Source organism: Ceratotherium simum, chromosome X, assembly GCF_057802395.1.
Source record: "Ceratotherium simum simum isolate JZ-2026a chromosome X, ASM5780239v1, whole genome shotgun sequence".
Lineage (NCBI taxonomy): Eukaryota > Metazoa > Chordata > Mammalia > Perissodactyla > Rhinocerotidae > Ceratotherium > Ceratotherium simum.
Window position 1 is genome coordinate 20,533,195 of NC_141940.1, and position 66,193 is coordinate 20,599,387.

Here is a 66,193-nt window from a genome sequence, read left to right on the forward strand (position 1 = left end):
GAGTATCAGAAATATACATTGCTCTCAGGGATCTCACAGTCTATTGGTGAGAGACAAGAAAGAATGAAATATACAATAAATATTAGGGTAAGGAATTACATATGCTATAAGATGGTGGTGTCTTGGACGAGGGTGTTGGCAGTGAAAATGAAAAAAAATGGACAGATACAGGATAATTTCAGAGGTAAGATCAATAGGATTTAATAATGGATTGGAGGATGTAGGGTGAAGGAGAAGGGAAAGTTAAAAAATGACGCTAAGGTGTTTGATTTTGCAACTACATGGATGGTGATGCCACTCAAGTGATAGAGAATGGGAAAAGGGAGAGGATTGTGGCAAGAAGATGAGTTTAACGTGTGGAATTTCTAAAGACAGTTATTCTCAGGATCACCCTCCATGGCTGTTATTACTCTCTCTGCTCTGCTACATGGTAAAATGAAGAACGAGTTCTCCTGAGAGATGTCACATTAAAGATTCTGTCTAAATCATTTATCTTCTCACTTATTCCTATGGCAGCTTAACTGATTAACTGCAAGACCAGACATAGCCTACAGCGGTTAGGACTTCACAGACAGAACGGAACTATTCACAGAATAATGTTGTTTCTGATCAAATACAGGAGATAACCAGATTAATAGTTTAAGATTGTTAAAATTTATAAGATTTTTTTTAACAATAAAGGAGTGAAAATACAATAAATTGTATGTAATTTTTAAAAAATTTCTATTTACTCAATCAACCAATATTTATTGTGTGTCCAGTAACTGCCAAGTTAAATCCTGAATTATACAAAGATTAACCAGTCAAATTTCTTTATATTGAATTGTTCAGAGTCCTGGGGTGGGTAGGTGTCACAGACATGTAAAATGAAGTGATATAAGGTTTTAGAGGTTTTGTGATAGAAGGTCATTTTGGACGGTGGAAGTATTCTAGCGGAGGGTGGACAAAGAACTTGACACTTTAACTCATTCTTGCAAAATGGAAAAGCTGTTTTCCAAGTGGACAAAAAGATGAGATGGAATACAAGAATGACGTTCCAAGAAAAAAAACATTATTTCAAAGACTTGGATGTTTGAAATATATCTTGTAGGTACTAAGAAGAAATTTAAGGATTTTAAGCAGAGAAGCAATGAGTCAAATTTATAATTTATAAGGATAACTCAGGCAATTACATAGAGGACAAATTAAAGAGAGCAGGACTCCTCCTGAGGGCAAGAAAGCCCATTAAAATCTTCTGAAAGAATTCAAACAGGAGATAATGGAGCAGTATTTCTGGGGATGGAGAGGAGATAGATCAGAGAGATGTCAAAAAGGTAGAATCTAGGGGGCCAGCCTGGTGGTGTAGCAGTTAAGTTTGTGCTCTCCACTTTGGCACCCCGGGGTTCGTGGGTTCGGATCCTGGGTGTGGACATACTTACCACACATCAAGCCATGCTGAGGCTGCATCCCACGTAGAAGAGCTACAGCTCTACAACTATAATACAAAACCATCTACTGGGGCTTTGGGGAGAAAAAAGAAAAAGAGGGAGATTGGCAACAGACATTAGCGCAGGGCCAATCTTCCTCAAAAAAAAAAGTAGAATCGAAAACTTCTTGACTTTTTCCATGTGCTATGGACATCAAGAACAGAGTCTAAAGATAATGCTCTTATTTTTTTCTTCAAGAACAACTTAATTGATGGCACCTCACCTCTTTCAGTAAGATAGGAAGCTTGAGGGGGGAAGTTTGAGGTGGAAGATGATTTTAGTTTTAACATGAATATGAAGTATCTGAGGGATGTAAAGATGCTCAGCAGACTTTTAGATATATGAGCCTGGATTCAGGTGAAAGGTTTAGGCTGGAAATATATTTGGGAGTTGACAATGTGTAGATGGTGTTTTATCACAGGGAATGAAGGGACTTCTGCTTCCTAGTGGGATGGACAAGCACTCCTGCCAAAAACACTGCAGAAAAAGAAAGATAAAACACTAACACACAGGGGCTGCCCAGTGGCGTAGTGGTTGAGTTTGTGGCTCATGGTTCATGGGTTCAGATCCTGGGTGCAGACCTATACACTGCTCATCAAGCCATGCTGAGGCAGCACCCCACATAGAAGAACTAGCAGGACCTACAAGTAGGATATACAACTATGTACTGGGGCTTTGGGGAGAAAAAAGAAAAAAAGAAACTAGAGGAAGATTGGCACAGATGTTAGCACAGAGACAATCTTCCTCACCAAAACAAAAACAACAAACAAACAAAAACACTAATACACGCACACAAATGAGTAAGGACGAAGAAAATATGATCAACATAATGAAACAACATGGTCTCATTGTCATGCATAAAACACTCCAGCCAAAAATGGCAAGATTCACTTTCTTTTAACATGTATCGGGAGCATTTAACAAAATTGATCACATGCTTGGCAACACAGAAAGCCTCAACACATTTATAAAGATTGAAATTATTCAGAGCATCTTCTTGACTTCAGTGGAAGTAACTTGGAAACCAACAACAAAACAAGAAGTAGACTATATTACACAATACACTGTTAAATAGTCAATGGATCAAAAATTAAATCACAAGTAAAAGTAGAAAATATTTCAAAATGAAATATAATAAATACAATGAATATATCAAAATTTGTGGCATGCAGCTTTAGCAGAGATTAGTGGGAGATATATATATGTTCTCATATTAAAATTGAGGAAACTGAAAATCAATTTTAAGCTTACATTTCTTTGAAAAATAATGGTAAAGTTTAACCTTAGAATATTATAAAGAAGGAAATAAAGAATAAGTTATAAATCAATTTAATAAAAAACAAACATAAAATAGAGACAAACAAAAGGGGCAGAAGTTTGTTGTTGGAAAAGCTGAGTAAAATTGATAAATGTCTAGTAAGATTGATCAAGAAAAAGAGAAAGAAGTTACTAATATCAGAAATAAAAAGGGACATCACAAGAGATCCTAAGTATATTTAAAAGTAATGAGGTTATTATGAACAAATTTATGCAATTCAATTTAAAATTTAGAGAAAAAAGGCAAATTGCTTGGAAAATATAATTTACCAAAACTAAAAGAATCTGAATCTTCTTTTTAAGAAGCCAGTATAACTTTGATTCCAAAATCTGACAAGGACATTGAAAGAAAGAAAAATTACAGACAAATCCCTCTCATGAAAATAGATGCAAAAAAATCCTTACTAAAAATTTAACCTTTCAAATCTAGCAATAAATAAAACAATAGAATATATCACAAACAGGTGATATTCATTCTGGGTATCCAAGAGTGGTTTATCATTCAAAAATCATTCAATGTAATTCATCGTATTACCAAAGTTAAAAAAAGAAAAATCAGGACCATATTAACAGAAGCAGAAATGGTATTTGACAAAATTGAAAACCAGTTCATGATAAACTCTTGTAGCAAAATAGGCATAAAAGGAAACTTGCTCATTCTAAGAAAATACATTCCCAACAAAACCTTTAGCAATCATCACATTCAACGGTTAAAATGAAATATTTACCATGACTAGTAAAAAAATCAAGGATGACTTCCATTATCTCTTTTAATCAAATTTGTACTACAGCTCCAAACCAGTGCAATAAAATAAGAAAAAGAAAAAGCATAAGGATTAGAAAGGTTGAAATAAAATTTTTGTTATGTGCACACACACAAGATTGGATACCTAATGATCCCAAGGAATTTATGTCCAAACTGTTAGAATTAAAAAGTGAATTTAGCGAATCAAGATACAAAAATCAGTTTTATTTATTTCATCAAGAAACATTTAAATTGAAAAATAAATTTAATGACATTGTGATACAGTTCTGTGTCCACTTAGCTAGGCTATAGTCCCTAATTATTCAAACACTAATCTAGATGTTGCTGTGAATATATTTTGTAGATGTGATTATCATCTATAGCCAGCTGACCTGAAGTAAGGGAGATTATCCTAAATATGGGTGGGCTTGTCTGAGTCCCCTGAAAGGCCGTGAGAGCAGAACTGAGGTTTCTCTGAAGAGGGTATTCTGCCTGTGGTCTGCAACTTTAGCTGTTGCTGAAGAGTTCCAGTCTGCCTGTCACCCTGCCCTGTAGATTTCGGACACACCTAGCCCCTAAATTCACATAAGCCACTCTCTCTCTCTCTCTCAGAGAGAGATATGTATATACTTGTACATATATATATATATATATGTATATGTACAAGTATATATCCCCCCCTCACTGGTTCCATTTTTCTGGCAGAATCCTGACTAATACAGACACTCTTTACAATTGCATAAGAAATCAAATGCCTAGAAATAGATCTGATGACAGATGTAAAAGACCTTTATACTGAAAATTAAAATTACATTTTGAGAAAAAAATTAAAGACACAAATAAATGGAGAGATAGACTATATTATGGATCAGAAGACTAAATATTGTTAGGATATAAAATCTCCCCTAATTAATATATAGATTCAACACAATTTCAATTAAAATTTCAGTTTGTTTTTGGAGAATTTACTAGGTGACCCTAAAATTCATAAAGAAATGCAAAGGGCCAAGAATAATGGGGATTTTGTAGAAGAGGAGGAAAGAGGAAGAACTCACTATCAGATAAGAATACCCATAATAAAGAGATAGTAATTAAGAAGGTGTAGTATTGGCAAAAAGATGGGCAAATTAATTAATGGAACAAAATCTAGAGTCCAGAATGAGACACACATATATAATGATCTGATTTATGACAAGAAGACATTGCAGTACTTTGAAGAAAGAATGGTCTGTTTAATAAATTGTTCTGGGTCAAGGGAATATCCATATGGAAAAAATAAACTTTGGATAGACTTCTAGAATGGTAGCTTGAGGAGCACAGTGGACCTTATCCTCAGCAAAACAACCATTTAACTACTGGAAATTATTTTAAAAAATATTTAAAGCCGAATGTCCTTAGGGTCTAAAGCAAATGGAGAAATAGCTAATCAAGAACATCATCTAAATCTCAGTAAGAACAATGAGAGTTTGTGGCATCTGAGCCTTGACATATTTATATCCCCACTACTACCTGCTCAGTGTGATGGAAACTCTACTCCAGACATCTGCAGTCAAGAAGATGGGCTTCCTCTCCACCTAGCTCCCAGTCTAGGGCCACAATTTTATCCTGGGAGAGGCTGACAACCAAAATCACTTATCACTCCAAGCTTCATATTGCAGAAATTCTATTCTGAGCAGTCACAGTGGACCAGTCCTCCTTCTCCCAACTAGTCCCTGTTCATAGGATAGAAGCTCTATTCCAAACATGGCAGGCAGAATATGTTCTACCCTGAACACACATGTCCTAATTCTCTAGAACAGCAGAGGTTACACAGTGACAGTGTCAAGCAGAGAAAATCAGGGCTCTCTCTGCTTCATGCCCAGAGCTCTGCTCCAGAGCTGGTGTATCACTCTAGGAGAAGCATGTTGTTGTCCCTACCCCTTGCTCCCTTGCATTGGCACGTAAGTTCTTCCCAGCGGAAAAGGCAGACATGAGAACAAAAAGCTCCACAGATCAGACTAAGGGGACTGACATTATTTTGAAAAGACTATGGGGAAGTTCATGCCCAAAGGCATTGTTGAAAACAATTCAAATTTTACTGGTGACCAATTAATAGAATACTGGTAGCTCCATGATACTTATAACAGCAAGCTAACGAGTAGACCAGTTTGAAGTTTATTAAAGAGAACCAGAGAAAGATACATGTAAGAAGAGTCCTTCTTACATCCTACAGCAAATGAGGTTGGCTGTGGGTTTTAATATATGCCCTTTATTAGATTGAGGATCTTTCCTTCTATTCATTGTTTGTTGAGTGTTTTTCTTATGAACAGGTGTTGGATTTTGTCAAATGCTTTTTCAGCAACTATTGACATGGTCTAGTGGTTTTATCTTTTATTCAATTAATATGCGGCAGTATTAAATTGATTAATTTTCATATGTTAAACAAATCTGGAATTCCTGAAATAAACCCCACTTGGTCATGATGTATAATCCTTTTTATATGTTACTGGATTCAGTTTGCTAGTATTTTGTTAAGGATTTTGCTCTATGTGCATAAAGAATACTGGTGTGTAGTTTTATTTTCTTACATTGTCTTTCTCTGGTTTTGGTATCAAGGTAATATTGGCTTCAAAGAATTAGTTGGGAGTGTCCTCTTCTATTTTTTGAAAGAGTTTATAAAGGATAACATTCAAAATGTCCAGGTTTCAACAAAAAATTACAAGGCATACAAAGAAACAAGAAATTATGGCCTATGCACAAGAGAAAAAAAGAAATTAAGAGAAGCTATCCTTGAGGAAGCACAGACATGGAACTTTCTAGATAAAAATTTTAAACCAAATATCTTGAATGTGCCACTTTCAACAATGGATAAAACATCTAGAAGAAGATTAATAAGGAAATAGAGGACTTGGACAAGATTATAAACCAACAAAACCTAACAGATACCTACAGAAAACCACACCCACCAAGAACACATGGAATATTTTCCAGGATAGGCTATATCTTAGGCCACAAAACCAGGCTCAATAAATTTTAAAAGTTTGAAATCTTACAAAGTATCTTCTCTGATAACAATAGAATGAAACTAGAAATCATAACAGCAGTAAAACTCACACATATGTGGAAATTAAATAACACACTCTTAACCAATGGGTCAAAGAAGAAAACAAAAGGGAAATTGGAAAATACTTTGAGATAAGTGAATATGAAAACACAACATAGCAAAACTTATGGTAAGCAGTGCTCAGAGGAAAATTTATAGCTGTAAATGCCTACATTATAAACAGGAGCTCAAACCAATAACTTGACTTTTCACTTTAAGGAAGTAGAAAAAGAAGTGCAAATTTTTAAAAAATTGGCAGAAGGAAGGAAATAATAAATGTTAAAGCATAGATAAATGAAATAGAGGATATAAAAAAACACTAGATAATCAACACAACCAACAGTTGGTTCTTTGAAAAGATCAACAAAATTGACAAAATTTCAGCTAGACTAAGAAAAAAGAAAGAAGACACAAATAACCATATTCAGAAATGGAAGAGAGACATTACTAACCATATTACAGAAATAAAAGATTATGAGAGAACATTATGAACCGTGAACTAACAAATTAGATAACCTAGATGAAATGGAAAATTTTCTACAAACACACAAACTATGAAAACTGATGCAAGAAGAAATAGAAAACCTAAGCAGTCCTGTGACAAGTAAAGATATTGAGTCAATAATCAAATCTTTCCCCCAAAAAAAGAAAACCAAGGATTAGATGGCTTCATTGATGAATTCTACCAAAGATTTAAAGAAGAATCAATGCCAATCCTTCTCAAACGTTTCCAAGAAATAGAAGAATAGGGCACGCTTCCTAACTTATTCTATAAGGCCAGCAGTAGCCTGATATCAAATCCAAAGGCATCACAAGAAAATAAAACTACACACCAATACCCCTGATGAATATAGATGCAAAAATCCTCAACAAAATACTGAATAAGAAACATATTAAACATATTAAAACATATTAAAAGTATTATAACAAAATACTGAATAAGAAACATATTAAAAGGATTATACACCATGACCAAGTAGAATTTATCTGTAATGCAAGGGTGGTTCAACCTAGGAAGAACAGTCAATGTAATAAACCACATTAATACAATGAGAGAAGAAAAGTATATCATCTCAACTGATGCAAAAAAGCATTTGACAAAACCCAACACTCTTTCATGATAAAACACTCAGCAAATCCTAGACTTTAAATTAGAATGTAGAAAATCACAGAAGACCATTGCTCCCACCCTAGGAATGAGAACAAGCTGGATAATATACAAAAGTATGGTATTTTACACTACAATCAGAGAGTTGGGACTGCAAAGTAACAAAAATGAATTATTTTCCAGAATATGACAAGCATTCCTAAGATATCCATGTCCATTTCATCCCTAGAAGAGTGTCACAGATGGCAGTAAAGAAGAAACCTTCCAAAATTCTTAAAGAATCATTAAATGTCCCATGTTCACTGGTGTGACTATTCAGATTCCCAAGGAGTATCTCTCATTCAATGAGTTAGTTTGTACCTCCCACCAACTACTTCCAAAACCTTCATTAAGTGCATGGGATAATACATTAAAATGTGGCGACAGAGTTAATGCTGACGGAGATATCCCACCCCAAGTTGTGTTGTGCAGGATAACTGAGAGAAATCATTAAGAATCACTGCAGGTCTTCTATGAGTACAAGTCAGAGGCTGACGAAGGCTAGCAGTGGGTCTGGATAGTTGAAAGACATCTGCCCACAACACTCCAAACCTTCAACAAGTAAAAGATAGCAGCTAAAGTAGTCTTCTGAAGACTAGGGGCAGGGCATCAGTGTAAAGTGATATCTCCTGAAGCACAGAAAACCAAAGGCAGGACTGGGGAGCTAAGAGAATTAATTAGAGAACCAAAAAGCTGACGTCCAAGCTCTGAAACAGAGAGAAATCTTCCATAGTTCTTGAAGTGGGCAGCAGGCTGGAGAGCACAAAGAAATCTTCACAGGCCCATCTGTGCTCAAATCTTAAGCTCTGATATAGGGAAAACCTGCACACAAATGTTTTTGGCAGCTTTGTTCATAGTTGCCAAAACTTGGAAGCAACGAAGATGCCCTTCAGTAGGCGAATGGGTAAAGAAACTGTGTTACATCCATACAATAGAAGGTTATACAGTGTTAAAAAGAAGCGAGCAAGAAGCCCAGAAATAAAACCACACATACACAGACAGCTAAGCTTCGACAAAGGAGCTAAGAACATACAATGGATAAAGGAAAATTTCTTCAATAAATGGTGCTGGGAAAACTGGACAGCCAAATGCAAAAGAATGAAAGTAGACCATCTGCTTTTGCCATTCACAAAAATTAACTCAAAATGGATCAAAGCCCTGAAGGTGAGACCTGAAACTATGAAACTCCTAGAAGAAAATATAGGCAATACACTATTTGACATTGGTCATAAAGTAATCTTTTCGGATGCCATGTCTACTCAGACAAGGGAAACTAAAGAAAAAATAAGCAAATGGGACTTTATCAGGTTAAAAAGCTTCTTCAAGGCAAATGAAACCAGGATCAAAATGAATAGACACCCCACCAGCTAGGAGAAAATATTTGCAAAACAAGGGGTTAATCTCCATAATATATAAAGAACTCACACAACTGAACAACAAAAATCAAACAACCTGATCAAAAAATGGGCAGAGGAAATGAACAGACACTTCTCCAAAGGAAATATACAGATGGCCAATAGGCATATGAAAAGATGTTCAACATCACTAATCTTCAGGGAAATGCAAATCAAAACTACACTAAGATATCACCTTACACCCGTTAGAATGGCTACAATCACCAAGACAAAAAACAACAAATGTTGGAGAGGATGTGGAGAAACGGGAACCTTCATTCACTGCTGGTGGGAATACAAACTGGTGCAGCCTCTATGGAAAACAGTATGGAGATTCCTCAGAAAACTAAAAATAGAAATACCCTACAATCCAGCTATCCCACTGCTGGGAATCTATCCAACAAACCTGAAATCAACAATCCAAAGAGGCTTATGCACCCCTATGTTCATTGCAGAATTATTCACTATAGCCAAGAAGTGGAAGCAACCTAAGAGTCCCTCGACTGATGATTAGATAAAGAATATGTGGTATATATGTACAATGGAATACTACTCAGCCATAAAAAGACAAAATTGTCCCATTTGCAACAACATGGATGGACCTGGAGGGTATTATGTTAAGTGTAATAAGCCAGAGAAAGAAAGATAAACACCATGTGACTTCACTCATATGTGGAATATAAACCAACACATGGACAGAGGGAACTGTATGGTGGTTACCAGGGGCAAGGGGGTTGTGGGGTGGGCACAAGGGGTGAAGAGAGGCATGTATATGGTGACTGACAAACAATAATGTACAGCCAGAATTTCACAATGTTATAAACTATTAAGACATCAATAAAAAAAAATGAGCAACAAGCCATGAAAAGACATGGAGGAACCTTAAATGTACATTGCTAAGTGAAAGAGGTCAATTAAAAAGGCTACATGCTGTATGATTCCAACTATATAATGTTCTGGAAGGCAGAACTATGGAAACAGTAAAAATATCAGTGGCTGATAGGAGTTCCAGGGGAGGGAGGAAGGGATGAATAAGTGGAGCATTATAACAGGGAATTTTAGAGCAATAAAACTATTTTTCTTTATGATACTATAATGATGGATACACGTCACTATACATGAGAAAGTGTCCACAATAGATAAATTTTAGAGACAGAACTTAGATTAGTGATTGCCTAGGGCTGGGGCCTAAGGAGGAATGGGGAGTAGACTGCTAACATGTGTGGCTTTTATTTTAGGAGGGAGGTAAATGTTCTTAATTTAGGTAGTGGTGATGTGCACAACTCTACTAAAATAGTAAAACATTGAGTAATAAACAACTTTAAATGGATACAATTTATGGTATGTGAAACACACCTCGATAAAGCCATTTTAAAAAATTAGAGAAAGGAAAGAAATCTGGAATATTAATATCAGACAGTGTAAACTTTAAAACAAGCAGTATTAACAGTGATAAAAAGGATCATTACATAATTATGAAGGGATCAGTTCACCAAGGAAACAACAATCATAAATGTGTGTGCACCTAACAACAGAACTGCAAAATAGATGAAGTAAATATAGAACTTCAAAAGAAATAAACAAATCCACATTTATAGTTGGAGATTCAACACTATTTCCACAGTAATTAATAGAACAAGTACAGAGAAATAAATATGTATATAAAAGACTTGAGTGAAACTATTAATCAACTTGTCTTAATCGATGTATAGAATATACACCACCAAACAACAGCAGAATAAACATGGTTTTCAAGTGCACATGCAACATTTGCCAAGATGTAACATATTTCTGGGTTGTAAAACAGACTTCAAAAAATTTAAGAGAGTTGAGTCAGATAAAGTATGTTTTGTGAACACACAGAATTAAATTAGAAATAAGTAAAAGAAAAATATTAGAAACTTCCTAAACAGTGTGAAATTAATACATACATATGATTTTCTTTTTGATCAAGAAAGAATAATAGAGACAAATTTACCATCCCACTTGAAACAACTTAAGAAACTGTCAAAATATACGATATAATGGTTCTCAAGACACTGGCTATCATGCAACAAAGGATAGTGATCCCTGAAAGACAGGAGACAAATGAGACGAACTTGACAAATGCTCCAACTTGATGCCTGGAAAAGGTACCAGGGTGAAGTGCAGGGAGGGGAAATCCAAGCATTATTAGAAGTCTCCATGTGTTGAAGTGACAGAGCTGGAAGTCTTAGGAGGTCAAGGTAGCTGAAGTTCACAGAGCAGAGTATCTCAGAGGAGAGAGCTGTACAAATAAAGAACTGTGGAAATCTGCAGAGGGTCCTAATCCATTATTTATCTCAGGGCTGATGTGTTTGGTAATGCAAAGAAATCATCCAAATCCAGGCAACAAATTACCTGAAGGGATTAGAGGGAATAGTACCTGGTATTCACACAGGGCTGAAAATGATGCTTGTACCTATCAGCTAGAGTTGAAAACCTCATAATTCATGGGTCATAGAGAGGAATACTCAAAAGGGTCTTGCTTCAGTGGTGGAAAAGTGAATCCTAGAAAAAATGTGTCTCTGGTCCACCTAACAAAGTATAAAAGCAAGTCCTATAAATATCAGCCTGTTTGGCAGTAATTTAACTGCACCCTAGAAAAAAGTTCTAGAATATTTATAGGAATACAACACATGCAGCACCCTACAAGTCAAAATTCACAAGGTCTGGCACCCAATCCAAAAATTACAAGGCAAATAACACAGCAGGAAAGTACTATCTATAATAAGGAGAAAAATCAGCCAATCAGAACAGATGTAAAACTGACACAGATGATAAAGCTAACAGTCAAGAACATCAGAACAGTTATTATGCCTGTATTACATTTGTTCAAGAAGATAGAGGAAAAACTGAACACATCAGCCAGAGAAATGGAAGATATAAAAAAGGCACAAATTATCTCTAGATATGTAAACTACAATGTATGTGGTGAAGAATTCAGTAGATGGGATTAATAACAGATTAGACATTTCAAAAGAAAAGATAAATGAACATAAAGACATACAAATCAAAACTCTCCAAAATGAAACGCAAAGAGAAAAAAGATGGAAATAAAATGAGGAGCATCATTGAGTTGTGGGATAATTTAAAATCCTAATATATGTGTAATTGGAGTCCCTGAAGAAAAGGAGAGAGAGTGTGAGACAGAGAAAAAATATTTGAAGAGGTAATGGTGAAAAACATTCCAGAATTGATGAAAACTACATACCCACAGATCCAAGAGGCTTAACACACCCCAAGTATAAGAAACATGTAAAAGACTGCACCAAAGCCCATGAAAAGAAAATCAATCAAAGCAAATGATAAAGAGAAACTTTTAAAATAAGCCATAGGAAAAAAGACACATTATGTACAGAGGAAGACAGATAAGAACAATAGAAAATTTCTCATCAGAAATCATGAAAGCTAGTACACAGTAAAGCAACATCTTTAAAGTACTGAAAGAAAAACACCAACAATCCAGAATTCTATTCTCAAATACATTTCAAAAAAGTAGGATAAATAATGACATTTTCACTCACAGAAAAGCTGAAAGAATTAATCACCATCTGACCTGCACTAGAAGAATTTTAAAGGAAGTCCTTCAGCTATAAATGTGTGGAGTGTGTGTGTGTGTGTAAATATGGATATGCATAAGAAAATGAAAAACACTGGAAATAGTAACTGCATGGGAAAATATATATGATTTATTTCTTATTAATTTACTATTTATAAAAGTTTACTCTTTAAGCAAAAATAATAACAATGTATCATGAGGTAAACTACGTGACATTTTCACAAAGGTCGGCAGAGAAGAAATGGCAGTATGCTATTTTAAGATTCTTATACTATGTGGTAGGCAAATTTTAATATGGTTCCCATGATCTTTACCCTCTGATTTTATGTCCTGTATAATCCCCTCACCCTGAGTATGGGTGGGACATGTGAGTTGTTTCTAGTCAATAGGATATAGCAAGGGTGATGGAATAACACTCCTTTGATTAGGTCATGTTATATGGCAAACAGGATGGAATACCTCTCCCATCATTATATTGTGTTATAAAAGACTCTGTCTTAGCAGACTGGTCTCCTATGAGCCTTGAAGAAGCAAAAAGACACGTTATGAACTGCCTCTGGAGATAACCACATGGTAAGGAACTGAAGGTGGCCTCTAGGATCTGAGGGCCACATTCAGCTGACAGTCAGTAAGAAACAAAAGCTTTTAGTCATACAGTTGCAAGGAAATGAATTCTGCCAATAAACTCAATGATTTTGAAAGTAGATTCTTCCCTAGTTGATCCTCTAGATGAGAATATAGTGCAACCAACACCTTGATTGCAGCTTTATGAGACCCAGTGCAGATGATCCAGCTAAGACATGCCCAGATTACTGACTCACAGAAATCATGAGATAATAAATGTGTGTTGTTTTAGGCTGCTGCACTGGAGGTTGTAGCCAGTACAGTAAGACAAGAAAGATAAGAGGCATCCAGACTTCAAAGGAATAAAGGAGACTTTATTCACAGATACCATAATCATCAGTGTAGAAAATCTAATGGGTGCTACAAAACAAAGCTACTATAACTAATAATATACAAGTCTAACTTACAAAAATTAATTTTATTTCTGTATATTAACGAATTAAATATTTTTAAATACCACTTACAATGGCATAAAAATTGTGAAATACAGATAAATCTGACAGAAGAACTGCAAGACTACTGAAAACTAAAAAATGTTGCTGATAGAAAATAAAGAAGATCTAAATAAACAGAGATTTACCTTCTTAGTGAGTCAAAAGATTCAAAATTGATCCATAGATTAAACGCAATCTCAATCAAAATACTATGAAGGTTTTTTGCATAAAGTCATAAACTAATTCAAAAACTCATATTGAAATCCGATGGACCTAGAATGTTCCAAAAAACTGAATAAGAAGAATAAATTTGGTAGCTCAACAAAATACTAGCAAACCAAACTCAACAGCACATTAAAGGGATCATAACTATGATCAAGTGGGATTTATCCCTGAGACGCAAGGATGATTTAACATCCACAAATTGATAAATGTGATACACCACATTAATAGAATGAAAGATAAAAATCATATGATCATCTCAATAGATGCAGAAAAAGCATTTGACAAAATTCAACATCACTTCATGATAAAAACCCTCAACAAATTGGGTATAGAAGGAACATACCTCAACATAATAAAGGCCATATATGACAAACCCACAGCTAACATTATACTCAATGGTGAAAGGTTGAATGCTTTTCGTCTAAGATCAGGAAGAAGACCAGGGTGCCCACTCTTACTACTCTTATTCAATATAGTACAGGAAGTCTTAGCTAGAGCAATCAGGCAAGATCAAGACTAAAAGGCATCCAAATTGGAAAAGAATAAGTAAAATTGTCTTTATTTACAGATGGCATTATCTTATACCTAAAAAACCCTAAAGACTCCACCAAAAAACTTGAATAATCAACGAATTCGGTAAAGTTACAGGATATAAAATCAACATACAGAAATCAGTTGTGTTTCTATATACTAAAGATGAAATAACTGCAAATGAAACTAAGAGAACAATCTCATTCACAATAGCATCAAAAACAATAAAATGTTTAGGAATAAATTTTTTTTTTTAAAGATTTTATTTATTTTATTTTTTGCCCCCAAAGCCCCAGTAGATAGTTGTATGTCACTGCTGCACACCCTTCTAGTTGCTGTATGTGGGACTCGGCCCCAGGATGGACAGAGAAGTGGTGCCTCGATGCACACCCGGGATCCGAACCCGGGCCGCCAGCATCACAGCGTGCGCACTTAACCACCAAGCCACAGGGCTGGCCCAAGTTTAGGAATAAATTTAACCAAGGAAGTAAAAGATCTGTGCACTGAAAACTACAAGACTTTGATGAAAGAAATTGAAGAAAACACAAACCAATGGAAAGATACCCTGTGTTCATGGGTTGGAAGAATTAATATTGTTAAAATGTCCATACTTCCCAAAGCCCTCTACAGATTCAGAGCAATCCTTACCAAAATTCTCATGGGATTTTTCACAGAATTAGAAAAAACAATCCTAAACTTTGTATGGAAACACAAAAGACCCCAAATAGCCAAAGCAATTCTGAGAAAGAAGAACAAGCTGAGTGCATCACACTTCCTGATTTCAAACTATATTACAAAGCTATAGTAATCAGAACAGTGTGGCAGTGGCATAAAAACAGGCACATAGACCAATGGAACAGAGTAGAGAGCCCAGAAATAAGTCCCCGCATATACGGTCAACTAATATTTGACAAGGGAGCCAAGAATACTCAATAGGGAAAGGATAGTCTCTTCAATAAATGGCATTGGGAAAACTGGATAAACACAGGCACAAGAATGAAATTGGACTCCTATCTTACACCACTCACAAAAATTTACTCAAAATGGATTAAAGACTTTAATGTAAGACCTAAAACTGAAACTACTGGAAGAAAACATAGGGGACAAGCTCCTCAACATTGGTCTTGGCAATGTCATTTTGGATATGACAGCAAAAGTAAACAAGTGGCATTATATCAAATTTAAAAACTTCTGCAAAGCAATAGAAACAATCAGCAAAATGAAAAGGCAATCCACCAAAGAGGAGAAAATATTTGCAAACCGTATATCTGATAAGGGGTTAATACCCAAAATATATAAGGAATTCATACAACTCAATAGCAAAAACAATCTCTTTAAAAAAATGAGAAGAGGACTTGAATAGACATTTTTCCTAAGAAGGCATACGAATGGCCAACATGTACATGAAAAGATTCTCAACATCACTAGTCTTCAGGGAAATGCAAATCAAAATCACAATGATATATCACCTCATACCTTTTAGAATGGCTGTTATCAAAAAGATAAGAGATAAATGCTGGCGAGGATGTGGAGAAAAGAGAACACTTGTGCACTGTTGGTGGGAATGTATATTGGTACAGGCACTATAGAGAACAGTATGGAGGTTCCTCATAAAATTAAAAATAGGACTACCATATGATCTGGCAATCCCACTTGTGGGTATATATACAAAGGAAATGAAATCACTGTCTCTAAGAGACATCTGCACTGCCATGTTCATTGCAACATTGTTCATAATAGGCGAGATATGGAAACAACCTAAGTGTCCATTGATGGATGAATGGATAAAGAAAATGTAGAGGGGAGGCGGAGTCAAGATGGCGGCGTAGGCAGACTCTGAACTCACCTCCTCCCGTGGACACAGCCAATTTACAACTACTCGTGGAAAAATTACCCCTGAGACAGAACTGAAAACAGGATAAGAGGAACTCCTGCAACAACGGACAATCCTAACTGGGGTAGAAGAGGCAGAGACTCCCTTCTGGAGAGGAAAAACGCTGCCTTCACAAGCCGCCAGCGTCACGGCCGCCGGGAGCAGCTCACAGGTACGCACCCTCCCTGGAGGCGCGGGGTCCTGAGCCGGGGAGCGCCCCCGCTGTGGGCATTTTGTGGACCCAGCACAATCGACACCAGTGGCATAATATCTGACCTTGCCTGCTACTAAAGCATTGGGTAGCACCTCCAGAAAACCCGGTTCACAAAGAAACTAAAACTGGCTCTTAAAGGGCCGGTGCACAAACTCACCCGTTCCAGAAAGCATCCTAAAATCACCAGAAAGAAAGGTACACAGTGCTTCGGTGACAAGAGACTCACCTAATAGGCCCTGAGTGCATCACGGTGAGGGGTGAGACCTCTCCAGGGACTGGGACATTGGCGGCGGCCATTGTTGTGGCCTGGTGTGAGCGTGCTGACACAGGCGCCATTGGAGGTCTCCCTGGGGCCTGCTAGCCCAGGGTCTGCCCCACCCGCTAGAGCACCGATTTAATCCAGCTCAGCCAGGGCAGGCAGCCCACCCTAGAGACTGGCCCCACCCAACAACAAGCCCTCAGGCAACTTGTGGGCCTCCATAGATTGGTGACTGGATTCTCTGCAGCCTGGCAACTGAGCTGACTTGAGCGGGGCAGGGTGTGCACAAGGAGCGGGTGGAGAGTGTGGGGTGGTGGCGGAGTGTGTGGGGCTCCCGCCGTGGAGAGACTGGGTCCGCTTGGGGAGGTCGGGGCGCTCACACGGGGCAGGACTGTGTTGACTGTGTGTGTGGACCTGTGGGCAACAGGGCTTGTCAGCTGCAGAAGACTTGTGCTTCTCAAAGACCCACATAGGAGGTTTGCCTCACCTTCCAAAGCCTGAAACAATTGGGTGCTCCTGTGCCTGAGGGCAGCCCCACCCAGCTGCAATCCCCAGAGAGCTGACAAGAGACCTAATAGGCTAAGGTTTACAGCAATTGTAAGGCCCTGAGCCTAAAAACTTGCCACACTGGGGGCCTACTCACTTAAAAGAAATACTGCAACACAAATGTGGTATTAGAACTTACAGCCAACTGTGCTGGGGCTCCCCACACCTGATAAAGAGACTGAAGGGCCCACAACAACTACAAGCAGCTGAGCATTACAACAGCTGGCCAGGAGCATAACTCAGTCTCCCTGGGCGCCTATAGGGAGAGCTAATAGGCCACAATAGAAGGACACACGTAGCCCACATAGGAGTCACCCCTGGAACATTGAGATCTGAGGGAAGCACACTGGAAGCCTCCTAAGGCATCACTTACATAAGGTCACCTATCTAAGAACAGGAGACGTAGCTGACCTACCTAATACGTAGACACAAGCACAGGGAAAGAGGCAAAATGAGGAGGCAAAAGAACACATTCCAAGTAAGGGAACAGGACAAAACCCCAGAAAAGGAACTAAGTGAAACAGAAATGAGCAACCTACCCGACAGAGAGTTCAAACTAAGAGTGTTAAGGATGCTCACTGATCTGGGGAGAAGAATAGATGAACTCAGTGAGAATGTCAACAAAGAAATGGAAGATATAAAAAAGAACCAATCAGAAATGAAAAATACAATACTGGAAATGAAAAACTCATTAGAGGGACTCAAAAGCAGAGTAGAGGATACAGAAGAACGGATCTGTGAGCTGGAAGAAAGACTAGAAGAAATTACCCAAGGTGAACAGGTAAAAGAGAAAAGAATTAAAAAGAGTGAGGACAGTCTAAGGGACCTCTGGGACAACATCAAGCGCACTAACATCCGTGTTATAGGTGTCCCGGAAGGAGAAGAGAGAGACAGGGGGCAGAGAATCTATTTCAAGAAATAATAGATGAAAACGTCCCTAACCTAAGGAAGGAAACAGACATCCAGGTACAGGAGGCACAGAGAGCCCCAAACAAGATAAACCCAAAGAGGCCTACACCAAGACACATCATAATCAAAATGTCCAGAATTAAAGATAAAGAGAGAATCCTAAAAGCTGCAAGAGAATGTCAAGTTACATACAAAGGAAACCCCATAAGGCTATCAGCTGACTTCTCAGCAGAAACCTTACAGGCTAGAAGAGAATGGCATGATATATTTAAAGTGCTAAAAGGAAAGAACTTACAGCCAAGAATACTCTACCCAGCAAGGTTATTGTTCAAAATGGAAGGAGAGATCAAAATTTTCCCAGATAAGCAAAAATTAAAGGAGTTTGTGACCAAGAAACCAGTGTTACAAGAAATGTTAAAGGGACTGATTTAAGGGGAAAAGAGAAGACCACAAATAGGAAAAATTATCTATTTCCACGATTAGAACGTAATGGATACAAATGCACAAAAAAGAGGTTAGATATGATATAAAAAACATAAAAGGAGGGAGGAGGGTAGTTAAAGAGTACAGCTTTCAGACAGAGGTCAAACTAAAGTGACCATCAATTCTGTATAGAAGAAGTAAGGAACAGAGAAGGACTACTAAAACACTGAGGGAAAAAAAAATATAGTTAAAAAATGGCAGTAAGTACATACTTATCAATAGCTACTTTAAATGTCAATGGACTAAATGCTCCAATTAAAAGGCATAGGGTGGCTGACTGGATAAAAAAACAAAACCCATATATATGCTGCATACAAGAGACACACTTCAGACCTAAAGACACTCACAAACTGAAAGTGAAGGGATGGAAAAAGATACTCCACGCAAATGGCAATGAAAAGAAAGCTGGGGTAGCAGTACTCATATCAGACAAAATAGACTTTAAAACAAAAACTGTAAAAAGAGACAAAGAAGGGCATTACATAATGATCAAGGGAACAATCCAACAAGAGGATATAACACTTGTAAATATCTACGCACCCAATGTAGGTGCACCTAAATATATAAAGCAATTATTAACAGACATAAAAACAGAAATAGACAGTAACACAATAATAGTAGGGACTTTAACACTCCACTTACACCAACGGATAGATCATCCAAACAGAAGATCAATAAGGAAACATTGGCCTTAAACGACACACTAGAACAGATGGACCTAGTAGATATATACAGAGCATTCCATCCAAAAACCGAAGAATACACGTTCTTTTCAAACGCACATGGAACATTCTCCAGGATTGATCACATATTAGGCCACAAAACAAGTCTCCATAAATTTAAGAAGATTGAAATAATACCAAGCATCTTTTCTGACCACAACGGTATGAAACTAGAAATCAACCATAGGAAGAAAATCAGAAAAGCCACAAATACATGGAGATTAAACAAAATGCTACTGAACAACGACTGGGTTAACGAAGAAATCAAAGAAGAAATCAAAAAAAACCTGAAGACAAATGAAAATGAAAATACGACATGCCAGAATTTATGGGATACAGCAAAAGCGGTTCTAAGAGGGAAGTTTATAGCAATACAGGCCTATCTCAACAAACAAGAAAAATCTCAAATAAACAATCTAACAATGCACCTAAAGGAACTGGAAAAAGAAGAACAAACAAAGCCCAAAATCAGTAGAAGAAGGGAAGTAATAAAAATCAGAGCAGAAATAAATGAAATAGAGACTAAAAAGAAACAATAGAAAAAATTAATAAAACCAAGAGCTGGTTCTTTGAAAAGATCAACAAAATAGACAAACCTTTAGCTAGACTCACCAAGAAAAAAGAGAGAAGGCACAAATAAGTAAAATCAGAAATGAAAGAGGAGAGGTTACAACAGACACCTCAGAAATACAAAAGATTATAAGAGAATACTATGAAAAACTATATGCCAACAAATTCGACAATCTGGAAGAAATGGATAAATTCTTAGAATCATACAACCTTCCAAAACTGGATCAAGAAGAAGTAGAGAATTTGAATAGACCAATCACCAGTAAGGAGATCGAAACAGTCATCAAAAACCTCCCCAAAAATAAAAGTCCAGGACCAGACGGCTTCCCTGGTGAATTCTACCAAACATTCAAAGAAGACTTAATACCTATCCTTCTCAAACTCTTCCAAAAAATTGAGGAGGGGGGGAAGATTCCCTAACTCATTCTACGAAGCTGACATTACCCTGATACCAAAACCAGACAAGGACAACATAAAAAAAGAAAATTACAGGCCAATATCACTGATGAACATCGATGCGAAAATCCTCAACAAAATACTAGCAAATCGCATACAACAATACGTTAAAAAGATTATACACCATGATCAAGTGGGATTTATTCCAGGTATGCAGGGATGGTTTAACATTCGCAAATCAATCAACGTAATACACCACATTAATAAAATGAAGAACAAAAATCACATGATCATCTCAATGGATGCAGAGAAAGCATTTGACAAGATCCAGCATCCATTTATGATAAAAACTCTGAATAAAATGGGTATAGAAGGAAAGTACCTCAACATAATAAAGACCATATATGAGAAACCCACAGCTAATATTATCCTCAATGGTGAAAAACTGAAAGCTATCCCTCTAAGAACAGGAACCAGACAAGGATGCCCACTGTCACCACTCCTATTTAACATAGTATTGGAAGTCCTAGCCAGAGCAATCAGGCAAGAGAAAGAAATAAAAGGGATCCAAATTGGAAAGGAAGAAGTGAAACTGTCACTATTTGCAGATGACATGATTTTATATATAGAAAACCCTAAAGAATCCACCAGAAAACTTTTAGAAGTAATAAGCGAATATGGTAAAGTTGCAGGATACAAAATCAACATACAAAAATCAGTTGCATTTCTGTACACTAACAACGAAGTAGCAGAAAGAGAAATTAAGAATACCATCCCATTTACAATTGCAACAAAAGAATTAAATACCTAGGAATAAACTTAACCAAAGAGGTGAAAGATCTGTACACCGAAAACTATAAAACATTGCTGAAAGAAATTGAAGAAGACACAAAGAAATGGAAAGATATTCCATGCTCTTGGATTGGAAGAATTAACATAGTTAAGATGTCCATACTTCCTAAAGCCATCTATAGATTCAATGCAATCCCTATCAAAGTTCCAACAACATTTTTCACAGAAATAGAACAAAGAATTCTAAAATTTATATGGAACAACAAAAGACCCCGAATAGCTAAAGGAATCCTGAGAAAAAAGAACAAAGCTGGAGGTATCACACTCCCTGACTTCAAAATATACTACAAAGCTATAGTCACCAAAACAGCATGGTACTGGCACAAAAACAGACACACAGATCAGTGGAATAGAATCGAAAGCCCAGAAATAAACCCACACATCTATGGACAGCTAATCTTTGACAAAGGAGCCAAGAACATACAATGGGGAAAAGAAAGTCTCTTCAACAAATGGTGTTGGGAAAACTGGATAGCCATATGCAAAAAAATGAAAGTAGATCCTTACCTTACACCATACACAAAAATTAACTCCAAATGGATTAAAGACTTGAATGTAAGACCTGAAACTGTGAAAGTTCTAGAAGAAAACATAGGCAGTATGCTCTTCGACATCGGTCTTAGCAACATCTTTTCAAACACCACATCTGACCGGGCAAGAGAAACAATAGAAAAAATAAACAAATGGGACTACATCAAACTAAAAAGCTTCTGCACAGCAAAGGAAACCATCAACAAAACGAAAAGACAACCTAACAATTGGGAGAAGATATTTGCAAACCATACATCTGATAAGGGCTTAATCTCCAAAATATATAAAGAACTCATGCATCTCAACAACAAAAACTACCAACCCAATAATTAAAAAATGGGCAAAAGACCTGAACAGACATTTCTCCAAAGAAGATATACAGATGGCCAACAGACACATGAAAAGATGTTCAAAATCACTAATTATCAGGGAAATGCAAATCAAAACTACAATGAGATATCACCTCACGCCCGTCAGAATGGCTATAATTAACAAGACAGGAAACAACATGTGTTGGAGAGGATGTGGAGAGAAGGGAACTCTCATACACTGCTGGTGGGAGTGCAAACTGGTGCAGCCACTATGGAAAACAGTATGGAGATTCCTCAAAAAAGCAAGGATAGAACTACCATATGATCCAGCTATTCCACTGTTGGGTATTTATCCAAAGAACTTGAAAACACCAATTTGCAAAGGTACATGCACCCCTGTGTTCATTGCAGCCTTATTCACGATAGCCAAGACTTGGAAGAAACCTAAGTGCCCATCAAGGGACGAATGGATAAAGAAGCTGTGGTATATATACACAGTGGAATACTACTCAGCCATAAGAAACGACGAAATCCAGCCATTTGTGACAACATGGATGGACATTGAGGGTATAATGCAAAGTGAAATAAGTCAGAGGAGAAGGTCAAATACCGTATGATTTCCTTCATTAAGTAGTAGATAGTGACAACAATGGAGCGGATACATAGGGACAGAGATTGGATTGGTGGTTGCCAGAGGGGAGGAGGGAAGAGGGTGAAAGGGATAATTCGGTGCATGTGTGTGGTGATGGGTTGTAATTAGTATTTTGGTGGTGAACATGATGTGGTCCATGCAGAAATAGAAGTACAATGATGTACACCTGAAATTTTTACAATGTGATAAACCAATGTTACTGCAATAAACAAAAAATTAAAAAAATAAATTAAAAAAAAAAAAGAAAATGTAGTGTGCATATATATGTATATATACACACACAAAGGAATATTATTCAACCTTAAAAAAAGAAGGAAATCCCGTCACTTGTGACAGCATGTGACAGCATGGATGAACTTAGAGGGTATTATGCTAAGTGAAATAAGTCAGACAAAGACAAATACTGTATGATCTCACTTATGTGTAGAATCTAAAAATATTGAACTGATAAAAACAGAGAGTAGAATGGTGTTTACCAGGGGCTGAGTGGTGGGAAATAGGGAGATGTTGGTCAAAAGGTACAAACTTTCAGTTATAAGATAAGTAAGTTCCAGGGATCTAATGTACAGCATGGTGACTATAGTCATCAATGCTGTATTATATACTTGAAAGTTGCTATGAGAGTAGAGTTTTAATGTTCTCACTACCACCACCACCACAACGACAAAATGGTAATGATGTGAGGTAAAGGGCATGCTAAATAATCTTATTGCTGTAAACATTTTGCAATATATACATGTATCAGATCATCACATTGTATACTTTAAACTCACTCGATATTATACGTCAATTATATGTCAACAAAGCTGGGGAAAAAATGGCAACTGACACTCTTCAATTTAAAGATTTATTTTAAATCTAAAGCAATCAAAAGAGATCGTACTGACATAAAAAGAGACAAATAGATCCATCAAACAGAGAGGAAATGCAGAAATATACACAAAATGAATGATTAACTGATTTTTGACAAACCTGTAAAGGCAATTAAATGGAGAAATTATAGTCTCTTCAATAAATGGTGCTAGAAAATGTGGATATATGTGTGGAAGAAAAAAAAAACTTCAATCCATACCTCGCACTATATATAAAATCAACTCAAAAATAAATTGCAGACAGAAATAGAAAAACTAAAAATATTTTTTGTTTTTAATTTTTTAATATGGTGTATTACATTGATTAGCATCATTAGTCTTTAGAGAAATGCAAATCAAAACCACAAGGAGAGTGGGCCGGCCCGGTGGCTTAGCAGTTAAGTGTGCGCGCTCCGCTACTGGAGGCCCGGGTTCAGATCCCGGGAGCGCACCAACGCACTGCTTGTGCGGCCATGCTGAGGCGGCGTCCCACATACAGCAACTAGAAGGATGTGCAACTATGACATACAACTATCTACTGGGGCTTTGGGGAGAAAAAGGGGAAAAAAAAGAAGGAGGATTGGCAATAGATGTTAGCTCAGGGCCAGTCTTCCCCAGCAAAAAAGAGGAGGATTGGCATGGATGTTAGCTCAGGGCTGATCTTCCTCACACACACACACACAAAAAACCACAAGGAGAAACCATTCACATGACTAGGAGGGCTGTAATCAAAAAAACAGATAATAAAAATTGTTGGCAAGGATATAAAGAAATTGGAAATCTCATGCATCACTGGTGGGAACGTGAAATGGTTCAGTCACTCTAAAAAACCATTTGACACTTTCTCAAAAATGTTAAAAATAGAGTTACCATATGACCCAGCAGTTCCACTCATAGGTATATACCTAAGACAAATGAAAACATACCTTCACCTTCACACAAAAACTTGTACATGAATTACATAGCAGCGTTATTTATAATAAGAAAAAGTGGAAACAACCCATTTGGCCCTCAACTGATGATTGGATAAATAAAACTATAAAAATTCTTGGAAAAAACAGCAGAAAACAGGGCCAGAAGTAAAGAGAGGCAAATGAGGGTGCAAAACTTAAGGATGTCCTCACTGTCAGGGACTTGCACAACCTTGAGAATGAGATCCTTTGTCCTAGGCCACTATTCTCTTCACTATAGTGTAGACTTTAGGAGAAATGCTTAGCAATCTTGGTGTAGGCAAAGATTTCTTAGAAATGACACCAAAATCAAGATGTTAAAATGTTTTTTAACATGATAAACTAGACTTCATTAAATTTAAAACTTCTGCTCTTCAAAAGATTCCATTAAGAAAATGAAAGACAAGTCATAGACTGGAAAAAAAATTATTCAGAATGTATAAAGAACATTTAACGCTCAATCAAAAATCTCAATTATAAATAGGCAGAAGATTTGGACAGGTACACAACCAAAGGATGGGGAAACAAGAAAAATGCTCAACATCATTATTTAGCAGGTAAATGCAAATTAAATATGGTATATCTATACAATGAAATATTATTTGGCATTAAAAAACAATGAAGTTCTGATACATGCTATAACATGAATGAATCTTGAAAACATTATGCTACATGAAAGAAGCCAGTCACAAAAAATCACATATCATATGATTCCATTTATATGAAATGTCCAGAATAGGAAAGTCTGTAGAGATAGAAAGTTGTTTGGTGGTTGCCTAGGTTTAGGGGATAGGGAGGATAGAAAATGACTGCTAATTGGTATGTGATTATGTTTTGGAGTGATGAAAATATTATTAAATTAGATTATGGTAATCATTGCACAACTCTGTGAATACACTAAAAATATTGAATTGTACACTCTACGTTATAGATTGTATGATATGGAAAGTATCTCTAAATAAAGACTTTTTAAAATAACCAGGAGGAGACTTCTGTTCAGGATAAGATCGCATAGACCTTTTTTCCCAAGCTCCTCCCTACTAAGTACAACTATAAACCCTGGAAATAACTTCAGAGACAACTAAAGGAGAATTCTGAAAGATGGAAGAGGAAGGTGTACTGGCTTGAGAGACCAGGACTGGAGAAACAGCACAGCATCATGACATCTTATGTCTTCTCAACCAACAGAAAAAGGTGACCCAGGCCTGCTATTTCCTGAACACCAGCTTAGTTTTAGCAACAGAAGGTGGCCCAGGTAGGCTCATTCTTCCTCTGGATCAAATGGACGTCCCACCTACAACAGGTGAGTAAGGCAGCACTACAAATCAATAACAGAAAGATAACAAAAATCTCAAAACACTTGGAAACTAAACTAACCTTCTAAATAATCCATGGGTCAATGAGAAAGTCTCAAGGGAAATAAAATATATATTGAACTGAATGAAAATACAACATATCAAAACTTGTGGTAGACTGTTAAAACACTGAATGCTTATGCTAGAAAAGAGAAAATCAATAATCTAAGTTTCCACCTAAAGAAACTAGAAAAACGAACAAGAATAAAGCAGAAGAGAGGATGTATTGGGGGTGAGTTAGAGAGAAAGGGCTTGTTATTTGAGGGGACTGATGTAGAAATGGAATCTGAATGGGAGAAGAATTAGAGAAAGAGATGACCTGGGGCATGTGAAAGGATTGCTGAGTGGCCTGAGGGCCCAGCAGAGGTTGGAAATTCTATTTAGAGGACCAATATTTGGAGCCACTCCTGCTTTTTCTCACAGTGGTCATTATGAGACTGGAGAAATCAGATGTTTAGAGGGACCCAAAACTGATACTAAATAGTGCAGATGTGGTATTTGGAGGGCAAGGGGATGAAGATGTCATCAGTGCTGAATCAATACACCCTAAGATCCTGGCTGGATAAGGAAAGAAGTGAAGAGAAAAGGAAAGGCTTGAGGCACTGGACACCTCAATGAAGCCAAATAACAGATGACATGGGATCCAACAATTGTTAGGAGATTTGAGTCACAATGGGATATTGGAGTTGAGTCTTTTCGAAGTGAAGTCATGCCCAGTGATGCCAAGTGGCTGGGGATGGTGAAGTGCTAAGAAGTTAAAGGGCAGGGTGATGAGGCCAGGGTGTGTGGGATGGGTCTTCCACGTGGGTATTGTTGAGCTCACCCAGGATATAGACGGGACTTGGAGCATCAAGAAAGCCTGTTGAGCTAGTCTTTACAGTATGGGGAAGAGTGAGGATAATGCCCACATCTACTCACCACTCTCAGCCCCAACCCCTTGATTAGGAGTCAGCCTGGGTAGGAACGTAGGGAAAGCAATAAGATCAGGAGAAAACCTGGTTTCAGGGAAGGCTAGGAAATGAAGAGAATGTTTTGAAACAATCTACTTTCCCGTTTGTTATCTGGTTTATTTTTTGGTTTTTCAGCTGAGTGGGAAAAGCACAGGTAAACTCCTCCCGGGACATATTTTACTATTTTGGTCCCATAAAGTCTGAGAATGGCAGTCAGAAGGCCTGTCTGTGTCTTAATCCAAGTGTCTGACCTCAGGAAAGTCCTTTCACAATATGAGCCCTTGTGTGACCATTCATGTAACAAGAGAGTTGGGATGGATGGGCTCTACCCATCCATTAAAGCCATTTTCCACTGGCTTTAATATCTATGGGCCGTAGATACAAATGCTGAGGTCTGCCTGAGATATCACAGTTATTGTCTTATACCTTGTGCTATCTGGAGAGAAAGGATCTATAAGGAAGGAATCTGAAGCTTGCTTGTTAAAAGCACAAATCCCACCTACAAAACTGACTGCAGACATCACAATGCATCTTTGTGTCAGAGGAAGAATCCCAAAATGGATTGGCCACTATAATCTAGTGGTTAAACACTCCAGCTTTGGAGACTGGCTGTTTTCCACTAGCAAGATATGTAATTTGGGCAGGTTATTTGACCTCTCTTTATCTCATTTTCGTCAAGAAGAAAATGAGGATGACACTAGCATGTATCTCATCAAGTTGTTGTGACTGTTAAATAAAATGAGGCATGTAAAGATTTAAACACAGTGCCAGACACTTTGGAAGAACTCAATATGTGTTAGCTATCAATATAATTATTATTATAAAATAATTATTATTATAGGAGGGGCCAATGTTGTATTTCTGCTGTCTGTAAAACTCTGGGCAAGGAAATATCCTAAACCAAAGTGTGCAAAAATAAATAATACACACCATTCCATTTTCTGGGGCCCTGTCCCTGACATGGGAAATTTCCAAGCACGTCATAAAGTCTTAAGTTTTCAAGAAAGGTTGAAAGTCCTGTCAGTGAAACAGCAGCACGTTCGTCTCTTACCCTTGGAAATCACATGTCTCCAGATGTTTCTCGGTTTTCACTTTTCAACAATCCAGGGAGAATATCTCAGTTAAGAAGACCTAGTGATCTCTCCCATTATTTCTCTCCTTTCCCCTTTAAAGGCCCTCCTCTTAAGCCTCATTCCTTTCCTCTACTTCTCCTTCATCCCTGTTTAACCATTTATTCTACTTTAACCCTTCCATTCTCTTTGTTCAATTATGGCCTTTCCTCTTTCTTCCATTTTACTCCCCTTTATTCCGCATCAACCCCTCCTCTTTATTCCATCTCACCCCTCTTTATTCCATTTCTCTCCATCCCCTTATTCCACATCACTCCTTCCCCTTTATTCCACATCATCTCCTCCCCTTTATCCCACTCACTCCATCCCTTTATATCATGTCACCACTCCCCCTTTTCATCACCCCTTCTCCTTTACTCCTCTTCCTCCCCTGTCCTTCCCCTTCAGCTCCAGTCAGAGCTTCCCAACTCAACAACAAAATTTCAAATGAAAAAAAAAAAAAAAACACAGTAAGCCATGAATATGCTGCTGTCACAATACAGATGTTTATTAATGATTAAATGCCAGAGAAGTTTTAACAATCACAAATCTTCGAGCTCTGCGGTTGTTACCCATTGTATGATCAGTTTCTATCCCTCAATACAATACATTCTCCCTTCTATGGACTTTAGCAGTTGTTACCCATCAATATCAGCTATAATTTTAGATGTCATACACAACCCATATCTGTGTGTTACCAGAGCATGTCCCGCAAATTTGTACCGTCCTGCATAGAGGAAATACAGAGACGATAGATAAGAATATTCGTAATCAGGTGACTTCAACTACTTGGAACTATGTGTCCATACCTAACTAGCTGTTTCACTGACAAGGGGTGTGAATGCCAGCTGTCTGTAAAACAGATCCAGGAAATAAAATTGAACTTTTCCTCTAACTTTTGATCCCAGAAAAGCTAGTTAGGTTTACACTTGAGGTGTCCCTCTTGGCGTGATCTGAGCAAAACTGCACAGAATTTTGGGAGCGGCTGTTTGACGAGCCACTGGCCTAAATAATTTGGGAAAAAAAATATCCTGAGGTGGTGGAACTGCTGCGGGGACATGGCCGTGAATTGGTGTGACATGGGTTAGCATTAACTATCAGCTGTCAGTAGGCTGACCTAATGTCCTAGCATGCCTCTTGAGGGCCGTTCCAATTGAGCTTTCGGGAGGAGGGTAGGAAAGTCAGGAAAAACATGCAATTCCCTTTGGGGGAGGGAAAGCACCTCGAGATTTGCGAGCTTCTCTGGGACAGGTGTTTACCACAAATGTCACATCAATTAAAGAAAGGGCTGTAATGAAGGAAAGCCAGGATCAGGGGTAAAAGAGAAAGGCAAGGTAGCACCAGGGAGCCTGGGCATGACACAGAAACATCTCTGCTTTTACCAGCTGAAGGAACCAAGTATCCCCAGTGAAGGGGCTGACTGTGTGTTTGGAATTCTCAGCCTGACCCGAGCATCAGGTGGAACTCCTTCTCACCATCAGATCTTTACCTTCAAGACTCTCCTTAACATTTCCTGTGACATCCCAGGTCTACCCCCACCCTTTTCCCCTGTCCGGCACCTTATAGAAGGGAAAACACCTAACGAAAGAAGTAGCCGATGCCAGTTTTGGCCTCCTTCTCCCGGGGCACACGGAGCAATGGGCGGTCTTGCTCCGGAATGGGGGGGTTACCCGCTCCTTCCTCATCGTCATGGGAACGGGCAGTGCCGGGAGGCACAGCTGGCTCCTCAGAGGAACCTGGAAAATAGTAACAATGTTAACTCCTTATGTTTCTAGACTTCACACTTTGCACAGTACCCAAGGGACTAAGACCTAATTTTGAGCTTCAAATACAGTATGAGGCAAGAAGGTAAGGCAGAAATGATTATCCCCATTTGACATGTAAGAAAACTGCAGCCTATCAGTAGAACATAGATGTCTAAATCTAGGCCCACTGTGGAAGCTGGGTGTGGAAGGCTGGATTAGAGAACAGAAAGAGTGAGACAGATACGCCATGCTTAGAGCAAATGGACAATATCACCAGGGAAGCAGGGAAGAAGGCGGCCTCCTAACAACCACCACCACCCTACAACCAGCCTGACTAATTTTACTAAGCAAATGAGTACCAAAGCTGGAGCCGGAAGCTTACAGCACTTCATGGAGGAGAGAAAGCAGGTGTCGGTCTTCAATGACTCTGGGTAGGACTTGTAGTCCATGACTCGGCCAGGCTGAGACTTGTTTTTAAGGAGGGTGGTATGTACAGGAAAGATAACATCTGCATCTTCTTTATGGAACTGGATTGCCTTTGGATTCTGAACCTCTTTAGAGGCAAGATCATTAGGTACTGGGACTGCTTCCACATTCATGATTTCTTCAAGATTGACAGCCAGGCCTGGCTGAGGGTCTGGAATTGTATAGAGAATGGAGACATCTTCAGGCTCTGGAGCCACATTGGTAACTTCATCTTCTTCAAAAGTGTTGGCATGGTCTTTCTGAGAATCTGGAATTTTGTTGTGAATTTGAGCATCCTCAGGCTCTGGAACCACATTAAAAACTGAGTCTTTTTCAAGATTGAGGTTTTCTTCAGAGTCTTGGATTCCACTGACATCAAAGGCTGCTTCGTATCCTGGTATTTCTTCAGCATCTGAGGCATCTTCATTGTTTGGAACTCCACTCACATCTGAGGATTCTTCCTGATCTTGAATTTCATCAAAATTGGAGAAATCTTCAGGACTCGTTACCACATGGAGAGCTGGGACCTCTTCAGGGTTGGAGTCTTCTTCAGAGCCTGTAAATCCATCGACCTCTGGAGTTTCTTCATGATCTGGAATTTCTTCAGTATCTGAGGTTTCTTCATTATTTGGGACTGCATCAAGAGCTGGGACCTCTTCGAGATTGGGATCTTCTTCAGAGTCTGAGAGTCCATTGACCTCTGGAGACTCTTCGTGATTTGGGATTTCATGACTACTCGGGGCTTCATCAGGGCTTGGGACCACATGAAGAGCTGGGACTTCTTCAAAATCAAGGTCTTCGTCAGCAACTGAAATCCCATTGACTGCTGGGACTTCTTCGTGGTCTGGAATTTCTTCAGCATTTGAGGCTTCATCATTTGGGATTTCATCAAGAGCTGGAACCTCTTCAAGACTGGGGTCTTCTTCAGAATCTGGGTTTTCATCACTATCTGAGGCATCTGCATGGTCTGGGATTTCATCAGTGTCTGGTGCTTCTTCATTGTCTGGGATTTCATCAATATCTGAGGCTTCTTCATTGTTTGGAATTACATCAAGATAGGGAACTTCTGCGAGGTCAAGATTTTGGTAGTCTTCAAAATCTGGTCCTTCTTCAAGGTCATGATTTGGGTTTTCTCCAGGGTTGGGGATTTCTTGCACATCTGGGGCTCCTTCAGGATCTGGGACCATATCAAAATATGGTATTTCTTCAAAGTCTGGGATTTCAATGAGTTCTGGAATTTCATCATCAGGGTCTAGAATATCCTCAAGGGGAGGAAGATCATCAAAATTCAGGGTATCATCATCATCGTCATCATCATCATCATCATCATCTTCTTCTTCTTCTTCATCAAGCTCTGGTATGCCTTCAAGATGTGGGCCTTGAACCTCAAGGTCATTTGGGATCTCGAGACCTTGGACTTCCCCAAAGACTACTCCTTGATTGAGATATTCAAATACTAGCTCTTCATTGACTGACACATCTTCCTCAGAGGACTCATCTTCCTCAAGGGGCTCATCTTCAGCAAGGACCTGGCCTTCAGGAAGGGCCTGACCTTCACCAAGGGACTGACCTTCAGCAAGGGCCTGACCTTCAGCAAGGGCCTGACCTCCAGCAGGGAACTGACCTTCATCAAAAGGCTTGCTTTGAGCAAGGACAGCAGCCCGGGCTTCAGCAGAGCTTTCTACTGGATCAGAAAGTAAAGCATCCTCTTCCATCTTTATCCGTGCACTCCTGAATGGCAATGAATTTTGAAAAGCAAGTCAGTTTGTATACTTGGGTTGACTAACATAAACATAGTCTGGGGTTGGAAGCCCCCATAGGAGATTCTGCTTCAGGCTAAGCATAAACAAACCAAGAAAACACTCACTGGATCTTCCTCAAATTCCTACGTCTGATAAAATCAAGGGCTTCAGGACTGGATTTCCACACACGCTTAGCAACCTGCCTCTGAATATGGGGAGGCACCTGAGGATAAAATTAACAATGTTAGCTTTTATTTCATAACATTGTTTTATTTATACTCATCTCCATCAGGTACCAGGGACTGAAGGCACCATGACCTTCAGTCATTGCGGGAGGAATTTCTAGACTGGGATATTTTGTGGCTGCCTGCTTTGGCTACTCTCAGGGATGCGTGTACAACTCTTCCTTGCCTTGTGAAAAGGAGAGAGAGCTGTGAAATAAGTGTGCCCAAAATTCCACCTACCTGGAAGAGGATATCCCAGTTATCAATCATGGCACGGACCACATTGACAGAAGCAACATAGTGGTCAATCCCCAGTCTTGTTTTCCTGGACTCCCTCTTGGCAAATCTCCCCTTCTTCAGAAGAGCAGATCCAAACACCAAGGCCAAATTGGTGGAAGTCATACGGTTGCCTGAAACCTAGGTAAAGGAAAGCAGAAAGTGATCCACTCTGAGGTAATAATGGGAGTTGTACAAACAGAAGTGTCTCTTTTTGTTCTTGTTTCCCTCTCCTTCTGTCTCTTTGTCTCTGTCTCATATACTCCCACACATGCCCCTACTATAGCTCTTACTACCCTTCCCAGAGCTTTTTACCAACTGTCCATCAATGCCAATGGAGTCCTCGCAGTTCTCAGTGATTTTATGCAGAGCCTTCAGCAGACGCTCCAGGGTGTCACTGTGGCAGGGTGGCATCAGGTAAACCAGCAATTGCAGGGCAGAAAGCTGATCCTGCGGCTTCAGAGCTAAAGGAAGGAAAACAGGGGCTGGCTCAGGGGGCTAGCCTTGGCAGCAGCCTGATACCAAAAGAGATGTGATTCTGCTTGAAAATTGCTGAAAGCTATGGAGAAAGTACCCAGGTATCTTATCTTTGCTCATTCTCAAAGCATTTGATTTCAGGATCCCTAAAAGCAAGAAGTGCTCCCATCAAACTCAGACCCCCTCTACAGAACCTAGGTTCATCTTTGCCCTAAGAGGGCACACACAGCTTCAAGAAGCTCTAGAGAAGTTTCCAAACAACAGACTTATAATGGAAGATTAAGAGATACAAGGAAAGTAATCTAGAGAGGTGTTTTCATCTTTTGATGTTCATTCTGTCTTAGTTCCTTGGTGTCTTGCAGCTGAGCTCTGTCCCTAGACCCCCACACCCCCTGTACTATTTCCTTTCCTTGCCTGACAAAGGAGGGCAGAAGACTCACTTGCTGTCAGGAGGAAGGACATGTACAGATCATCTGGCAGCAGAGAGTCCTTCATGTCACGGAAAAACTCCTTGAGAAGTGCAGCCACATCATGCACATTCTGAGTGTCATCCAGTACTACATCCAGACCTTGATCAAATTCTTCACGGAGCTAGAAAAAGGGAGAGAATACATGGACTATCTGCCCTGCCCACTACAGGCTCCCTCTTGGCCATTCCTTCAATAAGTCTCAGCCCTCAGTGGAGGTAGCTGGCAATATGGTGTATCTAGGGGGCTAGAAAGAAGACCTTGCTCCCCCCACCAGGCATGACACTCCCCTCACGTCTGTGGGAGAACCCTCAACTCTACCTGCTTTTTCTCACTCAAGGAACAAAAATATAAACATAGCCAATTTACCTCACGCACTCTCTCCTCAGAGTATTCCAGGGTGAAAATCCCCACTGTGCTTAAGCCTGAAAGAAAAGACCAGGGGATGCTAAGGATCTCTGGCCCCCTTCCCCACGGCATTTCTTTTCTCCTCCCTGGCTGCATCCCAACCCCAACTGGTGGCAGGGGAATGCTCCAGGCTCTTCATCCGGAGGCCTCTTCTCTCTCTCCGTTTCTAGAACACAGTTCTTTCCCTTTAATTGCCTCTTACCTTGATTTAACCATCATTTTCGGCCCCCTTACCATGTTTCTCAATGAAGTTGCAGCAAGCCTCAACAACCTGGGGAATTTGTTTAGCAATCGGGTTGAGGCTCATTTTCCTTTTGGATCCCAGAAGTCGCTGGCCAATCGGAAAGGAAATCTTGGAAAGTTGCAGGGTCTGCAGCAGCATGGCCCCGTCCTCCAGTTCAGCCAGGCTATCCACAGATACTGCACCCTGTGGAGATACCCAGACTATCTTAAAATGGGGGAGCAGGAAGGTAGCTTTGGAATTCCTGAGGACTGCGTCACATTCATAAGAGCAGACATTCCCTGGCAAGCCAATTACACCCCACCAACATGTTCTGTTCAGTTCCTCCTCCTTCTGACAACACAGGCCTTCACCCTCCGTCCCCACAACCCTAAACGCCTCAGGAAGGGCCCCTGCCTGAAACCTGGAGAGTTTAACTCACTCGACGCCCACGGCGAGTGAACTCCCGGGGCAAGGAGGGCGCATCCCGCCTGCGACTGAAAAAGCGCCTGATGCGGCCAAACATCCTTTGCACCACGTTTCCCCGACGACGGCCCGCAGCCTGACCAGTGGATTCTTCAGTCTGCATCGTGGCTCTTAATTCAAGATGCTTGCGGCGAGTAAGCTCATTCACCAGTACCTCTTCCAGACGAATGCCAAACGTCTTGAGTGATACGACTGGGCAGCCAGGGAGAGAAAGAATGAGAAACGTCAATGCTCCACAGCGTTTAAATCAGGAGGAACTGCAGGGGCTGTAACATTCCTCCAAGCAATCGCCGGCAGCCAACCCCATCCCTCCAGACCCGCAGCGTCCTTCCCTGGGGAGTGAGCCAAAAAGACCCTGCAGTGGTTTGGTGGAAGGACTCCGCCCCACTCAACTACCCTGAAGGAGCTCAAGGTCCCTGCCTTAAGTTCTGCCAGGAGGTGACCACCTTGAAGCAATAAGGGCAATTTCTTTGAGCGATCAGTCTGAGGTGGATCCACTGGAAAGGCTTAGGCAGAGCTGATGGGACCGCCCCGCGCGCCAGCAGCTAGTGCGCCATTTCCTGAAATCATCCCCTACGGGGTTCTGAGAGGAGGAGGGGGAGTGCCCCCAGGGGCAGTGGGCACCGCCCAGCCTCTAGTAGCTAGGGGCACAATACAGGAGGGATGCAGCATTCCATTTCTTTCCTAAGGAAAGTACGAGAGCCCCTCACCCCTCTCTTGTCCTCTCAGAATCAGAAACCACTTCTCCAAGGTGTTTGGACGGTCGATAGGTAGAGCTATGGGAAGAGAAAAAGAAAAGACACGCACACTCACACAAATAGGATTTGATAAGAGACTAAAACATCACAATGCATTGATCCGCAGGAATTGGGTGTGTGTGAGGGAAGCAAACAGCTCTGTCCAGTCCGTGAAAAGTGTTTTGCTTTCTCTCAGCCTCAGTTTCCCCGTTTGATAACGGGACAAATATTATCTACCACATATTAGACTCCAAGAATTTAACCAAAACAGAGAATCTAAGGCGCCGCGTGCGCACCGCGCGTCTTTTTACGCGCCAGTAGTAGCTCAACACAACGCTTAAAACATAAATCTCGGGGTTCTGAGGTGCTCGGTCGGTGCAACAGGCAAGGGGAGGGGCTACGCCTGCGGCGCCACTGAGAGTAGGGGTGGCCAAGTTACTGCGGGCGCGCTTGCACCCGGGATGCCATCAGCTCCCCACGCTGCGGCGGGAGTAGGGGCAACACCCCCTGTCCCGGAGCCCCGACCCCCGCACCTGCTTGCGGGATCTCCTCGACCTTTGCTTCGCTCATCTCAGGCTGTGCCAGCCGCGCGCGCCTAGCGAACCTGCCGCCCTCTGCACTTTTCAATACTGCAGGGGAGCCCCTCGACCCACGCGACTCTCTCCCTCCTCCCCTCAGCTGCAGAATCTGCGCCTGCACTCCCGAGACCCCTGGCACGCTCGAATCCCGCCCAGTACTTCCTCCTGCTCGCTCCACTGCAGCCAGCCGAGGTGGGCAGCGCTCACAGCGCACCTCCCGCCACGCTCCCCTCGCCCGCACGGCCCTCCCGCTCCACGCCGGGATTGGCGCGTGTCTCTCTCCCAGTGTCTCGCTCTCTCTCTTTACTCTCCATCTCTCAACTGCTCTGTCTCTGTCTGTCCCAGTCCCCTCTCAGAGTGTCTCTCTGCGCCCCCCGTCTCCCTCTGAGCTGTTCTCGCATCGCACCTGGTGCGTCTTTCTCTTCACCTGTCCTCTGTCCACCTGTCTGTCTCTGACATCTGCCTGACTGTCTTACTGCCCCACAAGCCCCCAGGCTTCGACCCAACTCAACTAATCTTCACCTCTTCCGCAATTCAACAAACACCCTTCAACTCCCACTTCCTCAGTTCTCCAGGCGCCAGGAGAACCGACCAGGTCTGAGACTAGGCACAAGCCCCTCCCACCGTCCTGGACCCCCAACTTGTCCAGTCCCGTCCGAGGGGGTCCACTCGCCCCAAGGCGAGGACGCCACACTCCGGGGTACTGCTCACCTCTGTCAGGTTTGAATTCAGAGAGGAAATGTCTGGCCACGAGTTCGTGGTAAGCAGTCTCTTGCAGCTTCAGACGCTCCAGCTCCGAAAGACTGTGTATCGATATCATCTTGGTCCTGCGGTCCGGGTTGTGTCCTGGGGCTCCTCCCAGGACGTTCACTAAAAAAATGAAGGCGGACAACAACAGCAAAGGGGGCATGATTCTGGGGCACAGTGTCCTTGCTGCCTTCACAAAAGGAATGCAGCCACCCATTCTGGAATCGGATGATTATCAAGGCTGCATCATCCAATTGTCACCGGACCTGGTGGAGGGAACTATGGGGGGAAGGGTGGTAGAGGGGGAGGGAAAACTGGGAGGCGGCTTCACCCTCAAGCAGAGCTGCCTCTGGTAGCTTTTTAAAAAAAACCCAACTTAAAAAAAATCAGCTCTGAACCAACAGTCCAGAAAAGAGAAAACCTAATTAGGCAAAAAAAAAAAAAAAAAAAGATTTTAAAAAACCCCAACCAACTTTACTCACAATTATAAATTGCCCATTGAGACAAGAATAAGGTAATATTTTCCATTAATTAATGAGAACATTGATGGGGTTTATTTTTAGTTTTAAATGATAATAATGCTGTCTAGGTTGAGTGAAATGGGCACATTCATCTAGGTTAGGAGTACTGTAAATTTGTACAACTCTTCCAGAAAGCAAACTGGACACATGAATCTGGAGCCAAAAATCATCCCCAGGCCCTTTGACCCAGTAATTCCCCTTCTAGGAATCTATCCTAATGAAATCTCCCTACAGACAGGAAAAACCAAATGTACATGACCCATAACAGTAAAAAATTAAGGGAAAAAAAGCTAGTCCAGCAATGAGACTAGTTAGTTACATAAATTATGGAATGGGCACAGTATGGAAAATTATGCAATCATTAAAGTGATGTTTACAAAGAGCTTTTAAAAAACAAATACAAAATACAGAATTATTTTAATTACGAATACAACTATGTGAAGAAAAGCATGCATAAAAATAAAAGACTGAAAGAAATGCACCCAAATACTAACAATATCTGTATCAAGTGGTGGGATTTTGTTTGCCTGTTATCTATTTACCAAAAATTGTGCAACTTGATTATATTATTTTTTCATGAAAAATCATCAGTTTGTACCAAAATAAACATCATTTCCAGGCCATTTCTAGTGAGATTTCTTATACAGGATTGGTGATCAGAGAGAACTTATTGTCTTAGTGTACTGGCAAACCTATTTTATGTGTCCCTTCTCCATGGTGCCCACCATCTCATATTGCTCCCAGGCTGCATCGGATCCCCCAGTGGGGATCTCCCTGGACCCCATGTAGCATCCTTTCCTTTATTATTCATTTGTTCTTTCATTGATTCATTAAAAAAAAAAAAGAAACCTATATTATGTCCACTTTGCGCCTGGCACTAAAGTTTCACATATGAGCAAGATAATATTACTCCTTTCATAAAGGATTTAACAGTGCAGTGAAGGAGATACACAGGTTAGCAACAATTTACAAAATCGTGTGATAAGTCAATTGGCCAAAATATAAACGAAGTACTGTGAGAGCAGAAAGGAGGAAACAACAAAGTGGGCCTGGAGACAGGGTGGGGGGAGCGTCCAGAAAGAGAGAATAGCTTGTGCAAAGGCAGAGAGATGGGAGAGAGGTTATTATATTCTTAAAGCTGTATAAAAGGGATGGAAGGAGATAAATCTGGATAGGCAGGGATGAGGTCATGAATGGCCCTGTAAGCCATGTTAAGGAGCTGGACTTTCTCCTGAAAGCAACAGGGAACTACTGCAGGGCTTTAATTGGGGAGTGACAGAGTCAGAGCTGCGGCTTGGAAAAATCGCAGAGAGCAATGAAAAGCCTGGTTTAGGTAAACAGCATGAAGTAGGTAGATCAGCCAAGAGGCAAGAGATGCTGACACAAGTCAGTGTCACTGGGGCTGGAGCAGGGGTGGATTTTATGGGTATAATTGACAGGACTTGGAATTTTTTGTTGTAATGGAAAGGAAAGAATTTAGGATAGCTCGAAGTTTATGGTTTGGGTGAGCCTGTAGATGCTGGTTCTTGACAGAGAAGATAATTTGGGACATGGGGAACTAAACTCTTTGACAAGAAGGGAAATGGTTACATGCCACTTTTCTGAGCTCCCCTTTCCCATGGAGTTTTATGATAATATTCTATATATTATCTGGGGCGGGGGAGAGCTTAAATTCCAAAGATCAGGTAATGCTGCTTTGAGAGAGAAAAGGTAGGTAGGAGTTTATCATTCAATAATCTATATGAATGAGCTCTGTCCAAACAAAAAATCCCACCCTTCTTTTGCTTCCAAAATTCTCTTTTGCCCACCTTCCTTAATGGCCAAATTCACAAGTCAGAAATAAATGCTTGCCGGATAACTGAAGTGCAGTATGAGGAAGGATGAGGAGTCTTTCTATGGCTTTTGAACTGAGCTAAAAGGAAAATCCATAGCATAGATTTTTTTAAAGCTCCTTCAACTGCAAAGCATCATCTCCTGGACCCAAAGTGAATGCCTATGCCCAACCACCAAACTACATCCACAAAATGACCACTTTAACCAAAGGCGCACACACAGCCCCTAACCACAGTCCCAGACTAAGTCTCTAGCAATCCCCCATTCAGGTCCAGAACCTATTAGCCAAGGGTCTCATCTTGACACACACAGCCTAGCTCTGGCTTAATTTTTCTGACATCACTCCCCCTCTCCCCTTGCCCCAATTCAAACATTTTTATACCTGTTTTGGAGTTGCAGCTATTTCTTCTTGCTGAGGCTTACCAGATCTGGTCATCCAAAGAGTATAGCTGGCTTTTTCACGCAAAAATCAAGATGAAAATCAATCCCTCTTCCCACCCCCCCCCAAATAAGGTAAGAACAAATAAGAAAGCCTCAAAACAACACCAGCCAAAAAAAGAGAGAGAGAAAAGCCTTTGAGAGATGAGTCAGCCTAGATGCTTACAATTCCGAAAGAAATCAAAGGCCTTAGAATAAACCGTTTGTCATTGCCTCCTGCTCAAAGATACGGGGCTAAACTTAAGAGCAATCATATGCTGCAGTTATGCCAGCAAAATTGACACTGTCTTGCTTTCCTTCAACCCTCTCAAGGCACCAGTAGAATACAGGATAGAAGCAGAGTTAGGAAGGCCAGTATGCCCAGACAAGAAGCAGATAGGCAGGGTGGGGAGGGAGAACAAGTAAGCAGCCTTCAACACTATGAGAGAGGCACATAACAGGTTCTTGAGATTTGAATACTTGTCCTCAGGCCTGACTTTCCAAACTGAACACAAAACGAGGCTCCTCACAGGGAACAAGGTGCCAGGAGACCACTCTTCCTCCAAAATGACTTCTCCTTCCCCATTCAGCATGCCCTGGCACTGGCCTGAAGTGACCATGACATCAAAAGGATACTCAGGAAGGAACATGAAAGCAAGCCCTCTCAGTTTCAGCCTAGAATTCAAGACATTTGCAAAAACAATATCCTTAGACAAATATCTGTAGTGGCCACTGGAGTTAGAGATAAAGAGAACTGAGTTCAAAGCCAAGCTTTACAATTTCTCAGCTGTGTGACCTTAGTAAAGTCGGTTGAATCCTCTGAGCCTCAGTGACTTCCTCTACAAAATGGGGAAATTATGCAGTACCCATATTAGCAGTTGTGTGAGGATTAAATGAATAACGTATGTGTGATATTTAGCATTGGTTTTTAATAAACACATTGATATTGAAGATTCTTTGCAGAGGGCCTGATTTTACCAGAAAATATCAAGTTTCAAAAATGTAATTACATGAAATTAGAATTTGTATCAATGCATCCAATGACTTACTCTGTTCAATCACTACTAAATCTGAAGTAAATTAAAACAGGTAAGGAGATCTTGGGAGATTGTCGAGAATAGATCTTTCTTCTTCAATCTCCAGTGCATCAGGGTATATAAAAAAATCATCTTAAAAATTTTAGAAGAACTAACTGCATAGGTCAATTTTTCAAATGCTATTACTCAGATTAGCAAAATGCCTATGTCTCAAAATTTATTTCTCTTTCAAATCATCCAATTTTACAGTGTGACTAGCAAAAGAACATATAATTTTATTTGGGTCAGTAAAGGGGCTAGGATATTAGCAGATACCAAAAGAGAGAATTTGAACAAAGAGCAGAGGACCACCCCAATCAAGTCTCCAGTAAAACAAAAAGGGGAAACACACATGAATGGCATCAAGCTTGTTCCTCACGTCCTCTCAAAATGCATGGCACAGATGGAGAAACAAATTAACGTCAGAAAGGTCACTCTCTTCGACATTGTGAGGACAGAAATGCTTTCAGCTAGGCATAAATCCACAGCCTTCACAATTTGGAGGACTAATTTACTCCATTGCCCCCATCAAATAGTTAGGGATGGCACAGTGCTCACTAATAAACACCTATGAGAAAAAAAAGCAAGGACTGCACTGATGCCATTGTTTGCTTCCTTATAAATTAGGCACTTTACTGTACCATCAGAATTTTGCTCCAAACCTCTGAGAGCTCCTCAGAGTTTGAGAAATTGATAGTGGACAGGGCTGGGTGCCCAGAAGGTATAGCATCTATGTTATTCAAATGTCTACAGGCAGGGACAATGGATAAAGACACCTTCATTAATATATCACAACATGGGAAAGAGATATGGGTCTCTGGATAAAAACATTTGGGCACCAATTTGGTCTGCTGGCACATTACCTCACTCATCCCTGAGCATTAATGAGTTAGCCTTTAAGTCATTATCCCATAACCTCCATTTCAGCAAAGGCTGCAGTTGTGATGAACAAAATGGCTCATTTTATCCTGTGCAGTGATGATGCCCCAAGATAATTAAATTTGGGGACAGCTTTCTTTAGTATGTGGAGTCAGCCCATCAGATCATAGCAGAAGCTCATAAACTGGAGGTAGTACTACTAAAATATATTGACGAAAGCTCTGGCTTCAAAAAAGGAATGTTTCAGGAACTGCTTAGAATGAATGAATCAGCGATAGAAGGGACTTAGCCATCACCTAGTCCAAAGCCTCCATTCTACAGTTCAGAAGACTGAGATTCAGAGAGGGACAGGAGTTTGCCCAAGGCCAAACAGCAATTTGACAGCAGAGTCTAGACAAGAACCCAGTTCTTCTCAGTCCTAGGTCTCTTTCCACTGCCCCATCCACCTTTGCTCTTAATAGCTGCAAAATAATGCATAGCTAAATAATGAAATCAAAAGAATGGACACATAATCAAAGCCTGATTCCATAAGCCAGGGGAGGTCTTAGCCAAAGGCAGACGGCCACCACAAATTACAACCTCTTTGTAAAACAAGTACAGTCGTCATTCTACAGATCATGGGATGCCCTTTTTAAATTTTATTGACAAAAGAAACAACTCAAGTGCAGGATGGTGAAAGGCAATCTTTATGCTATAAACATCCCAAAGGGTAGTGTAAACAAGGCAACATGACATCAAATGCAACAAGATGTAGATAGTCTCACTATTATCTGCAGTATGTGTCAGAGTGCATAATAGTGCTGGCATCACAAGCTGTGTCACCGTTTATCTTTTTTTTTCCTTTCGGTTGCTGCTTCTATTACGTCGTGGCAGAAAAAGTAAAAAAATAAGATGTTCCATCAATAGGAGGTAAAATTTTTTTAAGGTCTAATTTGTCTCGTGCTTTTCATTTTCTCAAAAGCTTTCCATATGTCCATTATCTCCAGACCATAGCACACAGTAGGTGTTCAATAAGTGTTTGTTGGGTGAATCATAGGATTATAAACTCTAAGGGTTTTGAGAGACTATAAAGGTCTTGTAATTAAAACAGCTATTCATGATTCATGGATAAATGAATCATGCCACTTTATTCTCACAACAACCCCTGCGAAAGAGGCAGGTTGGGTATTATGTTTCCCCATTTTACAGATAACAACAAACTAGGGTTCTGGAGAGGTTGTGACTTACCTGAAGTTGCACAAAAATGCCATGGAGGAATATGATCTGGGAACCAGCTGTCCCTACCTATCCTCAGGCCAGGTCTTGCCCTTCCCACCAAACTATGGTATTTCTTGGTATTCATCACCACATCTGCTGCCTGGAACCGGGAAAGTAGGAATCAAGACTACTTTCTTTCCTAAGGAGGTGGCTGGATTTTTGAGGTCTTATTTATACACACTATTCTTGAGAAATGAGAATGAAGGCAGATGATGGATAGATAGATGGATAGATAGACAGATAGATAGATGATAGATAGATCTAGAGACACAGATAAATTTAGTCTTTGAAAAAGACTATTATGAAAGGTAGAGGAGAGGAATCAATAGAGGAGAAATGCATCAACAGCCCTGTGTATTCCTGCCACCACATCTCTCACACTAGCACCCCCCCAAGCTGACAGCATCGCATCCTAAAAAGGTCTTAAGATATGGACTAGAACTTAGGTTCAAATCCCAGCCTCACAACCCATAAGTTCACACATTCACCAACCCAGTGACTTGTAGCAAATTATCACACTTTTCTGAACGTTAGTTCCATCACCTTACAAAATAAGAATTATGATACCTATTAGGTGTGGCTATGGTAAAGATTAAATAAAAGATGGGATGGAATGAAAGAATCCTCCAAAGGAAAGAATCCTCTGTACCAAGGAGAGGAATTGCCCCCCCAAATTCCTGAGAGTCAAATTTGAGAGGAAGACTCAGCATAAATGCTACTATCTGGAATGAGGCAGATAGTGACCCCATTGAAGAATGCTCTTGCACCATTCTTTGAAGGTGAAAATGGGTACTCACCCCCTGTCAGCAGGAAGCACACTTTCAGAGGGGATGAGTTGAACTGTTTCTTCACTGGGTCTTTCATGATCTGAGATGCAAGGCAGCTAACTGTGGGGGTTGGGGGATTAGTCTAGGCTCTGAAACGTAGAAAAAAGTTAACTGGCCCACAAAAGGGATTAACTCCCTACCTTTGGCTTCCTCAGCACAGTGTGCAAGCCATATATGCTACGGATGGTGGAGGAAAGAGGGGAGCCATCTGGAGTGGAAAGCCCCAGTTCCTGACCTTGGAATCTTGCAGCCTTGTTGGAAGTCACATAAATGTCAGGAGTCTGAAGGACTATCAAGAAAGGCCCATGGGTCTAACATCATCCTTACCTGCACTAATTTAAATACATTTCCTCTCTTTTGTTCCTTTAAGGAACATTAAGAATTGACTATTTCCTCAGGTCCACCAGCACTGGGCAGACCCTTACTCAGCTGTAGGTTTTTAGTATGCACTCAGTAAACTCTGATTTATTTTTCCCTTCTCAACTCCCCTTCCCCCCAAGCCCCCCTCTTTAAGACACACTCCCTTTCAGACACACATATCCTCTCTCACAGTCATCCATACACACATGCATCTTCATGCTGTCTCACATATGCATTATTACACACACACACTCACACACATACAGAATAGACCTCTCTGATGTATTGACTACAACAGAGGGAAAGAGAGAAATGAGACTTTGGATTAAATGGACAGCCATCAAGCATTTGTCCCTCCAGACCACAGCTGGGGCTTCTACAGAGTGGGCATGAGAGAGAAAAGACCAATAGGGATACTCCCCCAAACCACGACAGAGGCCCATCAAGGAAACCTTCAGAATCTGTGCTGAGAGCTACCACCCTTTCACCTTTGTGCCCCCACCCGCTCCTGCTTCTCCTCTCCTTTGATTTTATCTTCCCCAACAAGCATCCAATTTTCTGCCAGTTTTCTTTTTCAAAATCCTGTCTGAGTGGCTGTCATAGGGAATTGGGGCTGTGGGAGATATTTTCTCGGTAGCTTTCATGATAGAAATGGTATTTTAAAACTACATTAAAATAACCACATTTTTTAAAGTATCAGTGTCTGTCTGTCTGCCTGCCTGTCTACCTACCTATATATCCCGCTTCAAAATCAGACCACTGTCTTGGCTATGATGGAGTGAAAAAAGCCCTAGACCAGGAGTCAGGAGGCCTGCCTAGTTATTAAGCACCTGAGTGGTCTTGGGCAAGTCGATGAGCATCTCCAAGCCCGAACACACCCAGCGTAATTTATTATTACCCTGTTTATGTAAGATCACGGTAGAGACAAAGCCCTCACGTCTGCAGAGTCCTTGATTCTTCTAGAAGACTTAGCCAACTCCAGGACACAGGGCCACGCTGCTGCTGTCCCGTCCGTAGCTGGAAAGAGAGAGCGCCCCCGCCCCTCCAAGCCTACGGGCACTGGAGTGCGGGGGGGGGGGGGGGGGCGGGGGGGGAGTGTATCTAACCGGGTCTCCCTCTCCCTCCCTACTGGAGCCCCAGCCCGGCTGCTGGCCCTTGACCCAGAGCTAGGTGTCGGCGGAGGGAGAGGGAGCGGGGGAGGAAGAGAAGGACGGGAACCGGCCCGCCGCGGACTTTGTGCCCTCCGCCTCAAAGGGTTGTCCTGGGCCTCTGGCTGCCACTGTGCTGCAGAGCGCGGCCTCCAGGCTGGGTTGCGACACGCGCGTCCCGCCCCTATGTGGCTCAAGAGAGCGCAGAACCTGCAAAGTTAAACAAAGCCCCGCGGCGCGCAAAGACCCCTGTCCGCTGCCTGCCCCCGCCGAGAATTCGAAAAATTAAATCATTCTTGCATGCTCTAGGTTTGAGCCATTGAACGCGCAAACCTGGGCAACTTGTTTAACACTCACAGGCTTCTTCTCCCTCCCTCCCTCACGTCGGAACCTTCAGTCGGAGTGCCCTCACCTCCCACTCTAGCCCCTCAAGGGGCTGCACTCAGGCCCCTGGATCCCTGCCCCTGCACTACCTCTTGGCGATTCTCCTGGTCCGGCCAGGGAATAAGTGACTGCGTGACCCGCTGGTCAGTCCTGCGGCGCTGCCCGTCCTGGGACGAGCTGCAGGCGCTGCGAGCACTTAGCTCTGCCGCTCAGATTCCCCCACTCTCTGTAAAGCCTTCAGCGATGGGGCAGGGGCTGATTCATAGCAATTTTCCACGCAGCAGCCAGCTCAGTGCCTTACGCATACCTGTTTGCTAAATTCCCTGGGCTACTCCCACTGTTTCTCATTGTACCCCACAATCTTCTCTCCCTTTATTCTAAGCTGATCTTTCCAAGATTCAGCCCAAGGGTCCCTTCCTCTGAGTGCTCCGAATTTCCCCTCCCCTGGCCATGCCACAGGATCTCACATTACAGGTGAAGGAAAGGCAGAAGAGGAGGTTCAGATAGCCAAGAAACTTACCAAAGGACACAGAGCTAATTAGTGGCAGAGCCAAGAGGAAGGCCTATGACTCCTGGATCCCAGCTCAGCACACTTTTTGTTACCCCTCATTGCTTCCCTTCTGCCCTGACTTGTATAGCATTGGAGGGCAGGCAACATCCCTGTCGGCCCTTTGCACACAAGAACTGCACAAGGAACAACCCACTCCCCTCCTCGCCTCACTCTTCCTGCTGCTTCTTTCTCATCTTTTCCAGGGCCTCTGCTCTTCCAAACTCAGACAAAAAGATCATTTTGTTCAAAGTTCAGCAAGAGCAAACAGAAGCTGACTTCACAAAGTCCTCTATGCATCTGGATGAGAATGGTCTCAGCAACCTCCCCCCCCAACACACACACACACATGCACGCACATTGCTACAGTCTTCATCTTTCTTTTTCTATCCTCTTGGCACCTGGAGAAGTCAGAAGGCCATTTACATCTGCCCAAACCATCTTACCTTCTAATACCTCTTCCAGAAATGCCTTCTTCTAATCTGCAGCCCAACAATCATATACACATCACTGTTCAACCAAGCAAAAATATATCATTCACAAACACTAAATATTCTCATCTGAGGCGACAAGGGCAATATGGGTTATAAATGCAAGATCTCAAGTGGGGAAAATTTCAAATACACAATTACACCCCTTCCCAATTGAATTTTCTCCTCTATTGAAAGAAGTAAATGGACAAAGGGAGAGTGTTGTTGACACAGAGGGACAGGAATGGAAAAGAAAGAGCAGAGGAGAGTCAAGAATGTCAGAGACTATGGGTGAGTCCTGCAAGAGGCAAGCAGAGGGAAGCAGAGCCTGGCAAAGGAGAAAAGGAAGGGGGGTTTGGGGGGGTGAGGGAATTGGGGGGGGAGTGGGGGCGTTGGGGGGGTCCACAGGGCAGCTGCTGACTCCAGGCATACATAGGTACAGGGGCAGCCCCAGAAAACATGGATTTATACTCCAAAGGCTCAAAGATGTGGCTTTTAGGGACCTGGATTGGAAATAAGATCCAGAAGCCCAGTGGCAAGTCTCTCTTAACCCTTTGTGAAGGGAGAGAGCTTCTGGCTCTTGCAGCAGCATTGGTGGCGCTCTTTTCACTTTAAGTACCACCTCACCATCGTCACTACAACAAAGATGCCCTCTTCCCCTCCTCCTCCCTCTCCACCACTCCCCCCTACGCCCCAAGCAGTAATTAAATAAATCTTACCAAACACAGGAATGTAATTTGAATGTTGAGGATGGTTTTCCCTTCCATTGAAGGAAAGGATCTCTCCCTCTCCTCCTGCTGAAAATGGGCTGGGTGCTGCCCCTTTATACATTCTAGAGCACCAGATCAAGAGAGGGGGAGAAAGAGAGGGAGCAGCAGTTTGAGGCTGGTCCAATTTGTCCCTGGCATCCTCTGTCTCTCTTTCTCCTGTTGGGTTTTTCTGCAGCCCCTCCTTCTAGCCCTGGCAGCTCTGCTCCCCTTCCTCACTGCAGCATCTTGCAGCCAGTTCTCCCACTCTTGTGATAAGGACTAATATTGGGGTGCATCCTCCTGGTGATGTTTGCTTTCTAATGTGGGATCTTAGACTGATATGTCAGGGAAAGATTTGAGTTGGGGGTGGGTGGGTGTCACAGAAGATGAAAAGAGAAACCCGTCCAGGTAGCCATCCTGTGTTGCTTGCTGGGAAAGCAACACAGGTTGCACTAGATGCAACTGGGAGACGTGATTTGAACCTGAGTGCATAGGGAGCCAATTTAGGCAGAGGACTGGCAGGTTGTTGGCTTGGGTTACAGTGATTGCCTTGGTAACATAAATACATAAAGACCACATGATATATTAGAGAGAAGGTAGATGACTGATTATCACTCAGCCTCAGTTTTCTCAACTGCAAAATAAGGGAATAAATGCTCACCCCATAGCACTGTGGGAAAGTGTGAAATAACATCAGTAAAGTGCTTAGCACAAGGCCTGGCACAGATCCCCTTGCCCCCTTAACTTCCTTCTGGTGTTGGGCAGAGGAAGGAAAAGGGCTTGCCCAAGGTAACACAGCAAGTAGTGGAGTCAGGATTGGAACCCAGGTCTCCCAAACATCCCCCCAAGAAGGGTGCTTTCCACTCCACTTCCTTCTCTAAGTGGGCTGCCAAGGCTTTCCTTCAGGACTTGGCTGGGGTACACGAGGGGAGGCGCGTCAGGAGCTGACTCTATGCATGTGTATATAGGCACTCGATCACTTAGTCGCAGCCTCAAGGGCTCTTCTTCCCCATCCCTCTTCTCATCATCACTCAGGTAATCTCCCCATGCCATCTTGGACTGATTCATTACCACTTTAGTGCCACCTCTGCTGCCCAACTCTGAGACAGTGACTCACCCTCTAGCTGGCCAGGGTCTCTGCCCTCCAGGAAAAAGACTTTCTTCTTAATTGACTGCAGAAGTCTCAGCCACAGTGAGACAATGCCCTTCCAGGCAGGCTTAGAGCTGGAGGGCTTTGAGGAGGAATGGAATAGCCCCCTGTCTAAAAGCCACTGCCCTTCATCCCCACAGTGCTTGGGGTGCTGCTATTGGAGTCTTCTCTCTAGATTCCTTATGATAACTCCTTATGTGTTCTCAAGTCTCAGTGTTTCCAAGGGATTTCACCCAGGGCATCCATCACTTTGCCGCATGTATACTGCCTGTGCTGTGTCTGGCACTGTGCTAGGCACTGGCGAGACGTAAGGTAAGAGGAGATGTCCGTGGCACCCAATGAGTGTTCACTACAAATTAAAAAAAAAATTTAACGTAGCAACTTGGAAAGGGGGAGAAGAATGCAGGGGTGAGTAAATTAGTAAGTCCCTGGGAGGGGTGGAGGTGATGGGCAGAATGAGCTCACTTCAGCCCCAAGGATTGGGTTTGTGACCTGGAATTTCTTGTGGCTAGTGAGTGGCATCACTAAAATCACTGGTGCAGGCATTTTTCTTAAACACAGCACATTGATTACGAAATTGAATGTTAACTGAACCCCTGTCCATCCTCTGCCTTTCCGGCCTGGCTTGGGGGCATCATCTGGTGCCCATGTCTCCCTCCCAGCCTCTGATCCCTCCTTCCCCAAACGCCCAAATCTTTATGTTTGATGAGGGTGAGGGAGAGGAGGAAGGAAAGGAGGAGGAAGGAATGGAAGGGAATGGACATCTTTAGGATTCTAACTGAGATAAGCACTTTACATATGTTTCCTCCTTTAACCTTCACAACCACCCCGTGACCAAGCCAGTGACTTGCCAAGGTAGTCAGCTACGAAGTGGCAGAGCTGGGGTTCGAACCTAGAATGACTCCGAAGCCTGTGCACTTTGCACCGGAAGGCGCTTTACACATGCGCTGCAGCGGGTGAGGGGGCGTCCTCTTGCTCCACGTCCTTCACCTACTGTCCATTTCAACAGAAAGGAGGCAAGCTGAAGACAGGAGCCAGATGGTCATCTGGCCGCGGAGAATTCTGGAGTGACCCCTGTAGCCCGCTACAGTGGGAGGGGACCTCAGAGTTTCCCCTAAAACTTTCCCAAGAGCTACGCCGCCAGAAGTGCAAAGCACCTTCGGCTCCTCTACCGCCCCCTGCCGCTGGTGGCTCCCCGAGCAAAGGCCACTGTTCTCAGGAGGGCTTGTGTGCTGAGGAGAAAGCTCACCGACTGTCCGTCCAAGAGCTGTCGCGGGCTGGTGCTGGGCTACAGATTGCTCTGCCAGATTTAGTGGCATAAGCGGGAGGAACATTTATAATACCCTACTATGTGTTCAGCGCGGTGTCAGTGATTTCTAATAGCCATTCCCTTTTACGTAGAAAATTAGTTGCTTTTCAAAATAGCTCTCCATTAAGGGAAGTCTCCAAGCTAGATTAGAACAGGTTTCGCAAAAAGCTTGTCCGCGGATCTAAACTGCTCACTTCTTGAAACCAATAAAGCCCTCCACCCGTAACAGTTGCCCAATCTCTCAGGTAGTGGAGGAAGAAGCACCCCCGCGCCGGGGGGCAGAGGTCAAGGCTTGTGAGAGGGTCTGGGGGAGGGTGCGGGGAGGAGGAGCCTCCGGTGGGGTCGACAGTACGCTGAATCAGGGTCCCCGCGGAGCTCTAGCGCCAGCCGCCCGCCGGCGGATTCCCCGGACCTTCCAGTTTTCCTGGGTTCTGACTGGACCCCGCCTGGACCCAACTCGCTCACTCCCTTTGCTTAAGAATGGGGAACTGGCGTGTCAATAGGGGCAACACCCCGGGTCAAATGGAAAAGAGCGTCTGTGCCAGCAACGCCTCTCACACCCATCCCCCCTCCTTCCTTCCCCTCGTCCCCTCCGCGCCCCCTTCTCTTCCGCCCGGAGGGGAGGAGGGGGCGGGCTATGTGTGAATGTATGTATGCATGATCGCGTGTGTGCGCGCGCGCGAGTGCGGTTCGTCTGTGTGTGCGTTCGGTGTGTGGCTGGGTGTGGGGTGTGTGCGCTCGGTGCATGTTTTAGTCCGAGTGCTTGGTGTGGACTGTATTTGGTTTGCGCTGGGACATGGAGCGTGTGTTTGTGCAGTGTTTGTGTGTGCATGCTTGTAGGTTGTATGTTTCTGCACCATTATAGTGTGACTATGTGGGTGGGGTCTGGATGTGGGTGTGTTCGATGTATGCTTCTACCAGAGTTTGTGGTCATCCTGCGGTGAGTGTGTATATGTGTGCAGTGTGTGTATGTGCCCGTTGAAGCTTGTGTGTATATGTGTGTTTGGTGTGTGTTTACCCTGAGATGCGCTGTGTCAGTGTGGGTTTACGGGTGGTGTTTGTTGTGTGTGGTGTGTGAGTGTTTTCATGAACAACGTGTCTTGATATGTGAGCCTACTTAAAGTGTGTGTGTTCAACGGTTTGTGTGTGTGAGGGTGCGGTGTGCGTGTCTTTGAGTGTGATGTATTCATGTGTGTGGTGGGGATGCATGTGGCCAGTGTATGTGCTCAGTTGGAGGGATGGAGACCGTGTGTGTCTTGGAAGGGGGTTGCCGAGTGTATGGGTGTGGTATATGAGAGCACGGAGTTGTCTAAAGAACCCAGGTGACCGCACGCTTGGTGTGTGTGTGTCTTTTTTGGGGTGGGGGGCGATGCACCGGGACTGGGACAATGAAGGTGGTAGGGGCCGGCGACCAGGTCTGGGTCTCCCGCCGGCCTGATCTGCCGGGTCTGAGTCCTCCCGCCCACCGCTGTGCGCGCAAGGCCCGCTGGGGCAGGGTGTGAGCTTACCTGGCTGCTTAGAGGAAAGAAGAGGAGGGCACCGCACGTGATTGGCCAGGTAGGGCGCCTAGAGCGCGGTCCAGGGGCTGGTGGGAGTAAACTGGAAAGATTCTTGGTCACTCACCTGACACCTCCCAGTTCGTGCCCAGCAGAGCCCAACAATTTGCTCAGGGCCTGGCTGTTTCACACCTCCTTGGCTTTGTGTGGGCAGATCCAGTTGCCTGGAATCTCTTTCCCCCTGGGCCTCGTGACAAACTCCTACTTATTTTTTTAAGACCTAACCCGAGTCACAAAACTTTCTCTGCTTTTCTGTACCCCTGCCTCCCAGTTGAGGGCTCCCTCCTTGGAGCCACCATAGTTACACTCTTCATATTTCTCATGATACAACCATACATAACTGCAATTATTTGTTTCCCCTTTTAAATTCTGAACTCCTGCAGAGAATGCCTGGTATATAGTAAGAATAACAATAGTGATCATAATAATAACGGTACCATTTATTAAGCATTTATGGTGTACTATGCACTGTGCTAAGTGCTCTTACGTGCATTATCTTCTTGAGTCCTCACAATGAGCCTATAAGTTAGATAGAGGTATGATTATCGCTATGTTACGCATCATACATCAAGCTCAGAGTAGTTAAGTAACTTCCCCAAGGTCACACAGCCAGTAGGAGGCAGAGCTGGTATTTGAACCGAGATCTGCCATGCTCCCTAAACCTTTCTTCTATACCAGGCAGCCTCACCAAGAGTCCCCTGATTCCTGCTAGGCATTGAAGTCTCTATCAAACAGTATCATTTCCCAACAGATCTTTCTTTTGAGTTTGCTGACAGCAAGCACCAAGAGTGCTCAGCATAATTACTTTCTTTGTCTCTCAGACATCTGATACTTTCTCCACCTAATTACCTGCTTTGTTGACCCCTCAAAATCTTTAATTACTCTAGGCTCATAAGCACCTCACCAGCTCCAGTTCGGGGAGCTCTCCTTAGTCTGGTGCTGAAAGAAAGAGCAGAGAATGAGCATTTTCTCGCCATAGGGTCAGGAGAATTGGGTACTGAGGGGAATGGGTGTGAGGAGTCAGGATGGAATAAGGGAATGGTTTCACAGCTCCTCCAGCACCATTTTTATAGGATTACCACCAGAAATTGGTATCCAGTATTTTTCAAGCAGACCAGTCATCTCCATATCAAACTGCACATAAAAAAACAAGCAAAGCCCCCTCAGAAAAAATTCCTGAAAGGACCCCATTTTGTATTATTCATGATGGGGGGGCGCACTGTGCTTGCCTAATGGGGCTCATGCTGCTCTAATGCCTTCCAAGCAGCCTTATCTGAGAAATCCAAAATAAAATACATCGCATTTTGGGGAACACATTTATCGAGGGGGGGTTGTGGGCCCAGTCACAGCTAAACGGCTGCTGGAAGCACTGGCTTCCAGCTCAGCCCCCAAGGAACCAGCCTAGACTGCTGCAAAGGGGTCAGGGGGTGAACAAAGGGACAATTCAACAGTGGTGAGTCACTTCGCCACTGTTCGGGGGGGAAAGTGAGAAGCATGATTTAAATTGCTACTGTTATTATTGTGCCCTTTCAACTGGCACAAATGAGCCTGGTGTGTGGATGAGAAGCAGCTGGAACATCCATAAAGCTTCCACCCCAGCTGGGCCTGGGTCAGCAACTCATCCTGGGTGGGCAGAAAAATCATTGCTTAAACTACTACGTAGCCAGAAAGTCTCCTTTTGGGAAAAAAAAAAAAGGGCTAGAGAGGCAGTCTAAGTCACACACGGCACAGACTAGCTGAAGCCCCTTGGTAAGTCCGTACAAAAAGTTCATGCGAACTTTGGTGTCTCCCAGCATCTCCTCTCAGGCACTTGGCTTTCCTGCTGATGTCGAGCCAATCTGACCCCTGCTGCCTCTCATCTGAATACACCAGCTCCACTCCTACTGCCCCACATCGCTCATGTGAGTCCTCTCCCTCTTCAGAGGTTCTCTCCCTGCCTCCCACCCCAACACACACATGCACACACGCACACACACACACACCACACACACACACGCATGCCACTGGATCACCTGTTGTAAGTCCCACCTGGATTCACGAAGACTGTCTGGTTCACTCTAGCTCAGTGCTCCTACCTGTACAAAATGGGGGACAAACTTCCACTTTGAAGAAGCCGAAAGCTCCAAGGTTGTGGCTCCAAAGATGCAGTCCTGGAGCAGAGGCTCTAAATTAGTGTAATGGAAGGCTGTCCTCACTCCCCACCAACCCATATAAATGGGGGGGTAGGAGGAGCTACCAGGACCCCTGTCAACACCATCACCACCATGGGATAGACACACACACACACACACACACACACACACACACACTTTCCTTGGAGCTTAAAATCCTCACTATAGGTCTCTCTCCCTTTGGAGTTCATAACATGAGGACTATATGGGGAATTGTAAAGGTAGAAAAATGCTTTAATAACCCCTGTTACTGTCAAATGTTTTAATAACCCCCCTTACTGCCAAATGTTTTAATAACCCCCCTTACTGCCAAATGTAAATAGAGATTTGCTTGTTTTCACCCTGAAAACAAGAACCCATAGGAGCAGGGCAACAAAATGTGAATTTTATTGAGAGAGATCTTGGTTTCCCCATGAGAGTAAAACCCTTTAAAGATCAGGACCTTCATCTTTTTCATGAGGGCAGAGGAACTTTGGCATGAGACAGCTTTGAGTTTGTATCCCAGCTCCATCACTTACTTGCTGTGTGATCTTGGGAAGGTTACTTCATCTCTCTGAACCTCAGTTTTCTCATCTGTAAATTGGAGATGTTAACACCTGCCTTAGAAATGCTCAGATGACTGAAGGAGGTAAAATATTGAAAGCGCCAGCCAAACGCCTAACATGTATAGTAAATGTTCAAGAAAAGGTTAGTTAATTCCCTCTCTTGCTTTACCCCCCAGCACCTTCTCATATAGCCCAGAGTGTCTCAGCCAGCGTGTTCAGGGACTGAAACCGACTGACTGAGCTGCCAATTTTCCTCATTACTGGTGTGTCTGACGCTCTTGAAATAGCCCCTCTTCTTTTAGGATGATGTTTTGATCAGCCTAATGCAGCCCCGGAAGAATTGGACCCTAAGTCCAATTCTCACTCTGCAGTTTCCCCTGGCAGTGTTAATGAGACCAAGGTTTCAGAGGTAATACTCTGTACAGGAAAGTTTCAAACTACCTGCTCAGCGTCTCAACTTCCCTCCACCCCAACTATGGACTGAGCTCCCCAACCCTCACTGCAGACCCAGTCCGGACCCTATCTCCTAAATTTGTGCCATTGTACTTAAGAGAATGACAGTGTGAACATTTCCTGGCTAAACTGCCCCATGACTCCTGTTCGTTTGGGTTTTTTTTCCCCCTCACTTATACCCTAGAAATTAAGAAGGGTTCCCAAGGCCACCGTTTTTCTAGCAGCCACCAAGGTTGGGGTATAGATGGGCCCATGAGGGGAGAGATGATGTTTCTCTGAGAAAGGCTTTGCAGCACGTAAACTACAGCTCCAATTAGTTATTTATCTGTTCACAGTTAAAGGAAAATAAAATCTACCCTTTGTCAAAAATGGTAAAGTGAAAGAAGACCCCAATCTATGCCCTTTCCTCCCTGATGCTGTTGCCTCCCTCTAGAGACAAAAACAAGTCACTACAAGCCAGAGCTGCATTTAAGCAGGGAGTGGTGGGGCAAGGTTAAGAAGTTGAGGGTAGGGGGCGGATATAATCCCAGAGAGGGATAAGGAGGCTACAAAGTAGAGAAGTATTGAGATTCATGGCAGAAAGAGCTCTGCGAGGCTGGGCTTCAGGTGTTCCCAGTCTCTGGAAGATGCCTTCAACTCCTCCCTCTCCTTCACTCCTCTTATTCATCCTGCGTGCTGCCCCTCACTCACCAGAGACTCCACCATGCAAGATAATCTATTAGTGAGTCCCTCTGAGGATTTAGGAATTTAGAAAAGCTTCTCCAGCTTCTACCCCTGTCTGCTTCTGAGGAGGTCCTATAGCCTCTGCTCTGAGGAGGGAAGTGGGAGGGGTAACAATTAAGAGTCAGCCATACGATACAGAGAATAGTTGAAGTAGGAGTTTAGGATGGGCCCCAGCCGCTTCATGAGCTTCCCTGAGTGCAGGGACCTACCAGTTGCTGGGTATTACGTGCCCATCCCAAGGAAGCTGTGTGGTTTCTCAAGAGGTGTATCTGAGACATGACAGTAGCTGCCAAGGCTCATCAAACATGCTATCTACCTACTGCTGCTGATACATGTGAGAACAAATGATACTACCAGAAGGAAACAGAAATCGTTTCCTAGTGACTCAGAGCCCCAGCGATGAGGACACAGGTGGTGTTTGCATTGCATCTTCCAGTTGAAATGTGCACCTTTTCATAGAAAGGAATCTATAAGTAATCAAGTAAATCAAAGACCAGAATTTTGCAGTCAGGGAATATCAAGATGGTATTGACCACCTGGTAAATGTCTGCTGTGTATCAGCTTAGTGCTAGGAGCTTTGCAAATGTTATCTCTTTTAATCTCAGTCAAGCTTTGAAATCAGACCAAAAGGGGTTGTAATCCTTGCTCAGCCACTGTGTGGCAGTGAGCAAGTTACTGAACTTCTCTGAGCTGTCATCTTAAAATAAAGATAATACCTCAGAGAGTTGTTATAAAAGTTAAATGAGATTGTTTATGCAAAATGACTAGTACATAGTAAATATTTAGAGAAGGAATAAAACACATCTTTGCATACCTGAGACATAGAAGCCATTTAATATAATGATATCTACAATAATAATAATAATAACTATTATTACTATTATTATTTATAACCTGGAAATGTAGGCATTATTATATCATTTTAAGAGAGGTGAAGTAACTTGCTCACAGCAACACTATAAAAGCAGACCTGGAGTTAAAACCAGTTCTGCCTCTTCCTGCCCAGTGTTAGGGGACATTTCATGATCATTGTGAAGATCACATTTGGCTGACCTGATCTAATCATTACATTTAAACTAAAATTTGAAGGAAAAAAAATCTCTTAGATTAAACTATGTATAGTGGGACTCTAGATCATTGTATTGACTATTTGCATATCATAGGCCTTCATTTAGCCTTTTTAAAACCTTTTTAAATTATACAAGTAATTTAAGAACAAATTTGATATAGATTTTAGGAAACATAGAAATAACTATTATCCCACCAACTTAATAGAATCTCTTACATTGTTGCTGAATTTTCTTCTAGTCTTTCAAAAATGCATATTTGACACAGTTATACTGTTTTCCATGTAGCTACATATTCTTCATAAACACCTTTTTTCTGGTTATATACTAGTCTAACAAGTGGGTATGTCATATAGTTTATTTAATCATTCCACAATTGTTGGACATTTAGGTTGTCTTAGTAGATAAGTGTGAAAAAAGGAATGATGTTGCTTTCACCATTGCCATAATCACCCTCAGGGACCTGGTTTATCAATGTCCAATATGATTTCTGTCATTTGATATTTAAGCTTGAGGAATGTCAGCTCTACTACTGGAGCCTGAGGTCCATTTGCAAAAGTATCATTTTCTGCCAGTTTTCATCACAGAGATTCTGCATTTTATCCTCATGGTGGGTAAAGTGTGGGGCTAACCTAGGAACCCAAGCTCTAGGGTGTCACATGTTTTTCCTGTGGAGAAATGTCTTTTGAGGTGCAAACATGTGATTTACAGAGGAACTTTGGGAAGTCCTGCCATTGGTGAATGAGCGTGCTGGTCTGATACCATGACCAGGGGAGTGGGGTGTCTCATTGGCAAACTTGCTCCGGCTCTGGAAAAGAATCCTGTTGCAGCTCAACCAGGCCTGGCCTCGGCAAATCGATGAGGTCCCATCTCCAAGAAAAGATCAAATTTGCATGTAAAGTGGGCCCCAGGGTCCCTTCAGCCTTAGAATTTTGGCTGCCTTACAGAAGTCCAATTGTCTGAGGCTAAATCCAATGCCAAGAGTGAACTGGGGAGAGAATTTCAAGTGGGTCAATCGTGCTGTCCGTTTCCCTGGGAAAGAAGACCTTTCTGGGCCCTCATTCTTCCCAGATCTCAATGATGCCTTTCCCAAATGTCTTCATATGGTTGTCCACTGCCATTGCCACCCTCAAAAGATTGCTGTAACATACCCACTATCTCCTGGGCAAAGTGGGGTGGGGGGAAAAACATTTAGAATACTTCCCCCACTCTTCCTAGTCAGTGGCCAGCTACTTCCCCCCACCCCTGACTCCTGAGGATTTCTGGAAGGCATTTGAAGGGAGGCACCAAGGGCAATTATAGCCCTACAGAATATCAACAGTTACCTACAAAGTTACCCTTCATGTTGCACAGCATTTTTTAGGGGGAGTGCAGTGAATAGCTTCTTACCTGGTCAAAAAACTGTAGCCAAAGACTGTTTACTTATTTCAAAGTGATGTTGTGTAACCTAAGTGAGATCATAAAGGACTGAGCCTAGGGCCCAGCATCTGGGAAGTACTTCACATATATTAGCTGCTGTTTTATCAGTTGATGTAGGCAGTGGTGTGCCACTGGCATATATCAGGGGACAGGTCTCACCAGACTGGAAATACAGTAGTCAATATAAGGTTTTGCACTTGGGTTCAAACACCAACTAAATACAGAGTGGAGACTCTGAAAAGAACTTGGGTTTACTTAAAAAAAAAAAAAAAAGAGTAGCTTCAGTTGAAAGTACTCCAATATAAATAAACTATTTTTGTGAACTGGGTGGCATGTACATGGGATTTGTGTGTGGTGTGTGCATGTGTGATGTGGATATATTGTGTTGTGTGTGAAAAGTATGTGCTGCATATGAAGTGTGTATGTGCATTCGTGACTTTGTATGTGGACATGTGTCAGTGTGGGAATGTGTCGCCTAATGGTGGGGATATGTTCTGAGAAATGTGTTGTTAGGCGATTTCATCATTGTGCAAACATCATAGAGTGTACTTACACAAACCTAAATGGTATAGCCTACTACACATCTAGGCTATATGGTACTAATCTTATGGGACCACCGTCGTATATGCACGCACTCTGTCGTTAACCAAAATGTCGTTATGTGGTGAATGACTGTATGTATGTGAGTATCTATGGCTATGTATCTGTGTACCACGAGTGTGACGTGGGCTTCCAAAAGAGGGAAAGTCAGCCCTCCAGGACTATATTTACAGGGGCACAGCTGGAAATCCTCTTTTGGCCAGGTCACTGGGCATTGACAACTTGGAGCTTGTATAAAAAAGAGCAAGTAGAAGCCTTGCGGCCATTTCACATGTTAAACAGATGAAGGAACTGGGGAGGTTTGGCCTGGATAAAAACAGAGGCAAGTAGGGGTGGGGGAATGAGGAGGACTGGTACTGTTCCCTTGGAAGGATCATGAAGATCAGCGCCAGGGCCAGAAGGACATAGATCTGGGCTCAGTTTAAGGAAAAGCCTTCTAATTCTAATGACATGGCTGTCTTTAGATGGGTATGGGCTTCCTTGTGTGATGCTGACCCCCTCTCAACGGGGTAATTTATAAAGAAGCGTTTATATCCTTGATCTCATTGGAGTCACACAACAGTCTTGTAGGCCAGGCAGGAGTGGAATGGTTCCTAATAACCCCTTTTCAAGGGTAGGGTGTTTCAAGGGTAGGGTAAAGCCTTAAAAGGCATCTTATGAAACTTCCTTATTTTTTTTGATTCACCAGGATCACATAAAGTTGAAAAAATATACAGAACAAAAGTTAAACTCTCTGTGTGTATGCAGATTACTTTCCTTTTAAGAGACCTTGTGGCCTGCCAGAGACTGTACTTGAACTTACTAGGCATGCTGCAGTCCCTTACAGTAGGTGAGACTCCTGGGATGGCTCTTAGCAGGGTGCTGCGGCTGGCAAGAACTAAAAGCAGCTTTCTGCTGAATTAAGTTGCTGAGGCCCCTTCTCTTTCTGCCTCCCCTCCCCCACCCGTGAGAGAGCAGAGGAAAGAGGAGACAACCCCAGGTTTGGTCTATGGCTGGTGACCAATGACGCACTTTCACCAATATAGATTTTGGAGGTGGAGACTATGGAAAAACAGGTGGCAGTGGGGGCAGGTGGCGGCCTGGAGGGGGTGGGGCCTACCAAGGGGGAGTGAAGGACGGTGTGGGTGAGGGTCCTGGGAAATCTCAAAAAGAAAATATCAGTCTCCTGAAACTTTAAGGTGGAAAAAATCATCGGTGTCCAAAATGTACTTTATAGAAGCAGTTCCAGGAAAGGGGTGAAATGCCACCTACATATTTAGACCCGTGCTGTGATCTTTGCACACCTATGTCCTCAGCTCCACAGGGATAGGGGAACCAAGTATTGATCTCAAGTACCCAAGGAAAGATCCAGACTGAAGACCCCAGGCCTCTGCCATTGGGCAGTTTGGGGCAGTGGGCAGTTGGCGAGCCTCAGCAGAACCAGATTTGCTGCCAACTCCTTGTCTGACCTTGGGCAGGCCTTTCCCATCTCTGGGCTTCAATGTCACCATCTCTTAAACGAAGGGGTTGAATTCGACGACTCTAAGGGGCCCATGTTGACAGTCTGTAGTTGAGATTGGGACAAAGGGGACAAGCTTCAAGGCAAAAGGACCTCCCCACCTCAATCTTCAGGGTCCCTGGGCCCTGCATGCCCTGCCAGGGACGTTTATCCTGGGGCCTTTAGGGCCCTTGGGTTGCAGGACGGCGCTCCTGCGCGTCTGGCCCCAGTGCTCTGGGTGTCCCTGAGACCGGCTAAGCCAGCGACTCCGCCCCCGCGCTCGCCCCGAGTCCCGCCGAGTCATTAGCGCGATTGCTCCTTGTTCCCGGCAAAGCTGGTGATTTATGCGGGGCCTCGACGGGGCAGTCCGTTGAGCCAGGAACAATTAGCTAAAAGCCAGCGGCAAGGGAGGCAAGGGGGCGGCGAGCCAAGCCCCAGGGCTCCCAGCCGGGGCTGCAGCGGCCGGCCACCCCCGGCCAAGCACCCCAGCCCCTGGACTCGGTGGGCCCCACTCACCACGGCGGGGGCGGGGCTCAAAGGCCGACGCGAAAAGGCAGTCCAGAATCCACGCCATGACCCGCGCTCAGTGCCCGGCAGCCTGGCAGCTAGCTTCCGCGCCGGCCCCCGCACGGGCCGCCCTAAGTAGCCCCCGGTGACCACGCCCTGAGCCGCACCCTGCACCCAGCTAAGAGTGTCTTGGTCACCGGACACCTCGAGCATGTCATGAAGGGGGCAGGGCCTCAGGGGAGCCCCCCCTCCCGCCAGAGGAGAAGCCGCTGGTCCCGCAGACCCTTCCCCCACGCGGAGCGAGGCCAAAGCATAGCTCCTGTCCCGGGAAGCTTTGACTCTGAGGGCGGGACCCTGCCCCTACCCCAGGGAGCCCAGAGTCTGAGGGGAGACGCCATCTCAGCCATGGTGAGCCCCGAATCTGAGAGGGAGGGGAGGTCCCTGCCCCCAGGAGCCCTTAATAGGCCGCATAAAAGCGGGCCTGACCCCAGAAGCTGGAATTTGAGGGCGAGATGGTGCACCTGTCCCAGGAAGCCTCAGATCTGAAAGCAAGACTGTATCTCAGCCCTAAGAAACCACACGTTTAGCGGAGACGTCATCTCAGCCCTCAGAAGGCCCAATCTAGGCGGGAAGCGGTGTCTGCCCCAGGAGCCCTGAATCGGAAGGGGAGGCACGGTCTCAGCTCTGGGCAGCTCCAAATCTCATTTTACGTCACTGCTCCTTTCTAGAAGACCAAGAATGTGAGTAGGAGAAAAGAGTTTTGTCCCCCAAAGAGCCCCAAAGCTGAGAGTAATTTTACTGTCCCTGCCCTGTGGATCCCTCAGGGAACAGGGAGATGCTATCCTGCCTGGGAACCTTCGTTTTGAGGGGATTGATCCCCTACTGGGATAAAAGAACACTGTGTTAAGTACATGTATATAAACACGGGGTGCCCCTCAGTCGCTGCTGACTTATGGATTCCACCGCCTATGATTTTGCTCAGGGCACTGGCATAGGAGGGGCACCAACATTTATTTTTAGAAAGTATTTGGTATTTGATATTTCAGTGGGGGGTGGTACTGTGTTGGATTTGATTACACTTCTTTTATGGCTTTGTATTTTTAAATTTTAAATACATATGGGGGCACATACCATAATGGGTTCAGTGTTTGGGGCATCTGGTGGTAGTAAACCAGCCCTGTCCCTAATTCCTGGGATAGAAGCAGCCACCAGAGATGGACCATATTGGGCAAGAAGGGCTTCTAAACAAAATTTACTTTTCTGTTCAAGTCCAGGGGCCCCAATTAATTTCATCCCCAGTTCTCCGTTGACAATCGTATAGACGTGACTCTGTGCCTTGTTTTCCTCCACTGAGAAAATGGGGCTCCATCAATCAAAATGCTAGTGAGGAGGTAGAAAGAAATAGGAAAAATCCTCCTCCAACAGCTCAATTGCAGTCCTGAGGAGTGGAAGCTGCAATCACAGGTCCTTTGGGGAGAGCAGTTATTACATTTGCTTTGCGAACCAATGATATTAGCATTAATGTGGCAAAAGGGGTGCATAAAATGGAAAAATCGCCTGTACTTTGTCATGCACTTCTTAGCAAAGTAGAGCTGTAGTCAAGAGTTTAAAGGCCTTCCATTCATTTTCCTTCCTTTCTGAGAAACATGGTACCTCTCTGTCTTTGCACCAATTTCTAAATCATTTCCAATTTTCTCTGTTTTCTAAGAGCAATCAAAGATAACAAATATTCACCAGACCTGCTCTTTTACCAATTTCTGCTGTACAAATATCCAGTCATCCAAGCCAAACAAGTGTGACATCTAGAAATGTCCAGTTTCAGACTCTGGATATTGAAATCTTGGCCTTACCTCTTCCCATGAGCTTATCCACCACCAGCTTTTGTAATGGCTTCAATGGGTTTATTTTTTTCCTGGCTGAATGAGCTTTTTTTTTTTCCTTTGGTTCCCTCTTGGCATAAAGGCTGCCTGTCCTGTCCAATCCAATGGGCTTCAGTAACTAAAGTCTCTCTGCTTCCAGAATAGCTCTACCTGAGGTAAAAACTCATGACAGCTATTCTTCTCTGTTGCCTTTTTCTGCAAGAGGTGTGATGTGGTAAAGGAACAAAGCTAAGAATGCTCACAGACCTGGATTGGAAGCCCAATTCTGCTATGTAGTAGCTATGTAATCTTAGGAAGATTATTTAACCTCTCTGAGGCTTGGGCTTCCTCATCTGTGAAATGGGGATGTTAATAGTCGTGAACAAGCTCCAGAGAAACCAAAGCCTACCATTTGGAAAAAAAGAGAAGAGGAAATATAGAGTTCAGAATTCTCAAAAAAATTTATTTAGCAGTCAAGTTAACAGTTCTTCCCCTCCTATTTCTTTGACCCACCTCCTCTGCCACTTAATTGCTTAGTGTTAAGTTTCCTTTGAAAATCTTTACCCTAAATGTCACATAATGGGGGAATGAATTCATCCATCAATCCATCCATTCATTCAACAAATATTTATCAAATGTCATCTGCATGCAAGATATTGAGCTATGTATACATTGTTGATTCACTCACTGAATTATTGCACAATTATTTTAAATGCATAATTTGAAAGCCTATATGATAATCTGAAAATACATTTATGATTATTTTAAATGAAAAATAATCAAAGTGCAAAATGTATGCACACTATTATATAAACAGTGCAAATTAATAATAAGCTTATACATAGCGAAAAAAAGGCTAACAGGAAACACATCAGAATCTTAATAGTGATTGTACTTAAGCAATGCAATTATGGGCAATTTTTAACTGTTTTATTATTTCCATATTTTAGTATTATCCAAATTTTCTTTAATAAACATACATTATTTTCTGGAGTTAGAAAATACTACTTATAGAAAGAAAATCTATAACCTTGTCTCTGCTGAATAAAAGACTAGGCTAGATAGGGGAAGGAGTGGAGCCTTTAGGCTGGGGTTGTGCCACTGGTACAGGGCACTGGGGCTGGCTTTGATGACCCAGAAAAAGCTGAAAGTTGGTCTGTGAGTAACATGCAGGACTCTCTAACTGTTCAGGGGCACTTAACCAGTTATGGCACCTCTTTTCCAAGACTGCAGAGGTCCTTAGAACCCTTATTGAGCAGCCAGGAGCCTGCTAGCCTGGACCTACAACTCCTTACCCCAAGGTGTGTGCCCACAAGGGGCACGTTGGGTATATCTGCCTTCACCTCGACAGCCCAAGACCTAGAGCTTGACAGCTTGCTGCCTCTTAAGGGTCTATCATTGCAATTCCAATTAAGAGCCAGGCAATCTGCTCCTTACTTAGGTCATTGTTTGCCATGATGTCTTCAGCAGGAAGAAAATATATACTAACTGAGAAGAAGGCACAATGATGAAGTCAAGCTGGTGGCTTGTTTAACTGTGAGAAGAAAGGTTTCAAACCTTCCTATCTTTTTTCCTGAAGCTCAAGAGTTCTTGGCATCCAGGCAAACACTTGCTAATTAAATGAGATTTCAAGAACCAAAGGCCCATAAACCTTGTCATAGATCAGGGTTTCCCAGAGTATGGTCCATTAAGATGCATCCGAATCACTGGGATGTGCTATAACAATGCAGATTCCTTGCTCCCACTCCAGACCTCCTGAACAAGAATTTCTGGGAGTGGGGACCAGAAAACAGCGTTTTCAGCAAGCTCGGCTTTTATACCTAATAAATTAAAGAAAATCTAATATAGAAGAAAGAAGTCTTTCCCCAAAAACCCTCCACCGCTGTCTCTTCCTGTGGCACTCCAGCTATAAGGAACACTGGGGCAGCCATCTGGAGAACTTGATCCCTTTAACCCCACTCTACTTCCTTTGGTTGCATGGGTAAATATGTAACATGAGAAATTGAGCAAACCTCGAAACTTGACTCCTGATAGGGTCTAGAATTATTCAAAATGAGCATACTCCATAAAGGTCATCCATTTGGATTTTCTAAGAATCCTTGTGTATGTCTATACAATATCTTTCAATCAGGTTATCTCATTTGGACTCGCCTACATGTTGGGTTCCTTACATCGTGCCAGAGGTAGTTGAAGCACAACGGAAAGAGCATGGCATTTAAAGTTAAAATATCAGGAATGAGGCTGGGCATGCTGACTGACTAGCTGGATTATTGCAAGTATGTCTGCATCCCAACCTGAGACCCAGGTTTCTCCAGGCAATGGGGACCCCTGTCCCTCTGCCCACCTCCCTCAACAGGTTGTTATGAAGGTCTCCACAATTTCAGGAGCGAGATAACAAAGGACTCTATCCCCAGGCCCATGGAGAGAATTGGCAGATTAACAACCCTGCCTCCCAACGCCCCTTTTTGAGGAGTTCTATCAGAAGGTCCACATGGTGTGTATGGGGATCGTATGTGTTCGTTAAAGGAGGCTATAAGCCTGAGGACCTGAAGACTCTGCTTCCCTGCTTTTCTGTTTGTAAAAGATTTATCTGGGCTCATGGTGAACATATAGTGAAGTCGTGGGGTACCTTTTGGGTACCTCTGTGAACCTGAGAAGGGCCTCAATTTCCTCGTTTCTCATATGGGGTTGTACAAGGAAAACTTGAAGTTCACTTTCCAGCTACTTAGCATTCCTAGGATACACTGCTTCCACAGCACTTTTTTTCGCCGTACCTCTATTACTTCCAAAAATTTTCATATCACCAAATCCTTACAAGATCCTGGCACCATCTTTGTGAGGTAGAAATGGGAGAGAATTATTCCCATTTTTTAAGTTAGAAAAGCTGAGGCAAAAGACAATAAGTAACTACCTAGCCCATAGTCACCCGGGGGAGTAGAGATGAGCCGAGACCAGCCTCGAGATCTCTCGCCCCTCTGCCCGTTCTTTTCCAGTACTCCTCACTAGGTCCCAAGAGCTGTCTGTCAGTGTGATGACACCACTCAGGAAAATGCAAGTTTCATCCTGACACCAAGAAGACAGAGCTACGATTACACTTCAGTCCCCAAGGAGGCAGAGAAATTGCTTTTAGTTGACAAGTGCATCTCCCACACACATACCCCTCTGGTTGAATGAAAAGATAAATTCAAGTTAAAAATCCCAAATGCTCACTTAATTTTGTAAAGCGTTTTGCTCTTTGAGCTAGTGGTAGGCAGGATGAGAGAATTTTTCAACTCTAGAAGTCTCAACAGGGTGGGGAAGAATAGTAAGAATTAAGGGGGAGAACAGAAAAAAGTGTCAGAAAGAAGAAAAAGTAGAGAGGTTATCTTTTAGTTTTGTGCCATAATCAATAAGAGAAAATGGAGTTATCTGAAAAAAAGAAAGAACTGGGGTGTGTATCTATGCCTTTGAAAAACTGCACAAGATGTGAGCCACTGAGATTTCCATTATAGATGAAAATTCCATGGCTTCCAGTAACAAAGAGTCTGGGGGCTGAGCAGGGGGACCATCCACTTCCATGTGTTAGCAGCCACCTCCAGGCCTGGGGCCAGGGAAGTATTGCTCCTGAGCTTGCTAGATCATCTCTGCAAATCACTTGCCCTTATATGCTTAAATGTGACAGTTCCCAGTGTGCTCTCTTATCTGTTTTCACATCTGAACCTCGTACAGCTTTGGGAGGTTGGCAGGACAGAGATTAGCACAACCCCCGTTTTACGGATGAAGAAACCGAAGCTCAAGGAAGGGAAGTGACTTGCCCAAGGTCATTCTGCTGCTTCTTTTTTTTGGTTTGGAACCTGTACTTGGACCACTGTTTGTGCCTCCTTTTCTTGTGCTTCGCTCCTCACACTACCCATATCCAGACTGAAAACTGGTCATTAAAACTCATGTACTTCCTGACTCCATTTGGACTCTAAAGATTGGAAACTTTCCCCTAGCTGAGAATTGCAGAGCCCTTAAAAAGCTTCCCAGCTAAAAACGTCCTTATTCTTAGAAGACATGTGCTGAAGTATTTAAGAGTGAAGTGTCATGATGTGTGCAATACACTTTCAAAGAGAGAGAGAGGAAGGAGAGCATGCAAATGTGGCAAATTGTTAGTGAGGGTCTGTACAAATATTTATTGCACTAGTCTTTCAATTTTACGGTATGTTAAAAAGTTTGAAAATACAAATTTGGGGGAAATATCCTCACCTAGGTAGCCAC

General features: G+C 42.6%; 1 protein-coding gene across 2 annotated transcripts; it reads right to left on the bottom strand.

Moving 5' to 3' along the window:
- Positions 1-28,567: 28,567 nt before the first annotated feature.
- Positions 28,568-60,165, bottom strand: ARHGAP36 (Rho GTPase activating protein 36). Of its 2 annotated transcripts, XM_087427654.1 has the most exons (12): positions 60,105-60,165; positions 36,615-36,773; positions 35,299-35,364; positions 34,545-34,780; positions 34,117-34,309; positions 33,844-33,899; positions 33,448-33,598; positions 32,846-32,994; positions 32,495-32,671; positions 32,156-32,253; positions 30,206-32,019; positions 28,568-29,814 (listed from the first exon to the last, which is right to left on the bottom strand). In XM_087427654.1, exons 1-12 carry the CDS (start codon positions 60,160-60,162, stop codon positions 29,657-29,659), a joined length of 3,315 nt encoding a protein of 1,104 aa, XP_087283780.1. In that variant the 5' UTR covers positions 60,163-60,165; the 3' UTR covers positions 28,568-29,656. The 2 variants fall into 2 exon arrangements, with proteins under 2 accessions (XP_087283780.1, XP_014648271.1); XM_014792785.2 differs by lacking the exon at positions 60,105-60,165 and having other exon boundaries at positions 36,615-36,867.
- Positions 60,166-66,193: the final 6,028 nt, after the last annotated feature.

Excerpts from the sequence above, each read along its gene's own strand:
- ARHGAP36 (XM_014792785.2), bottom strand. The coding sequence starts at position 36,867 with ATGGGTGGCTGCATTCCTTTTGTGAAGGCAGCAAGGACACTGTGCCCC. Across the intron at positions 32,995-33,447 it reads GTCCTTCCTCCTGACAGCAA|CTCTGAAGCCGCAGGATCAG; the intron begins GTGAGTCTTCTG and ends TCCTTCCTTTAG. Across the intron at positions 32,254-32,494 it reads ACTGGGATATCCTCTTCCAG|GTGCCTCCCCATATTCAGAG; the intron begins GTAGGTGGAATT and ends TTTTATCCTCAG.